Below are 72,089 nucleotides of genomic sequence, written 5' to 3'. Positions count from 1 at the left end.
AAATTAATTACTTAGTGTACGAAGACTTCTTTTGTCCAACACAAGTGTAAAGTTTTACTGCAGTGCATGCTATTTGTAAGTAAGTATCTCTTATTTTAGTATGACTTTCAACATTGAAGCAAATCAGAATGCAGACTGATTTTGTTTTTTTCTTTTTGTTCTTTGTCGAAAACAAAGAAGACAAGCAGATAATGGACAGAGGTTAAAAGAAACGTTCAGATGGTGAGGTCAATGCATGCACCTTAAAGATTTCGATAAATTAGATCTTACTGTACTACAAACAAAAACGAGCCTTGAGATTTTTCTCGGAACGCAGACCATTGCAACATACGATATCTGCAGTTGGTAACTCTGTTGTCTAGAGATGTTTCGGTAGTAGTTTTATTTGTGGCTACTATCAACTCACCGTTTGTCGACCTATAGCAGTATTACTCTGTGTGTGTGTGTGTGGGGGGCGCTAGGGGGCCAATAATTTGAGCAAGGTGGCTTGGCCCCCCAGGCCCACCCTTGGATCCGCCACTGGTACCGAAGAGTACCATAATTTGTTTCGTTTGTACTGCCTTTGATTATGAGAAATTAACAAAAAAGACTAGGGGCACAGTTCAATTAGGCCCTCAAATAGATCTTAAAACACCAGGTACACATTACTTTTGTTTATCATTTGAAAGTACTTTGTTAGCATCGGATTGTACTACAATGAGTTTTGTTTGACCCGTGTAATTATGAGGAATTAAGAAAATTAGACAGGGTTGCGTTAACCTGGCAACCCTACTACGTACTGCCGGATTTACGTATAAGCTAAACAAGCTAGAGCTTAGGGTCTGACTCCCTTGAGGGCTCCCAAAAAATTAAAGAAAAAACTGGTGGTAATGTAATTTCAAAATAATAAGAAAAGCAAATACTATAAAACGCACAGACAACAACTGTGTTTTGTTTTATGTTCTAGTTTGTTATGAATGGGGCCCCTGTTTTCCAACTTGGCTTGTAATTGGAGCTTGTTTCTCAGCCCCGCTTGTAATGGGCCTCGTTAAACCAACCCAGTTTGTAATAAGATCCCCATTACTCAGCCATGCTTATAATGGGACTTTCTTTTTTTACAAACAGGGTAACAGAGACTCCTGTTTCAGAGCCTTACATGTAATAAAGCCTCTGTTGCCCAGTCTCGCTTATAGTGAGACCCTCGTTTTCCAGCCTTGCTTGTAATGTGGTCCCTGTTTCAGAGCCCTTCTTCACATGTAATGGGACCCCTGTTACCCATCTATTACATTCAGCTACTTTAATAAGAGTTCACAGTATGTGTTACAAGGTAGCTTGGACTTGTGTACTGCTAGTATTCTACTGGTACCCTTTCGGGTATTATGTGGAATTCAAGAAGAAATCGAGGCTGGCAACAGTGGGCGCATAAAGAAGGAGACACGAAATTACAAAGTATAGTATGCAAGATCAGTACTCATAGAACAAGGACAAGTATAATAAATGAAGGAATTACAGGCCTAACAGTTGATACTTTTACTTTTTATATCAGGAAATTATAGATATTTTGCTGAAAATAAGTATGAGAAGCTCTGTTGAGTAGTATTTTCATAACATTCAGAATTGCCAGCCTTGTCATTGGTTTTCATAGTGATCTGTAGAGGCTATAATGGTCTTTGTACCGAAATCTTTTCATGTCGCAGTAAAAAGAAACTACCTGCAATATTTACGGGCTATGTAATAATTTTATTGCAAAAGTGACGTATTTCAAAGATATCTTAAAGGTTTTCAGCGAATTTGCGTGATAATCATGCCATCTTCAGGGCCTGCATTTCATTTTTCGCTCAGTTATTCTAGTAACCAGACCTGCAAAAAGCTCATACAACGGGTTGAGAGTATGGATGGGATTTATACCGGGCAAATACTTTTCGGATTTAAACCTATTTCTTTTTTTGTTTTCGCAATTTGGGCAAATAGCTACTAGGGTTTTAACTCTCCCATCCTTCAGGATTTCAAATTGGGAAATATTTTTAGAATTATCTTCCAAACCGTGACCATTGAATAGCTTTTTGTAACATTGGCAGTTTTGTAACTATTTTACACTTACGAAAATTAAGAAAATTTATGGTTTATATATTACCATGATCAAAAGTCATTTTACACTTCCGATTTTTCAACGCTATCCTGCAACGCTAGACAGCAAACAATACAGTTAAGGTTGACTGGTTGAGAACTAAGTAAGGCGTTCTACAAGTGCACTAGTTCGTTCGAAAGATGTCAATGTAGTAAAAGACAAAAAAATTAGAAAAATATCGAAGCCTCTGCAACGAATAAAAACCGGGTAGAAGACATCTTTTCATATCCACAGAACGATTGATATCACAAGAAAGTCACAAACAGAACTTATTTAACCTTAATTATATCAAGGAAAAATCAATGTTATTCAAACTTTCATTTCATTTCACAGACTACAGTATTTTGTAAAATTTCTGAATGTTTTACATTATTTGTTTCAACGTTACCTTCACTTTTATTAGTTTTCAATTTTAACAGTATGTCTACTGAAACTTTGTTTATTCATATTTGTTTATGTTTTAGTTCATTTTTGTTCATTCGTCTTTACGAAATTACAATTCTCGCTTACTTGGAGCACAGCAAGGGATGTCAAAGATATACATTTTTATTAATTGTCGTATTTGAAACATATGACATGTTTTCCATTGCTGCAATAGTTTTCAAAAATTACATTTCACACACTCTACATCTTGTTTTTACTTTCTTAGGTTGTCCTTTGTTTTTTTTATTGAGTTTTCCAAACACACTGGAAACCAGTAGTATAACACCGGAAAATATTCTTCTTAGCTTTAATGGGTATATGCTACATAATAATACATTTCTTAAAAATGAAAACTATAATGGTTTTATGAGAATCAAATCATCCCGAACGACATGATTTTTTTCATAAAGTTTAAGTAGATATACTATTAAAACAAAACTAATAAAAGTGAAGGTAACTTTGAAACAAATAATGTAAAACTTTCAGAAATTTTACAAAATACTGCAACCTGTGAAACGAAATGAAAGTTTGAACAACATTGATTTTTCCTTGGTATGACTAAGGTTAAATAAGTTCTGTTTGTGACTTTCTTGTGATATCAATCGCCTGTGGATACGAAAATGTGTCTTCTACAGGGCTTTATTCCTTGCAGAGGCATCGATATTTTTCTATTTGTTGTCTTTTGCTACATTGACATCTTTCGAACGAACTAGTGCACTTGAAGAATACCTTACATAGTTCTCAACCAGCCAACCTTAACTGCATTGTTGGTTGTCTAACGTTGCAGGATGCGAAATATTGGAAGTATGAGTGCACTTCTGCTCGTGCGTATACAGAGGGAGATGGGACAAATATATTTTATTCGAATTTTTGGAAGTAATATTTCCAGGATTTACGTGTATAACATGTATTAATATTAATTCTAGTGCATTACCGCACATGTTGCTTTAATAAAAAAATATACTATTAATTATTAGAGATATACTAGCATCGGTTTTGAAATTATTTTAATTTTCTATTTTCAGTTTAGAAAAAGATTTATCAGATAATATTTAGTCTTTATATATGCATCATAAAAAGTATTTACTGTCTACAATTTTTATGCAATTTCATCCAAAAAGATATTAAAATATGCGCACACGTTTGTATGAGGCATTTCAGTGGACACATGTAAGAAGGATTTAAGATTTTAGATTTCTGGGGTTTAGGCATCTGTGGCCATTTAGCCCGTCAATCCAACGGGAATCGAACCCGGGACCGCTCGCACCGAAAACGAGAGCGTTAGTGACTACGCTACCCGGGGCCACTCGACACATGTTAGAGTACTTAAATGTGCCCTTGTACGTAATATGCAATTAAACGGAATTTGGAACTTACAATCTACTGTGTATTACTTATTGCCTATACTTTTGGTTTCTTCCCTTGTACCCAAGGGCGCCGACTTCTCTGTAAATTTTGGGGGGGCATTCAGATGCAGAAGAATTTTTTATGCAGATTTTAAGACAAATTATGCATTCAAATTATGTCAAATATTGTATATTCATAAATTCCATGGGGGCCCACATGAGCTTTGGGGGGCCCGGGCCCCCTGGAATCTCCGCTCTTGCTTGTACCCAGAGATAAAGAGAGGGGAAACGCGGTCGATGCCGTCCCCCAGCTCGAAAAAATATCTACGGCATCCCCCCAGTTCCTGAAATATTACAATGGCAAGGACAGGCAGGGGAAACGCCGTGACATCATGCCGCTACCTACCGTCCCCGAACCTTTTCAGATGCACTTTTGCCCCTGTTTGTACCTTACAAACAACAAAAAAGCTAAATGTTTAAAATACACATTTTATGTGTAAAGGTATTTAGATATCTATTAGGTCCATAAATTGCCATATAACATGTATTCAAACCCCAAAAGACGGTGACACTGTTGATGAAAAAGAAAGCTAGACACGTAAAGGGCCCATTATCTTCAATAGCTTAGATCCCCATCAAACATAAATCCGACACTGTATATTACGGTAGCTTAGAGTCCGCAGAGGTGAGGAAGGGAAATTTTCCCTCCGTGAATTTTCGAAAGGGGTTCGGTTCTTTGAAATGCACACCCAAACATTTTAGATTTGCATGCTCACTCACTACAGTATTGAATATATTTACTGTAGTTAATAAAAAATGAAATCTTTAAGTTTTACGTCTCACAGGTACGCCGGCTAGGCTAAAGGAGACAGTGATGATGAGAAATGAATGAAATGGTGGAATGAGTAAAGTGGGAGGAAACGAGAGAACCCCGAAAAATACACACACACGGTGTTTGTCCACTACAAAGTTCACTTGGCCCGATTTGGGATCAAACCATGGACCCCATGCACCAGAGGTGAACACTCTCCACTGAGCATAAGGAGATCATCTATCACTACCCTAAAGGGTGTAACAGTGGGACATTAACCTAAAAGCTTCATTTTTATTTTTATTTTGGAAGGAAACAAATCTTCAACTTTATGCTTCTTTACAGTAGAACACCTGTCAAAAGTATTGATAACTGGAAAATGAATTTCTGTCCCTATATTCAAATAAAAAATGCTAAAAAAAATACCGATCGTCGGAGGAGAGAAGTGCTTCTCTACCCTAAGGAAAATAAATCGGAAACATCTGCGATAGCGATGCTATGTTTTCCATTCACTTCGTGAACATAATTTCAGATTTCAGTAAGAAGCTAATAGAGAAATTGGAAACTAGAAAGGAACGAAAAATGGTCTTCCGTTTTAAATAAGGTGTGGTTAATTTAATTAAATAATTTTGTTTAACTTCTTGCGTGCACTGAGAAAAAAATTGTAGGTAGCGTACTTAAAAAGAGAGGTTACATGCGTAATTTCTGTAGTTTTTGGACTTAACGTAGAGCAAACGTATAACTGAAAACGCATGTTTTGTAGTACTTTCTGTATAAGTACTTTCTGTATGAAACAATGTAGGCGGTCAGGATCTCACATACAAATGGATGTATATAACATATAGCTCACGAAGGTAACATAAGTATATGCATGTGATAGACGGAAAACTGTTAGATGTCAGACATCCTGCAACGGCATGATGTAATATCTAAGGGCAGTGCCTATGTAGCATACGGATAACATTTTGTACAATATACCGCTGTCTGGAGAACGGATTTTTCTCTGTATGGGTATATGGAAAGTTTCTTCTTTTTTCGTAACGTTCTCATTCACATCTTAACCAGGCGTAAAAGTGGATGTAAAAAGATTTGGGGGGGGGGGGAGGACGGCAGGTAGCGACATGACGCAAGCCGTTCCCCCTGCCTATCTTTGCCCATTCTAATTTTTCAGGAACTGGGGAGACGCCGTATATATATTTTTGAGGTGGGGGACGGTGTCCCCCCGCGTTCCCTCTCATTTTTACCTCTAGTGTTAACAACATATGTTATATATTCTATTTATCTCTTGTTCAATAACATCGGTATAGAAGTTTTGTATATAAATAACATATAAACATGCATTGACAGTTATTGTTCAATCTCTTTGAAAAAAGGAATTAACTTCATATTAAACAATATTAGCGAATGTACTTAAGTCAATAAATATAAAAATAGACTTTGCAGAAAATTTCTTTCAATATTTTCTGAATATTATTTTTATAAGACTCAATAACACTGGGGTAGGAGAACCGTTACCGGTACATATCTTTCATATTGCAACCACTACTTCTGCTAAGTGTTATAAGGAAAGAAGTTAAAAAAAAAACTAGCTTTTGAGGACATTAGACAAGTTTGCATCAGTTGAGACCATAAAAATATCGTAGTTTATATGTGGAAAAAATATAATAATCACACTCAAAAGTGAGACAATGTCAAAGTTTCTTCAATTATTGTAAATATTTAGATGTAAATAATTTCGGTAAACCGCATAAAATATTTTGAATAGTGAAGCTTTGTTTTTCCTCCAAAGTCAAGTTACAATCACATTTAAAATAGCAAGTCAAACTGAAAAGATAGAATTGAAATAAGGGATTGAAATCAGGAAAGAAATATGAATGTTAGAGGTGGCGGATAGGAGAAAAAGATAGAGGTGCAAATTCTCCGTTCCATCACTTTCAGGCGCCGAAAAAAATATATGTTGTACCTAAGGGCATAATACATTTTTTAACTAAAAAATCAGCGACGTCCCCCCACCAAAATTTTTTTCTACAATTTTTTGAAATTTTCAACATTCAAAAAAATAAAGAAAATACGCATCGATGGTTTTGGAAAAATTGCACATTCACATCTAAATAGTATCTACAATCTGTGAAACTTTCAAAATTTTTCGATCACCCCACCAAAATTAAAAAATATTCAATTTTGATCATGTATGATACGATAATTCGGTAAGGGTAGGGGAGTTTTAGGTAGTTTTAGGTCAAGGGTAACCTTTTGGGTCAATAGCGACCCAATTTGGATCATGGGCCGATTTCACGATCTTACTAGGAAAGACCACTTGTAATATGTATGTTTTCAGCTATAATTTCACTTTATTGTATTTCTGACCATTTTTCTGGAACTAAATCGAATAGTCCCTTTTCATTTTCACTACTGAGTACTAAATTGCACTGCACAGTAATTACACACAGTGATGATTTCAGAAGACTTTCTCCGGGGGGGGGGGGGATTTCAATACACCAGAGGTGAGGAGTAATATTATAAAGATACTATGAATCTACATTGAGCACGATGGAGGAAATGTCCCCGGGCCGTCCCTGAAATCATCACTGATTACAGTAGCTAAGCGGTTAGCTTTTGGCATTTGAGGCCTGGGTTGTTCTCTTGCCGGGAGCTTATGTGGTTCGGATCCCACGTTAAGCTGTAAGTACACGTCTCATATAGCCTCGCTGCTGAAATGGACGCTAAACTCAAAATCAAATCAATGATTATACGCAAGCGAACACAAGAATGAAAGTAATTTGAACACATGTTTTTATAACAAAAATATAACTCTTGCAAACAATTAGCAATAACTAAATACTAACACGAAGGGGTCATTTACATATTACGTAACGCGGCAAAGGGGGTTCTTCCTTGCGTTATGAAGTGTGACAAGGGGGAGAAGTGGGTTTACATCTTTGTTACGTAACGCATATATATATATATATATATATATATATATATATATATATATATATATATATATATATATATATATATATATATATATATATATATATATATATATATATATAATTCTCAGGTTTATATGCAATCTTTTAAACAAATGTTCTTATTCAGTTCTTTTCTTCTTTATAAATAAACTAGGAGAATACCCGTTCTTTGCATGGGGAAAATACGTTTGATTTTGGACATCAAGGGCACATAAGACTGTCACTAATCAACTTAGAGACTCCCAAAACTATGAATTTGACACTAATACCGGTCATTTTCAATTATTTTTAGATGTCACCATCTCCCTTTAGGAGTACTAATAGAGGCTGAATTTGGGTTTAAACGGCATCGGAAGTGTCACTGTTAATCTCAGCGATCCAGAAAGCTATGGATTCGACACTAATATCGATCATTTTCGATCATTTTTATATATCTCCTTATACCCATGTTGCACCTTCAAAGTGAAATGATAAAAAAAACATTCCATTCCCGAAACTTATCTATGTTGAAATTTTGATCGAGATCGGTCGGTTGGTTCAAGAGTTATTAAGTTATAAACATAGTTACTTTCATTTTTATAAACATAGATAAAAAATATTTCTGTTGTTTTGGAAAATTACTAATTGTAGCCTACATAAATTGAATCATACAGAAGGGATTGGAAGACGCGCTAGACATCAGCATGACTGGTGACAAACACTTCGTATATTACAATATAATAAAACTCCATTGTATGTGGCTATCGCAGCATTGCATTTACGGCACACACTTTTCTGGAGTTAGTTGTTAGTAATCGTAACCACCGCTTGAAAATGCCTTTGCGTTTCCACTCGTATAAGTGTTTCTGCGAATAGTATTTAAAACTTTTGATTTGAATCATTACCCACTATTTTCTTCTAACAAGGGATTTCGCATGTGAAACAAACAATCAAACAAACAAAAAACTCATTTTCGTGAAGTAATATTTTTCGCCGCGGAACGATCCACGATTTGAAAACCAGTATTAAGAACCTAATTCATCGGATATTCATTTCATACTATTATTATTATTATTATTATTATTATTATTATTATTATTATTATTATTATTATTATTATTATTATTATTATTATTATTATTATTATTATTATTATTATTATTATTATTATTATTATTATTATTATTATTATTATTATTATTATTATTATTATTATTATTATTATTATTATTATTATTATTGGATTTCAATATTTCTGAAGAAATCGAGTTTATTCGTATTCCCGCAGTGATATAGGACAAGAAGAATGTGAAAAGGAGCAAACTGAAGTCCGAAGTCCGAAGTCCAAAGAAGATGCTCGAAAGATTGTTCACAAACGAAAGATTGTTCAACGTCTCTGGTCCTTCACGTGTGCAGTAACTTCGAATCTGCGGTTAACGAGCATCGTTGACATTGGCGAACTTCAAATCCACCAAGCATCTTGGATCCCTGAAGAAAGAGATCGATGTCAGTTCTTTAGATCCTGTTTCACCTGCATCTTCCGACAGTATTTCCTCCTTGCCATCATCGGTGACCTAAAGCGATGGGTGCGATCTCCTTGGGAAAAGTGCTATTTGAAGAATTAGGATTGGTTAATTAAATAAACCTATGGGATTAAAATATTATTTTGATTCCTACCCTTTCCTAATACTTTGATTTGATGACGAAAAGCACTACTAACATATTCAGGATACAAGCATGTTGTAGTAAAAAAAAAAAAAGTTTTACCATTAAAAGTAGTTTTTTTTATTGCAGTAATCCCCAAAGTAAGCAAAATTAGTGAAAAAAATCAAAAAGTGTTACACAACGTTAGGGGTAGGGGTTCGGTTTTGCGTTACGAAGTGTGACAAGGAAGAGGGAGAGGTTAAAAATTGGTCAAAAATAGCGTTAAGTAATATGTGGAACGTAAAGTAATAAAGTCATAGAACGAAAGTCCGTAGATTTAGTTCGTTGAATCGTAGAAAAAATCCATTCCGGGCACTCCGTATATATATTGGCGGATCCAGCATATGATCAAGGGAGGGGCTAAACCATAGAAGCCCATTTTATTTAATGTATATCTGAGCGTCAAGGGGGGCTATAGCCCCTATAGCCCCCTTGGATCCGCGCATATATATATATATATATATATATATATATATATATATATATATATATATATATATATATATATCGTTGGCCGATATAAAAAAAACACGTATATCCTACTTTTGATTTCTTTATTCACTGCAGGAGTTTCAAGCGAATCCGCATTGTGCGTTTCTAGTTATGGCCTTGCTAAAATGTGTCATATTGCCCTATGTTCGTATTTTAGGGATTATTTACCCCTTCACCCCTACGCTGGCGTACATAAAAAACTTTTGTTTTCTTTATTCACTCCAGGAGTTTCATGCAAATCGGAGTATGACACTTGGAAAACCTTGCTTGTAAGTAAGAAGTGTAGAATCGAATAACATCAATTTTGAAGTCAAAATATCAAAAGTTTTAAAACCCGTTTCTGACCAAAGACTCTATTGTGTTAGAAAGTAACAACTGATATTCATTGTAAATTTATATTCATTACTCCTCTTCTCTGTTGTTGATTAACTTCCAGAATTAAGTACATTTTCTTAAAAGACTAGCCCTTTCTATTAAATATTGATTATTGACTTCAAATTTTCTACAGCGGCATTTATATCAGTTTAATCAATATGTCCCGGACTAATATATCTTCAGTGCTAGGATGGGAAATTAAAGTTCAATCCCTTACACTTTCACTGGAGAATTAGTGACTGATTGGTTGGTTTAATGTAGTGACTCTTTCACCATCAAGGCTATATAAAACGCGGAGTCTAAACCATACGAGCTCTCACCGGGAATCAAACCACTAGATCTAATAGCTAGCGCAAATTCCTTTGATGCCAAGGTCTCGGATTCGATTCCCAGTGGGAGAATGTCGATTGCACTAAAGCTGTTCAAATCTCATTTTAAACTATAGGTCTCGCTGTTGAAAAGGAGTAAATAGAAATCAATGCAATCCACCACCACCATTATTCTGGGTACGTGGCTTGTTGCTTACTATTTAATGCAGTTTTCAAGTAGCATTGATCAAATGATACACCGCTTTTGTAAAACAGAAGTTTCAACACGGAAATGTAGTATGCCATTTAACATAGGTTTTACTGTAAATATTTTTGTTCAGTTTTCATCAGCTTAACTTTCATTCTTTAAAGTTTTTATATAAACGTTCTTTTAATTTCATAGTCCGATTTAACGTTTATATTTTAGCTTATTTTTGCTTTTCTGATAACAACAGTCTATCACAAATATCAAAACTCCACCACATTATTTGAAAATTTAAACCATCATTATTGATTGATGATGCAACGAAGCGTCTGATGATTTTTGTATTAGTTCAGGCGTTGGCCACGTGTGACGCTGTAAGTTTTCGTTCTAACTTTCGCCAACAGATGGCACTTTGATTCAATTCTAATATGTGTTTACAGTAAGATTACCAGAATTCCTGCACTGAATTGTCAGGCAGATAGCTTCTAATAAAGCGCAAATATCATACATAATTTTGGAGGTTGATGAAAATATGTATGTATCAATCCATTTCCGACAAAATCAACCCATTTTCTTTGCGAATTAATGCTTGTAGTGCCCGTAGTACAGATCGTAGAAAATACCTAATTTCATCCATCCATTTTGCATTTATTCGCTTTCTAGGTTGATCTTTTATTGTTGGGAATCCTATTCAGAAACGTTAGTTATGTTCCACTCTGCTTTTTCACAATTTTCATAACGTCTTCAAGAGTCTAACTGTTTATTTGTTTTCTTCTCTCTTGTAGTTATTCTTAGCATATGCAGTGAAACCTTTCTATATGTTGGCCACCATTTAACACATTGAGATCGACCAACTTACTGAGAATAAATCTACATTGAGGTAAAAAGTTTTATGGCATATAATAAACGTGTTTAGCATTAATTTGGTTTTTACAAATAATATGTAGTAAAAATCACTTTGCAAATTAAAAACATTGTATGTAACACATGTTCAAGTTAGTTATTAACGCATCATGGTTGAAATGCAATTTAAATATATTGATTACTTACAAAGCAGTAAGACACATTCTTTATCGACTATTCGTATCTTCCGTGTATGACAATAGATGCAGATAAGATCGTCAGTTTAAGGAAATATAGCCAGAGTGCGACGAGAAACCTTTCTAACAGCATTCCTCTCATTTTAAATATATATTAATCAAGATAACAGTATTCGCAATATAATTGTTCAAAATATACAGACGAATAGTGATCTTCCCTAGTAGCAAGAAAGCTTTCTACTCTTGCACTTGAAACTTATGCTTTCATACAAACTGCCTTTTGTTACACTTGCAAGCGATGCTTTAGACCCTTCGCAGAGCGTCATAGCATCACTGGCCGTTCATTGGCTATTGGCTTGCCTTGGCTTGTAAAACGCTTGCGTCAAACTTGAACTGAGCACTGAATGCAAAGTTGCCCCCATGTGACTTCGTTACTGGAATCCAGCGAAATAGGGTTATTTCCTCAACTGTCTATTTCCCCAACTTTCCAGAAAGGTGTCATTTCCTCAAGTGCTTATCTTTCTTCTTAATCTGATGATCATTAACCAAAAGAAGAACAACAACTTCTGAAATTCTTAACTAATACAAGAAAGAAGCGGGGTGATACTTCGGTGCTAGATATTTGAGCTGTTGCTGATAACTAGGGTTGCAGGGTGTCAAATAAAATCATACTTTGTCGAACAAAATTGCATATAATGTTACATGTTTTATATTAGTTCTACTGAAAATGAACGTAAGGTATATTTGCAGAGTATGAAATGTCTGTTTTACAATCAATTCATTGAACTGTTCTTTAGAAACAAATCTCGAGGGAGAATCACTACACGGATTTATTCTTTAAATCCCTTAAATCTAAAAGTGCTGGGTAAAGTATTGTGATATGGAACAAGTCACACGGACAATGAGAATTTACATTAATCAATTACCGAGTTCCTATTAACACTATTGGAACCATGTTCCTCCAATATTTGTTGAATAAATTATATATTATTATCACTTTTGAAGGAAATGATCTATTTTAATTCAAACTTTAGTTCATTGGTCAAACTTCCTGTTGACACGTAAGCTTACTAGTAGTTCTGTATAAGATCAAGTTAAAAGAGTGTGAGGTAAACAGTTTGCGCTGCTCTTTTCAATCGTGAGATCTTGGATTCAAATTTCAAGTCTGTATATCCTGATAAGGCAGGCTAATTTTCTCAGTCTTAACACGATGATACCTTCCTGGCTGGCTTTTCCCCAAATTTTCTTTTATTTGTTAATCTTTCAAAGTGAAAAGACTTTCCGGTTGTATCTTGAACTGAAAATAAATAAGTTTCCTTGAGCGCTTAAAACCTTGCATTTAGAAGAAACATTATTTTCATTATTAAAATCGCTTATGTCTTCAGTGATTTGAAGCTGTAACTGTCGGGAACTTACAGTTGTGTCGTCCCCAAAAGTTCCATAATACCTATTTATTTATTTAAATTTATTTTCATCATTTGAAAACACAACAAATTCTAATGAGATTAACAGTTTTCTTTTAAAAGCCGTTCGACGTAGAACTGATGATATTCTACATTTTTAAATAAATATAAAATAAGCAAAAGAACATAGTGATCCAAAACAGTGCTATTGAACCTTTTTTCTCGGGTACCCCTAGACACAATCCAGCTTGCGGCATACTTGCACATTTTCCAATCAAGCTGAAGGCTAGCTTAGCCGACTCGGAATTCAAGCTTACAGCATACGGTTTGCAAGTTGTCTCTGTTACTAATATTGGTATTATCTTTGATGATAAGCTTATTTTCAGTAAACAAATAAAAAAAATTATCGTTACAAAAAAAAATATCGTTACAAAAAAAAAATCTATATGAATGCAAGGAATGTTCTACAAATTTACAGAAATCCAAAATTTGACGGCGACGGTAGACATCTATTAAAGGTTTTGATTTCTCCTGTGGTGAAATATTAATCGCCCATTTGGTCTCTGGCTTTTCCCATTCATCTTTCTAATCTGGACACCTTTCTCGACTTCTTTTTAGCCATTGTTCGTCCAGAGTTCCAGGACACGTAGGTCAAACTATGAAATTATCATGAGAACACTCAATATAGCATCGTCCACTGCTCGTCTAAAAAAAAAAAAAAAAAAAAAGTATATTTCATTTCTAAACTGCAATTCTCTACTTTCTACACCTAATTCCAGAGTGCCCAGTCGTACAACACGGAATACGAATCTATTCTATGTTCCGAAACATTGATTTGCAACAGTTCAAAGGCCGGCCATTCAATATAATGCTTCCTACAGATTTTAACAGAGTTCCCAGCACCTAAGATATCTTTGCCTCTGAAGGAAACTTCCGATCCAGATTGTGCAAAATTTAATTGTAAATATGATTCTTATTCTTTCTCTAAATATTTTTCCAGTTAACTGGGATCGCTTTTCCGGATCGCTGCCCTCCATAGATCCGTTTCTATCTCGTGTCATATCCACTGTATCATCACACAACACGATATCATTCTTCACACATCTCCATTTCTTCCTGGGTCGGTCTCGAACTCGTTTTACATTCTTTCTTTAGTATTCACTCGGTGAGCTAGGTATTCCGAAGTTCTTTTTACGTGTCCAAATCATCTAAGTCTACTTTCTTGCCGTTTTTATATGGTTTTACCTTTACTGTTGCTCAGTTTACTTCATTTTTAATTTTGTCCTTCCGCTCTTACTCTGTTTATTTCCATCAATCTCCCCTTCATATTCTTATTCAAGACAATTCTAACGCTATTCTTTCTGTCATTGTTCTCCGTGTATATAAACTTATATACGTTTCCTATTTCCTTTGATCTTTATCCCTTCCATTTAATTTCCTGGATGCATACTATGCTTACTCTTCTTTTTGTCAGCGTCTCCTATAACTCGTAACTCCTTCTTTCAAGGTCTTGACATTCCACGTTCCTATTCTCATCTGCTATCTCTGGGCTGGCTTCCTTAACCCCTTATTTTAGTTGTTAATTTGTTTCTCCTTCATATTCTGTTCTTTTTATTGCATTGCTGTTATCAGAGGCGGCCTATGGGGCGGGCGAACTGGGCCGTTGCCCGGGGCCCCGCGGAGAGAAGGGCCTCGCACATTAATTAAAATATATGCAACATCACATGTTTTAATTTAAAAAAAAAAATATATGAGGGAAAACGACAAAATAAAAAAAAAGTTTACGTATTTTATACATGTATTTTATGTATAAAACCAACAAATATAAAATATGACACAAACTTAATAAACGTACTCGTAATAATACTTACTTTACTTACTTAAGCCGTCCTCTTCTACCTTCCAGTGTAAAGGGATTTCCAGAGAGCTTTCCAATCGTCTCTGTTTCGTGCTGTTGTCTGCACCGTCTTCCATGGAACCTTCTTGTTCTTTGCGATTTCTCAAATATCTTCCATCCATGTTTTCCTCGGTCTTCCTTTTGGTTTCTTTCCTATAACTTTTGCCTCGTATACTTGTTTCACTATTCTCTTTTCATCCATTCTTGTTAAATGACCAAACCATCTCAACTTTATCTTCTGTATTTCATCTTCCAATGGAGCTATTTTAAGCATTTCTCTTATTTTTACATTCATTATCTTGTATCTTCTAGTTTTACCCTCTATTTTTCGCAGAAATCTCATTTCCGTTGCTTGTAGTTTCTTTTGTTGGTTTGTACTCAAGGTCCAAGACTCACAAGAATATGTTAATATTGGCTTATATATCGTTTTGAATACTGTTGTTTTTGTTCTTTTTGTTACTTCCTTTCTGTTCAGGAGCTGTGACTTAACCCATTAAAACATCTTCCTGCAGCTGCTACTCTGTTAGAGATTTCTGTGTCTAGTTTTCCTTCTTTATTTATCCAGGTTCCGAGGTATTTGAAGTTATTCACTTGTTCTATTGTTTCATTTCTGATTTTGATGTGGTGCTTTTTGTCTTTTTTAGAAATTATCATCGATTTTGTTTTGCCTATGTTTATTTTTAAATTTCTCTTTTTCAAGTGCTCTTCCCACAACTTTAAGTTAAAATTCAAATTTTCTTCTGATTTTCTTCTGAAATTCAAATTTTCTTTTGGCTATTAGGACTACATCGTCTGCAAATGCTAATTCTGCGATTTTTATTGGTTTCATTTTCCAGAAACCTACTTCATACCATTTGTTGTTCTTGCGGCATTCCTTCATAACGTCATCTAGTACAAGGTTGAACAAAATAGGGCTGAGTACACAGCCTTGTCTTACTCCTGATGTAGTGTAAAATTCTTTTGATGTTTCATTACATGTCCTTACGTAGTTCCTTGTTTGTCTATAATAACTCTGGATTACATTTGCTAACTCACTATTTACATTCCTGTTTTTGACGCTTTTCCATATTTCTTCTCTTCTGACGGTATCAAATGCTTTCGTTAGATCTATGAAGCAAAGATGTATTTCTTTATTTTGATTTATTCCTTTTTCTATGATTTGTTTCAGCGAAAATATTTGATCTTGTGTGCTTCTGTTTGGTTTAAATCCACTTTGAGAATCTTCCAATTGCGGTTCAATTTCCTTCCTTAGTTTTTCATCAAGAATCCTTGCAAAGATTTTAGCTACTGTACTCAGGAGCGAAATCCCTCTATAGTTATTGCAGTCTTTGTTGTCACCTTTCTTATAAATGGGTACTCTCACTGCGATTTCCCAATCACTGGGTACTTGTTCCTTCTTCCAAATCAAGTTAAATAACTTTAACAGCATTTTTCTTCCAAACGTACCTAGATGCTTTATCATTTCTGGAGCAATTCCATCATGTCCTGATGCTCTTCCTGCTTTCATTTTCTTTATTGCCCTTTCCAATTCTTCCTGTTGGATGTTATTTTCCGTCTTTTCTGTTTTGTGTCTGTCGTCTTCTTGTGACTGTTTTTCGGTTCCTCTATGCGCATATTTCCTTAACTTTTGCCTTATATTTTCGACTCTCCTATTCCTCTCTTGTATTGGTTCCTCCTTCTCTTTCAGTGTTTCTTCGAAGTATTCTCCCCATCTTTTTATTATCTTATCTTCCTTAACCAATATATTCCCTTCTTTATCATATATTCTTTTAATTATTGGCTCTTTTTGTTCTTTTCTCATTGATTTTAGTGTACCATAGAATAACTTTACGTTTCCTTGATAATTCTCCTGTAATCTTTTCCCGAAATCTTCCCAAGCTTCCTTTTTACTTTTTATTACTAGATCCTTAACCTTTTTTCTCTGTTCTTTGTATCTCTCATAGTCGTTATCCGTTTTCGTTGATAGATAGTTTTTCCATCTTTTCTTCTTTTCTCTGACTTCCTTTTGAATTTCTTCATTCCACCATGCTGTTCTTTTAATTTGCGATCCCCCAAGTTTGGATTTCCCGCATACCTGCACTGCTTTCTTTATGATTGTTGTTTTAAATTGCTCCCAAAGTTCTTCTACGTCCTCTATTTCTTCTTTTTGTAGTAACCTTTCGAATACTTCTTCTGTTTCTTGTGTGTATGCTCTTCTAGAGCCTTCTTCTGCCAATTTCTTAATCTTTATTTTCTCTGTAACTTTCCTTTTTCTAATGGCTGGTTTTCTTGTTTCTTCTCTAGTAACTATTAATTCCATTGCTAAAAGATAATGATCGCTCCCTATTTCTGGTCCTCTCATAACTCTTACATCCTTGATTTCTTTCCATTTTTCTCTAGGCACTAATATGTAATCTATTATAGACTTCTCTTTCTTTGATGGTTCTTCTCTTGTATATAGATGGATATTTTTGTGTTTAAATTTTGTATTGGTTATTACAAGGTTGTTTCCGACGCAAAACTCGAGGATTCTTGTTCCGTTGTCGTTTTGTATTGTTCCACCATATTGCCCTAGTAGCCCATTATAGTTCTTATAGTTTCTCCCAACTCTTCCATTGAAATCTCCAATTACTATTGTTGATAGGTTGCTGTTGTCTATTGTTTGTTGTAATGTGTCCCAAAATACTTCTTTCTGTTCTACTGGAGCATCTTCACTTGGTCCGTACCCTATAACTATTTTTTTCGTCTATCTTCTTCCTGATCTAATATGATTGTGAGTGTCATTATGTTTTCGTTCACAAACTCCCAGTCTTGTATTCTGTTTATAATGTCCTGTTGTACTATACAACCTACTCCTCTTCTTGCTTTTTCGAATTTTGATACTCCTGAGTAAAATAAAATATACCCATTCCCTATGTTTTCTATACCTTGTCCTTTCTTTTTGGTTTCGGTTATTCCTATAATTTTCATTTTTAGCTCCTTTGCTTCTGCTGTTAGTTCTTGTTCTTTTCCTGTTAATCCTCGAACATTCCAGGTTCCAATTCTCATATATCCTAATCCTCGCCTTGTTGTTATCAGATCATCCAAACCGCCTCTCTGTTTCCCTGTTCTTTTGATGGTTGACGATTTCGGACATACGAGTTATCAACCCGTAGTATTCTATCGTGATGAAGGGGTTGCCTTCTTTAGGTGCTCACGCTCACCTTTGTCTGACTGTTGGTCTGCAGACTTCTTGTTTTACAGGGAATTAATGCCTAACCCTCCTCCTTTCTCATCCGGGCTTGGGACCGGCAATGGCGGAGTTACTCGAAATAATATGTACTGATAATCCTAGATAGCGCTAAAATTTAAGTTGCTATTTTGAACAGTTAGAACTAAAACTGTACAGAAACAATATGATAAGCTTACAAAGAGTTTATAGATCAATATTCTAAGCGAGCAGTTTGTTTTTATGTATTTAGACAACATGTTTTATTCAGATTTATAACAACAAACGGGTCAACTCGTACAGCCGTAATACTTTAGTACACGTCTACCATGCGAAATTTACGTGTTAGGAAAAAAAATAACGAATACAGTGTTCTTTAGTGGTGTATAGGCTAGTTGTATTTTCCCCGATCTAAAGGTAGGCAGTAGTGATGTGAAGTCGGATTATAACAACGTTTGGTTTAAAAGTCCGAAGTGTTTCGGTTGGGATTTTTTTTTTTTTTAATTGGAGTGTCACGTGAAGCCTAAAAGTTCGTAAATATTTTGGTTTATTGTATATGACTAGATTAGAAACATCACTTCGCGTGACCAGGATGTCGGTAGAAAATATGAATCAGGAAGTACGAAAAGAAAAAAAAAATCAGAAAGAAGAAAGGAGCTAGAAGAACAACTTCGTAGATCATTGTCCAAATATTTAAAAAAATTGTAAATCAAGTTAAAGAAGAAAGTGTTAGTGTGTGAATCCGTTGGTAAAACTTGAGTGTAAACATACAACGGCAGTTGAGGTAGAAGCGGGACCCAGCAGCAGAGTTGAGATACCACAACCACTACTACAGTTTGTGGAATCATAGCGTTCGCCCTCATCCGCAATTTCGCATCCACCCGCGCAGTCGCCAACAAATAAAAGTATCTGCGAAGTGTCTAATGGAAATGTGGAGAATGACCCAGGATTATGACCACAACAAATGAGTGACGAGGAGTGGTCCTATTCGAGCCCTATTTGATAGTGTGTAAGGATCCTATTCGTCGTGCGTGGAGAAAAAAGCGGAGTGCAAAGAAGAATTCTCTATTTAAATTCCCTCGCCTTTTTTGTACCCTGTGGAAGTCACAACTGGAACTTGGTGTTGGGAGATGCGGCAAGTTCCTGTACACATACTAAGTCCTTCTTTGGAATTCTGCAGAGACTACACACTCTCTTCTAGCTCAAATGAAAGATGGGCTATTCTTAAAGAACATGTCCAAATTTCTTTCAAACCTCTCTCGGAAACAAGGTGGGATTGCAAAGTACAATCCGTCAAAGCAGTCAGATACTAGCTTAACAGCTAGCTTAGCACTGAAAATTTTGTCTGAAAGAAGTGTACCAATCACTAGAAGCAGAAATAACAACTTACGAATTTGTCGTCTCACTTGTAATGTGGTACGAGCTCCTTACAAAGATTAGTGTCACTAGTAAAGTGTGGTAAGGTGAGAAAATGAACTTATATGTGACAGGGAAGCACTTGAATGTGTTTTAAAAATGGCTTAAAAACTACCAGAAAAGTGGCTTTCAGACAATCCTGCGAGAGAAGTCGCGGAAGAAGTGGATATGAAACAATTTTCAGGAAAAAGAAAGAAAAATCAACTCATCAAAAACGACGTGACTTCTTTAGACTATAGCGTTTTGATAGAAGACTTCAGTCAACTGGAAAGTCGCAAAGTTTTTTTTTTTTTTTTTTTTTTTTTTAAGTAAGGATTCTATTTTCTTATGCTTTATTTTAGAGCAATATGTACTTCAATTCAACTCACAACAACAACTCACAACAACAAGAGTTACAAAGTATGATTGCGCAAGTGTCCCCAATCCAAATAGTATGGCCCCAAAGCGCCAACTCGCCCAGGGCCTCGCAAGAACAAAGGCCGCCTCTGGCTGTTATTGCTGTTGTTGTTTATATTTTTATTCAATTCTGCTCCTTTTTCTGTTTATTTATTTGTTTTTAATAATTGTTGTTACATGTTTCAGCTTAAAATGATCAACACGATGTGTCTGGAAATATAGATACACGAGTATAAAAATAATTAAATGAGCTACCAGTTTCACTGTGTATCTCTCTATTATTCTTCGTTTGTTTCTTAATCTAGAGCTATTCGTTCATTCAAGATTCATGTTTCAATACTTCATTACTAGTGGTGGGCACAAAACCGGGTTTTGAAATTTTTCAAAAAGATGGTTTTAGTCGTTGGTTTTCACCGAAATCGGTTACGGTTTTCTTTATAACCCGGTCGGTTTTTCACCGATTCCGGTTTCGGTTTTCTTCATAACTGGTTTAGTTTTCCACTGAAACAGGTTTTAATTTTTCCAAAACTGTTTCTATTTCTGACCAGCTTAGTGTTTCGTTGTTCACTTATTACTCAACCATAGCATACAGTGGAGTACCGATTATCCGAGTTTCAATTAACCGAGGTTGCGTGTTGTCCGAGATTAATCGAAACATACAAAAATTTCAAAAACTAATCTGGTTAAAACGATAAGCGGTTTAAAGGCTTTTGTTTTAGCAAGAAAGCAAGTATAAAGCTGGTGTAAAGATGACGACTTCGTCTGACATTTCCATAGTTAAGCCAGCGAACTTTAGTTCTTGCATATCTTGAGTTTCCGTTTGAGAAGGTACTGTTTTACGCCGAACGGATCACAAGGCATCAGCTGATATTATGATATTGCTACGTCTGTGCAATTAAACGTCCAAAAACGAGACAGCTTAATAAAGCAGAAGACTATGAAATACTTTTTCTTAAAAATAAATAATGGTTTATGTGTAATGCTAAACAGTATTTAATTTGTGTTCGTTTTGTAGTGTGTTTAACTTATGTACGTATCAACATCAAACCGCATTTTATTTACTGCATTATGGCTAATTCCTTATGTATGTATGTATGTATGTATGTATGTATAATTGTATGTAATGTACTGTACTGTCTGTCCAATAAAAATAATAATAAATAGTGTACAAAATTTTCTATGTATCCATCTGTGTTAACCAAGTTTTTGCTTATCCGAGTTAGATCCGGTCCACATTAACTCGAATAATCGGGAATCTGCTGTACTTATTACTTAACTGTAACGGCGGAGAAAACCAAAACCAGTTTCGGTGAAAACTTAACCTTTTTTTTTTTTGTTTTGAGAAAACCCAACGAGTTTTGGAGAAAATTGAAACCGGTTTCGGTGAAAAACCGAATCGGCTTTTGGAGAAAACCGAAACCGGTTACGGTAAAAAACGAAATGGTTTTGGAGAAAACCGAAACCGGTTTCGGTGAAAAACCAAATCGGTTTTAGAGGAAACCGAAATATCGGTTCTCGAATTTTGGTTTTTCTAGAAACCGGTTTCCAGTTTTTATAAAAACCGGTTTTGCCCAACCCTATTCAATACATACACTAGCGCTAGTAGGATACACTGATTATAAACTTTTAACACTAATTGGTAACTTACTTTTATGAAGATTTACACCATTCTTCCTAACAAGTTGCATGTGACAGTTTATCTAGTTACTTCCATATTCCTCTTACTAGTGGATTATTATGGTTGCCTTAGGTACTTAAGGATATTAATCCATTTTCAACTTCCTTTCCTGTATTTATATGTCCTTTTTGATTCCATATTGATTTTACATTACCTTTGTTTTACTTAAATTCATTTCTAGTCCCATTTTCATAATTTCAACCATAATTCCTTTCGTTCTGGTTTGTAGTTGTTCTGGACTTGAAAAGAAGAAGATTGTATTGTCAGCGAATCAAAAGCTTTTATTGTTTTAATTTTTATTCTGGTTGCTTCACAATATAAATTTTTAATCTTCTGGATTGCTTCCAACATTGCAGAAAATAGTTATGAATATACTGAGTCTCCTGTCTTATTTTTGTCCTAATCTAGGATTATTATTATTTGCTTGAAGCAGTCCAACAACGGATGTAGCATCCGAAAATTTTTATAATACCTCAGTATACACAGCTTCGATATTTTGACTTAAGGGTTCCTGTCACTGCGAAATTAAAATACTGCTAATTTTACATTAATTATATGATATCTTCAAATGGATAAACGATGATCGAAAAGTGGATCAAGACCCCCCCTAGACGATGTTATTTTGCATGAGGTACCGTTATCACGAGTCACCTGCTAGCTTTCCGTTTGCAGTTATTTAGAAACGCGAAAATAAATGCCGATTTTCAATATGGGTGGAAATCGAAAGCAGATAAATGAGTCATGATAACGGTATCTCACGCAAAATAATATTGTCTAGGGAGGTCTTGTTCCACTTTTCGATTATCTTTTATCTATTTGAAGATATCACATAATTACTGTAAAATTAGCAGTATTTTAATTTCGCAGTGATGAGGTCTCTTAAAGATAGCTGGACTTTGTACTTACTTCATCTTTCAATAATTCCACTTAAAAATTTGCATGTGACCCAAAGAGCTTAATCCTCAGTGAAAGTCAGTCTGTATCTTTACCGTGGTTAAAACATGAATCAATTATCTCAATTTAATACAGAATAAGTTTGGTGAATATTTTGTACAAGACTTACAGTAAACTGATGGATTGAGCTTTCCAACAGTTCTCTACCCCCTTTCGAAAATAGTAGAATATAATAGGATTATTCCAATATAGTAGTATTTCTTTCTTCCCGAAACATAATGAAAGAATAGTGTTGCAAGTTATTTTTTCTTCTTCCGAAGTGATACTTTCTCCATTTAATCATCTTTACTAAGATCACGTCATCTCCTGCACTTTTTCAATTTCCATCTTTCTAATTGAGTTGTTCACTTTCTCTTCCAGTTTTTTCTGCAATTTCCCGTTACTTACGTTTTCTTCTTTCTATAGATTATATTTCTTATTAGACTGTTATATAGTTTACTTAAAGATTTCATACACTTTTATATTTTCATTCTTTACTTCTACTTGTAGTTGCATCAGGTCTATTATTTACTATGATTTTTTAAACATATGGTTACTTATTGTCTCATTCTCTTCCAGTTATTGCTTTCCTTAATAGTCTTTTTTTATTTTTTTTTTACATTTTTTATAGTTTCATTAAATCCTTCCTTGATATCTGCCTTACTTTTCCTAATCAGTTCTTTGACTTCTATAAATAGTCTTGGCTCCTAAAGACTAGTAATTTATCTCTTGTGAGATTTTCTTTCATCTATGCTGACACTACTCACGTTTGTGTCACTACTGAGCCTAGTTCTTAAATTTGTATTGAAATCTGTGATTATTACTTTATAATTGGTTTAGGTATAATTTATCCAGAAATTTCTGTACTTCCTCACACAATTTCTCAATTTCATCACGCGCGTGTGGAGATGTTGCAGCATATACAAGGGCTGTAAAGAAAAAAAGTGACAACATATAAATCTTTCGTGAACCATTTACTGTACAAGCATGAGATTTCTACAGGCCTTCAACGTAATCCCCTGCAGCATGTTGCACCCGTTGTCAGATGTGGGGAAATCGCAACATATCAGCAGCGCCCTCTTTGTTGATGTCTGCAATAGAATGCCCTATAGCTCGAAGTATGGCATCTTTGGTGCTGAAAGGCATCCCTCGCACTAGTTCTTACATCTTAGGGAATAGATGGATAAAAATCACAAGGATTCATGTGTGGTGAATAGTATGGGTGCTCTAGACCTCCCACTTCCATCGTGAAAGCAAGTTCCTCACAGCAACTGTGTTGAGATAATGCACGTTGTCATACAGAACAATTGGTAGAATCCTTATGAAGTTGGGTTGTCTTCTGCGTAGTGCAGAACGAAGGTGATGTGCCAGAAACCTGTGGTAGTACACTGTATTTACGGTCTAGTTCGGAAGAACTGCATGCCGTAATATGAACCACGTACATCGTATGCCATTATCAACATCACCTTTACATCCCCCAGTTCCTGATGCAGCTTCTTGGGTCGGGGAGACGACAGGTGGCGATATTTATTTGATTGGTGCTCAAATTCTTGCCCATAAGAGCGCACCCATGTTTCGTCAAGTACGATGATCCTATCCAGGAACACGCGACCTTCCCGTTTGTAACGTACCAAATGATCACCGAGAGAGGCGTATCTGTGCCAGTTTTGAACGTCTGTAAGGTGGTGCTGTACTCACAGGGATGCAATTTTTAAGTAATTAAGGGCATTATGCAATATATTCAACATTGTAGTATGGGATGTTCTTATCTTGTTAGCCGATTCCCTGGCAGTCCACCTCTTGTCCACATGCAGCAAAGATTGAATCAATTCAATGTCACGGTTTCCGACCCAATGTCCATCTGGTTCCTGTTGCACACTATCACGTCCTGCACGAAACACTGCAACCGAACGTGCCACAGTCCGATAAGGCAATGTGTCATTACCGCATGCTTCACGTAGTCCAGAGTGGCATTTACTAACGTTTTTTCTAGGCCACTTCGATCTTTCTCCATGCACGTTCTTCTAACTTGGAAAACATTCCCTTTAGAGCGATGTGATTTGAAAACCTACATTCAACACACTCCACTACTATCACTGCAGTAACTACACTAGCGCCATCACCCGCGTTATATAGCTCCACCCACCCTCTACATATGTTGCGAACACTAACTCGAACGAAACTCCCTGCACGGGGATAAAACAGTATTGCCACTTATTTCTTTCCAGCACTCATATTTGGATAAATTTCACGTCGTGTCTTTTGTTTTATTATTATTAATTGTGTAAATCTGACTGAAATTCCTTTGATTTATGCTATCTATGGCATTACCATGCTATTGGACTGGTGGAATAGAAAAGTTTGATTATACGTCTGGTTGGAAACCACTCTCCGTAACATAACAAATGAACAGACCGGTTCATACACTCACAAACTCATACTTATTCAGAAAATAGGCTGGAGTGCCCAGTCATGAGGTAGTTGGTTGTTGAATACGATAGTGTGAAAGTACATCATGAAGAACACACAATTGAGAGCGATTTTCTTTCATGAGTTCGAACTCAATATTTGTCATATCTAAGGTCAAGAAACGTCAATAAAGTATTTGAACTAAGAATGGTGAATGAAAGCGCCATACTCGTTGGTTTGCATTATTTCGTACAGATGATACAACATTGAAAAATTAGTAATGTAGCCATCGACAAAGAACTTATTCTGATGAGCTTCTCAGAAACACCTTGGAAGCAGGCCCTCGGGAAATTATTTGTGCAGTTGCAGATGAGATAAACATACGTAACAGAGAAATGAGAGTGTCTTCCTCACTCTTCATATAAGCAACTTCTTGTAAGACCAGCTTTATACTTAATGGCCGGTCTGTATGTACAATGTGCATAGAGTGTTTACTAGAGACTTCGGAAGAAATCCTCTGCAACGCGATTTCTCAATATTGCTTTGTTGCTCGGCACTTAACGGGTAACCAATAGCGAGTGGAGGCCTTCTACAATTAGCAGTCATGATACCCGAGTGTTATGAGACAAGCTCACCTCCCTCTTGGAGGACATAGCACTAATCCCATGTGCAAGTTGCCGAATCCCTGGTATGACAACAACCTGGCAGAGTCCAATTCAAATCAGGAAGCCCAAGATGATCCGAGGACTTTCATCCTGGTCCTGCATACTTACTTGTCGTTCAACTAAAGCAAAGAGGCCCAACCAACCACTTCTCGGAAAGCAAAGAGGCCCAACCAACCACTTCCCGGACTCAAGGGCACGTCTAACTCTTTTTTGAAGGTAACCTTATGGCTTCCATCCTCCAGTAGGAATGACAGGGTTCCAACCCCTGCCTTACTTATTTTACGGAAGAGGTACACCGTACAATACCAGTACCAATTAGTAATGTAGTCCGTCAGCGACAGGTAGATATTCCCATCTAGGAGGCACCAATTATTCTCCTACGGCAGGCCTGGCTACAATACCTGCCTCAGGAATAACTGGTGAGATACCACGCACAATCCTAGGCTGAATTCCGTGTCACTGACCCGTTTGGGAGGCTGAAGGCTCTTCCGACATCTTGACTCCCCCAGTAGGAATCATATGATCACCTCCACCTATGTTCATCGCCATGCTATATTACCCTATAAACAAGGACAATATTGAATAGACCCCTGTCTCCTTTAGCCTAAAGGGCATAAGTGTGGGACGTTAAACTAAAATTTCATTTTCATTTCAATTTTGAAAAGAGCAAAAGGCAATGTTTTACTTATCCTCAAGTTGGTATCTTAAATACTGCGTATAGGTGTTCCAAGCTTAAGTATCCCAACAGTCTTGTCATATCTTGGGGTACTCCCCCCTCTTTCTCACCACAGATTTGTGACTGGACATGGTGGCTAAACCATACCACTTTCGCTCAGCAATTTCACGCAATTAAGAAGATGAAAATGTTGATTTTATTGGTATCAAATGAGTTGCAGGATCGCCATCTGGAGTTATAAAGGTCTCTGAGTGCGGATTAACTGGGAAAATTTCACTTCTGATGAAAAATCGATCTGCTACGGCAGTTGTAAACGTTGAGGGTAGTGGTCAATATCCAAGAGGTTTCCAAAACTACCTCTTACACACAGAAGGTGTTGTTGCTGGTATAGAGTCTATGGACGCAGTGATTCAACATGTCTTTCTCCATCAAGAAGTCATGACTGCGGATAGTTACAGCGCTGATCTTCCATGTAATGCGCTTCAAACTTGTCGGGAAGCATCAAGCATTGGGGAACAGACGCAGTGTCCGCATGTTACATGACAATTCATTACTACATGCTGCTCGAAGAGCTGTATAGACTTTTCGTATATACTAGGCTAGGAGTATATACTGTATAGACTAGGAGTATGCGTGGTATCTCACCAGTTATTCCTGAGGCAGGTATTGTAGCCAGGCCTGCCGTAGGAGAATAATTGGTGCCTCCTAGATGGGAATATCTACCTGTCGCTGACGGACTACATTACTAATTGGTACTGGTATTGTACGGTGTACCTCTTCCGTAAAATAAGTAAGCTATAGTTGGAGAACGAAACCCTTCCTCTCCCACCATATTCTTCTAACGTCACTACCACCTTCTCTGGCTTCTTCATCACTACTTGGCAGGGAAGAATTTCGCTGATGATCAGACGATGAAACATGCAGTTGAGAACTTCTTTGCATAGCAAACTCAAGCCTTCTTTTTCATCGAGAAATGCAAACGTTAGCTGAGGGATGGCAAAAGTGTGTGTTTGCACTGGAAGACTATTTTGGTTATTCAGGTATTGAAGTTTTCATTTTTTGGTATTTGAAAGTGATACACGTTAGTAGGATATTTCAATAACATCAATACAATATATTTGATAAATTATACGCCTAACTATTGTTAATTTTTCTATTCTTTTGTAATAGTATGTGTATAGTGATTAAATTCTATCTTCATCAATTTAGGTATTCTGATATTATTGGCAGGTCACTTGCTGTAAGTAAGAAGCTTCCATGCCCCACGGTCTTCCGCTAACCTCTTCGTCTTCACGTACGATTTCTCTGTTTTGATATCGTCTATTAATTGTAGTCTCCTTCGTCCCTTCCCTCTCTCTCCTGCCACCGTATCCTCTAGGACGTTCGCATGATATAATTCATTCTAGACAATGTCTTAGCCAGTTTCTCTTTCTCTTCTTAATGATATCTAAAACTCTTCTTGTTTTCTCCACTTTCTAACACACTTTCATTCGTCTTCCGCTCGACCCAGTTAATTCTTTCCATTCATCTCTACAGCCACATTTCGAAAATGACAATTTTTCTGACCCATAAGGCACAAAACTTCACAGGAAGCATTTCATAAATTTTCTATCAACTAACGTTGAGAAAAATAGTCCACTACGTCTGAGAAACGTTTATTTAAGGTCCAACAAAATAGTACTTTTTCCTCCTAAAAGCTTCTCTTCTCATTCCTATTCTTGCTTTTATTTCACACTTCATATCATCACTAATAATAATCTCCCCGTATCAAAAAGTAGTCACTTGTACTATTTTCTTCCTTCCTACTTCTATATTTCACACCAACCCCATCGTTCCAAACATCATGGCTTTTGTCTTTCTAACATTTATTTTCATCCCGTATTCTTTACAGCTCTTTCTCAAATTTTTTAACATTTTATTGATTTTCTCTTCAGATTCCGCAACAAAAGCCATATCATCTGCAAAACGTATATACCTAATCATTCTAAAATTCACCAAAGTTGCGTATTCATTGTGTAGGCTCTTTTCCACTATTTGCCCTAGACATATATTAAATAATGTAGGCGAGAGACAGCATCCCTGTCGAACTGCCCTTCCAACTTCCCTCTGTCATTTCCTCTCCTCTAACACTTACTTGTTGGTTGATATATAAGTTTTTTATGAGTCTTCGATCTTTCCAATACAACACAACCTCCTTTAGTACTTCCAACAATTCCCAATTCACGCGAGCTAAAGCTTTTTCTAGATCAATCAATACCACATGCATCTCTTTCCCTTTTTCTATAAACCCTTCACCGATCACCCTTAATAATCGAATTTCACCTCTTGTCCCTTTACCTCTTCTGAACCAGAACTGTTCCTTCTCATTTTCTTAATTTTTTTGTTCCACACAACCTTCTGTTCAGAATACAAAGCAATTTTTTTTTCTGCATGAGACATGAGACTATTAGTTCTATAATCCTCACTTCTCTTTGGGTTTGATTTGTTGGCCACTGGCATCATGATTGTCTTCCGGAAGTCTTTTGACCATTCTTCTGTTTAATATATTTCATTGCAGAGTCGGAACAATACTTTCTTGGCCTTATCTCCCGTATTCTTAATGAATTCGATTGATAAATGTTCTATCCCGGTTGCCTTTCCATTCCTAATCTCAAATATAGCTTTCTCAAACTCATCCCGAAAAATACTAAACCCTTTATCACCATCGTCTACTTCACTTTCTACTTCAGCATCTAAGATGCACGGTCTATTCCTACTCTCATTTAAGTTCTCAATATATTCTTTCTATCTTCCTAACACTTCTTTCGCTGACTAGCTTCATATTCTTATTTCCTACTGGCTTTGTAATATTCACTTATTTCCTACGCAGTTTCATAGATTTCATCTAATTGTACATTTCCTTATGTTTCCCAACTCTTTCTGATTCTTCTATGTTCTCGCATTTTCTTTTGTAAAACCCTTTCCTTGGTCTGTCTGTTTCCCATCGTAACTCATTGTTTAACTTCCTGTACATCTTTCTGTACTCTTCTGCATCAACCTGTTTCCACGTCTTTCTTTCTCTCATTTTTGCAACATTTTGTTCTGTAACCATAATTTCTTAGCAGTTTTGTGTTCGCGGTAACCTACTACTTCTTCTGTAGCCTGCAGTATGCAAAGTTTAATTTATTCTCACCGTCTGGTAATACCAGCACCTACCCTTTCCTCATTTGAGTACTTTTCTTCGAATTTCTCAATGAAAAGTTTTCTTATTTCCTCGTTTTTCAACTGTTGAGTATTCAACTTCTTGTTGCTTACATTTCTCAGCTGAATATTCACTTACCCATCACAAGATTATGATCAGAGAAAATTTTCAGCCCCGGGAAGGGCCTTCAAATAGGTGAAGCAATTATTGTAATGTTCTACTAATGTCTAGTATCAAAATTAAATAATGATTTCTGATTGTAATTGTTCACATATGTTTTATCTCTTTCCATGGCAGGCCCGTATCCAGGGGATCTAGGGAGTCGGTCCCCCCTAAATTTTTGCTTCTCCCCTAAAATTTTCACGGTAGGCTTACAAATGAACTATAATATGATGATGAACTATAATATGGTTGGATCGGGCCCCCGCAACTTCAGTTGATAGTGGTATTCAAGTAGTCAAGAAAGATCGTACACAATTTTCTGAAGACAGTAGTAGACCTGTACCGTAAAGAAAGTGATTGTCCATTTTGTCAAGAACAGAACCCAACGAACCACTGCGGGGCTTCTAGCCCGTTCCTATTACTACTACTACTACTACTACTACTACCAGTGGCGGCTGGTACTATATGTTGCATGGTTGTGCAACCGGATATTTTTTTTAATACTAAAAATATTTTTAAGTGTTAAAGTAGAGTATCAGTAAAAAAAATAAACCTTTGCTCTTGAGCGCAAAACAGTATTGATGCATTTCTGAAAAAAGTCAATTAAAAAAACGGAAAGAAAGAGAGAGATTTACCTTTCCAGTGGCAGCGAACGTTGCCACTGGAAGCAGTAACATTGAGCATATGGCAGCGAGCTCCTATCTCTTAACATGGGGAAGTGGATTTATTCTTGCAACGCTCCTATCTTCCCGTATTGGTCCCTTGCGGTTGCAATTTCTGTCGCAACTGGTCAGCTTCTGTAATAGTTACGAATTCCTCCGCTTAGCAGCGCTTGACTCAATTGATAGCATGAGGAAGATACAGATGCGTGGAAGAAAGAAGTTATTCACAAAACATAAACTCGCAAAGAACAAATATAAGTCTGGTGGTAGCAGGGACGGATCCAGGCTGAAAGTTTGGGGGGCGGTCGTTCGAAGTCAATAGATTTTATTTAACATTTATAATAAAAAGGTGAAAATTCTTGGGATAAGATTTATTCTTAAAAAAATCCTATTCTGGGGGGGGGGGGGTGTCAATCGAGTCTTCAAGAAGAAAATGTCTTACTACTGGTCTAATTCCTAGCTCTGTGTCTTTCGTGCACATGATTCCGTGTTCGATTTCCGGCGGAGAGCATAAATTAATATCAAATCATTCACTTCCAATACTCATCTGTCTTCTTTAGCCTAATTTGCTGGAATGTTAAACTTTTTTTTTTCATTTTCAAAGGAAAACATCTTAGATTTCATGCTTCTTTACAGACAAAAAAATACGTGGTTCCTGAAAATGGACTTTTTGTTCCGTATATTTATACAAAGAAATGCTAACAAAATGCATATTGTCGGAGGAGAGAGGTGTTTCTGGACCCTAAAGAAAATAAAGCGGAAAATATTTGCGGTAGCGATGCTTTCTATTCAGAGAAACTTGGCGAGCAGCATTTCAGATTTCAATAAGGTCATAGAAAAATTTGAAGCCCGAAAGGAAGAAAGACCTTTCATTCTAAAATAATGCATAGTTTATATAATTAAATAATTTTGTTTAACTGCGTGCATGCAATTTTCTTGCTTTTTTTTTCTGCTTTTCAGATTAACGCCATCATTCATGGCTTACAGCACACACTATATATTCGATTTATCTCGTGTTCAATAACATGAGTGTAGAGGTTTTGTATATAAATAGTGTATAAACACATTGATAGTGGTTGTTTGAAAAAAAGGAAATAGCTTATATATTAAATAGAGAAATAATTAGAGAATATATTTAATTAGAGAAATAATTTAATCAATAATATACAAATAGAGCTTAAAAGACTTTCTTCTTCATATTTCCTGAATATTTCTTGGATAAGACTCAAGAATGCTGGGGGAGGGGAACACTTGCGCGTACCTACATACCTTTGATATTACAACATTGCAACCGGTGCTTGTACAGACTACGAGCCGCTACTGACTACTACTACTACTACTACTACTACTCAGGCCGGTAGCCAGCCCCAAAATGTAAGGGGGCCCGGTAGAAGTTAGGGGGACTGATCCAACCATATTATAGTTTATCTCAGTGGCGGCGGTTGGACGTTAAAAGTGAGGGGGCAAGACATGATCTGAATATTTGTACATAAATGTTAGTTTTCCTGGTTGTTTCTAACATTTTGTTTGACGAAAGGTTGTATAACTAATAGGATACTATATTTTCAGTTAAAATACCGTATATCGTATATAATAGTTGATTAAGTAAATTGAGAAGAACAATGCAAGTAGATACTAGCCCTTTGTACTCTTAAACAACGAAAGTGTAAGAAGAGATTTGATTCCTTGCTCATGAACATCTTAAAATTCCGTCTGGAAAATTGTGTGATCAGATTATTTAATAAATTTGCAAAACAAATAAATAGAAAGGATAATATTAATCATAGTAATGAATAATGATGCTTGTTTTGCAAAAGTTATATTGAAACTGAGGATTAATGAAAAACTTAATATTTAATTCCAAACATGATATTAAATGTATATTATTACTCTTAGAAAATGAAAGACAGTAAATACTACAAGCATATATTACGACATTTAAAGAAATATTTGCTTTTGCAACTTCTTGAAATATGTTCGTTGCCATTAGGTGCAGATTTTACTTTCTTGGAACACATCAAAACACAACAATACTTACAATCCACACTTCAGTTATACAAAATAAACTTAAAACCTACAATTATGTTCAATTTACTAAATTTTATTGTATATACACTCGCACATCCTTAAACACAACACTTCACTCGTATATTACACTACAAAACAATGGAAAAGGTAGAAGTTGTTTCTTATCACGCTCTTTTTAATCGATATTCCTTACTTTAGAAAGAAGAAAAGACATTTTAGGAACTGTCAATTTTTGTGCAATTAAAGAATCGAGCCCTTGTAAGAAGAAATGAAAGTATGCTGAAATTGTTTTCCAATAGGTTATTTTTTGGGGTTATTTTCTGTGGCGATTAAAACGCAATTACTGTAGCTTTCTTTACTCCACGGGAAGACAACCAATACGTATTCACGCAACAGCAAATATTATATGGCAGCATTTTTTCCTATTAATCAGTAACACATACAAAATCGTTACATTTCCAAACGAAACTATATACATTAATTGGTTACTTAAAAAAGTGCGGGGGCAACTGCCCCCCTTTGCCCCCCCTAATCGCCGCCCATGGTTTATCTCCATATTATAATTCATTTTCAAGCCTACAGTGAAAATATTAGGGGGGCCAGCAAAAATTTAGAGGGCCCGGCCCCCTAAACCCCTTGGATACGGGCCTGCTACTACTATTAGTACTACTACTACTACTTATACTATGGATCCTAATTTAACGTATGAAACGATAAAACGACCAAATCGGAAAGAATATCGCAAAAAAAAAAAAAAAAAAAAAAAAAAGGTGAAAAATCTGCCTCCCCAAAGCTAAACAATAGCCTCAAACGGTAATTCACATTAACTATCAAACACAGCAACTTGTCATTTTTTAAATGAACAGTACAGCCAGGGATAAATCACGCGTCAATAAAGCCATCTATGTAGGAGAGCTCAAACGTTGAAATATAATATTCATAATAACATTCATCGGACTAGAACCGTATCTACATTTAGGCTCCAAGTTAAATTATCCGTCCGTTTATTTATTCGAAAGTGTTGTCGGTCACGTACGTAAATTATAGCGTGTCATCCATGTACAAATATTAAGCAGAAACAACGTCCTCTTCGACAGTACATAAGCTAGAATTATCAAAACTGAAACAGAAACTGAAACTTTTTTTGCAAACAATAATGAAGGCTTTTAGACAGGATGAGATTAGATGTTAATAGGGCCGTCGAGTGGGTGGGGACGACAAATCAACAAAATTGAAGTTATAGTCTTTACACTACATGTTTTGGAAGAACGTATCATTAACATCGTAATGTAGAACAAACATTAACAAACCGGACATTTTGATTTTCAACATAAATTATAATTGTAGGATTGAATTGAAGGAAATACTCACAAGTAATTAAAAACGTCACCTGAAAAAGTTACTTTAGCATTCCAACGCTATGATAAATTTACTGAAAAACTTATGTGTTAATCGCAATTAAAGAAAAGTTTATTTTGTTGGGTTTTAGCGAAAGCCAGAAAATTAAGTTTTTTTAAAAATCATTTACATTGGACTTTAAAATTTGTATTGATATTTGTGTATTCTATGCTGTTACTATGTTGATATGTATAAAGTTCAAACTAAACAAGAGTAGCACTCGATTTCAATAATTCAAAACGATTTTTTCATTAACTTCTACGTGTTAACTATAAATGCCATTGACTTTTTTTTTTTTTTTTTTTTAAAAAATGACATAATTTCAACTTCTTTTATCTTACATAATGATATTACTCTCCATATTTAAATCTGGAAGTACAGAATAAACTCTGGTTGTTTTTCATAGCACACTGGCGAGGAGGTGGGGAAAGGGCGCCTGGGAATTTTCGTTCCGGGTGCGTGCAGTTCACGCGATGGCCCTGGATGTTAATACCTGAACATAGAACATATTTGCAGTATTGCATAATAGGATAGATCATGGCCTTGCATTAGAAGTTTGAACCAAAGAGGAACAACGAACACGGGCCGCAATCCATCAACGACTTTCGGCACAATACGGGAACAGTGTCTTGCCGCAACGGAGTATCTACAAATAGATTGAAAAATTTAAAAAAAAAGAAAAAAAGTCACTCAAGTGTTACACACGAAAAAGGAGCCGGATGACCATCTATGGCCACACACAATATTAGGCGTGCATGTGATATAGTTCTGTTAGACACTCCGTTCCGGCAAGACACTGTTCTCGTATTTCCCGAAAGTCTTTAATGGATTGCGGCCCCTGAAGCACCGACCGACCACAAAAACTGAATCAGTGCTTGTTGTTACTCATACTCGTATCTACAACAAAAGGTAGACCAATCGAGAAATTAGGATCAAACTTTCATAGCATGACCACAACAGCATAACAATGAAACAAATTAAGACAGAAGTCAGTATGAAGAATGTAAGAATAGTTATATTAACATTTCGGATAATTTTTGACTTATCCTCGTATTTGAAACATTTTACTGATTACTACACAACACAAAACAAGTGTAACAAACAGTTCAAATCGTAAATGTGATGTGGAAGATACTTTTACAAGTGGTATATTCAAACATATTGGTTAACACAACAAATTATATTTCGAATATTAACATGCAACTAATTCAGCATTCATTAAACTCGTACAATTGCGAGCCAAAAAAAAAAAAAAAAAAAAAAAAAAAAATAGGACAATGTTTAGCAGAAGGAGTCCAGCTATTTTTCTGAAAAGTGTTACAATTTCGGTAGTTTCTGTTCATATTAGGTTACGTTAGGTTAGTTAGTTTATGTTAGATTATATTAGTGCAGGAGTCCAGCACAATTTTCGAAAAAAATGATGGAATTTAGATTATTTCTATTAATACCAGGTTAGTTTAGGTTAGTTCAAGTTAGTTTAGTTTACTTTAGGTTAGATTTGGTTAGGTTATGTTAAGCCTAAGTACTTACATCTTCCATTTCTCCTGTAAATTTTCCATTTTATATGTACAATCATGTCCAAAATGATTTTCGGATATCTATAACTGTCTTCTTATAAGACTATAATTTTATATGCATATTCGGAAAATGTATATTTGTGGCAAATTTCATAGGAAAAGAATTATAAATAAGAAAATTAGAACGAGTAAAACAAAATGTTGCTAAATGGACAATAAAGTTTTATTTTCGTTTTATTGTTCTTATTTACTGCTCTTTTGATATTAAATTTGCCACATAGATATCTTTGCCGATTATAAACATACTAACATTGTAAGAAATACCGGGCCAATTCGTTATCAAATTATATTTCTACAACAACATGTTTATAGACATGCGACAATAATTTTTGGACATGAGTGTACTTCTGAACCTCGTCTCCTAAACATTTACCTCATTTTCTTTTTTATATTATTGGTCTAGTTCAAATTCCCCGTTAAGCACATTTGATTAGTTCTTTGTTTTAATTATACTAGCTTTAAATTATTCTAAACTAGTTAAATTGACCATTTTTCGCAGGGGCAGAATAGGTTTATGGAAAAAAAAATGAATTTCTTCCTCGTAGATTATTTATTTCAATAAACGTTTATTAATAAAAGTACTGAAGATACCCTACTTTTGACATAAATATTGAAATACGCTAGCCCCACAAAAGACGCATTTAATGAAATCGATATGAATAAAAAAGCCCAGGTCGAAGTGGGTACCATTTATCTACCAAAAGTAATTTCAGAGGAGCCAGATTCTTTTTTCCCGCCCCGAAAACTATGAATTCGACACAAATCTCAGTCTTTCTTGACGATTTGTTTCTTTCATTTACAACCCCTCCCCCTGCGTAGATGGAGATAAACTTGGATTTTAACGACATTGGAAGAGTCACTATCCATTTCAGCGACTCCGAAAACTATGGATTGCACACTATTACCAGTCGTTTGGCATTACTTTTACATGTCACTTCTTCCAACACGCAAATTGAATATTATTTGTCTTCCATATTTAGTTAAAATTACTCCAGCGTTTCGGAGTTACTCTGGAATACATATTGATACATATACATCAAAATATGTATAGATGTGTGAGCAACATCTTTGGCGTTGCCCCTGTATACCGTATTTCCAATCCAACTAACATGTTTGTTTATGACTAAACTTGGGATTAAATTTCAATATGAAATTCTGGAAATAATTTATGATTTTTGTTAAATGTACTATAGTTCAGGCTATTCTAGATATAAATAATCTTTGAAATGGCATTAAGAAACTTCGTTCTTTCTTTCCTCCTTCTGGGAGATGAAATGTTGTAAAGAATACCTAGTTTTGATTTCTAAATAAAACGGATTAGTGCAGCGTGCAAACAGTCTGTTACACAATTTCAACCAAACTTAGTAGACATATGTTATGAGCAGTGTTGCCACACTTGGTACAATTGTACCAAATTCAGCCCTTTTTGTCATTCATCGGCCCGTTGGTACCACGCTGGCATTTTCAGCCCCTTTTGTGAGAAAGTTGGTACAATTCTACCCAACTCAGCACCATTTAACAAATACTTGTTACATTTTCAAAAGTGTCAGTAAGACTTTTCCTACATCTCACATTATTCATACTGTGTGTTGGACTCTTAAAAAATGCTGTTGAACATTCATTTCTGTGACGTTACACTGCATAACGCTACGAACTTTGTGTAGAAAATTAGTAATTCGAACTATACCGGAAAACAAATGACGCTAGATGAGCGCATCCGCGCCGCGCATAAAGGAGACGAGAAAGAAGCAGTGTGGTAGAAATTTTAGTCGTCCTATTTGGATGTTTTTAAAAATTAATTAAAAAAACATTCTTGATTTAAACTCTTGGAAAAGGGGGGATGTTTTAGAACTTTACCTCTGTCACTTTCATGTTATAGAGCCATGTATTACACTCAGGGGTAAAAGTGAATCTGAAAAAGTAGGGGGTACATGACGTCACTCCGTCCCCCGTGCCTATCTTTGCCCATTGTAATATTTTAGAAGTGGGGGACACCACATATATATTCTGAAAGTGGGCAGACGGCGTCCCCCCGCGTTCCCCGACACTTTTACCCCCGATGGTATAAAATAACGAATTCAGCCCTTTTTGTTTCAATTTGGTATTATTTTTCAGCCCACTCCAGAGCTAGGACTGTGGCAACACTGTTACTGAGAAATAAATGATGTGGGAGTAAGGCACCAAAATGGGCTAGAGTTTAGAGATGCAAAAAAGCCGGCTTTTTTGAATCGATGGTTTTTTCACATAAAAAGCCGGCTTTTATGGGAAAAAACGAGAATTTTGGAAACTTTGGCTTTTTTCATTATCATGATTTTTCTATCTAAATAGCTTTCTTATAGTATATTCTATAGTTAGATAAGAATTCCATGACCTAAATGCCATATTTCGCTCTAAAATTCACCATCAAGATGGATGGAGCACGTGTTTTACGAATTAAAGCTAAAATGAAGAATGTAGTATTTGAGGGCAATTTTAGAGGCTATTTAACTTTATTTTAACTTTTGAGTTATCGGCCTTTTTTTATCTTCTCGAGATCATTTCAGTTTGTCATCCGTGTTTCATTTCTAAGAGCTTAGTACTCTAGCTTCTAGCGCAAAAGTTAAACTTTCGTTTAAGTTTTTCTATATATCCGTCAAAGCGTACGTTTTTCAATATATCTGTCAAACCGTACTTCCACATTTCTGTTATACTGTAGCTGTGCAACGATTTAGCAATAATTTTCCGGATGCAACCTTGAATACTAATTTATACAAATAATCAGTAGCGGATTTAGAAAAGTAATTTGGGAGAAGCCTTGCATCTCTACTAGAGTTTGAAAGGAGTGATGTGTAAAAACAATGCAAAGCGACTGATATTAATGTGAAATTTATAGTTTTCGGAGTTGATGAAATGAATACTGAATTGCCCAGTGCCGTTTAAGTCCAAGCTCAACCACATCAGCAGAGGATGAAGGGAAGGTGAAAAATTAAATGTCAAAAATAACTGGGATTTGTGTCGATTTCATAGATTTAGGGGACGAGAAAGTGGCAGACCTGTTTGAAATAACTTTTGGTAGTACTGAGTTCAAACTGAGTTTTTAATCAATTTTCATTATAGATGTATTCCATGAGGGTATACACTTTCATTGAATAAATATCCATAGGGGAAAGGATCTCCGAATATTACCAATTAACTTCTTGTCTCCGTGTCTAAAGCCCATGTTATTTAAGCTAATTTACTATACTGAATGTATCGTTTGCTTGATATAATATTTACTAATATTCAAAAGCAGAAAGTGTAGAATAATACCAATAAACGAAACAAAACAACTTAGATTTTAACCCCCCTTTTTGCAATAGGTATTCGAGCTTGGACAACTATATTATACATACAAAAAAAGACTTGTACTCTGAGCATAAAGTAATTTGGAGTATCTTTTCTGGCTCTGATTAGCTTTGCCACCTATTGGGCTGGGCTAAAACTCTGAACACGATATTAGAGATAATGCTGCTTTAAAGCGTGAAAGGATATTCTCTGATACAAAACATCAGTTTTTATTAGTTATTGTGTATTTGATTTCTATGCTATGCGTAGGTGTGGGAAGTGTTATAGAACAATGAAGTACAATGGCTCAGTGATATAGCGCTAACCTTTTGTGTTAGTGGTTCCTGACACCAGGGTGTGAAGCAAGGGCGCCCATCAGGGGGGGGGGGGGGCAAGGTGGGACGCTCGCCCCCTAGAGGAAATTGTGGGGTATGTTTAGTACAAGGGGTCCAGAAGCACGTAAAAAACACAAAATTTACAGGAGAAATGAGTGATGCAAGTACTTCGACGTAACATAACGTAATCAAATCTAACCTAACCTACCATAAACTAACTTAAGCTAACCTAAACTAACGTAATATTAATAGAAATAAGCGAAATTCTATCATTTTTTGGAAAATTATGCGGGACTCCTACACTAATATAACACAAACCAAAGTAACCTAACGTAACCTAAACTAACCTAACCTAACTTAAACTAACCAACCCTACCCTAAACTAACCGAATGTGAACAGAAATTACCAAAATTGTAACATTTTTTTAAAGAAAAGAGCTGGACCCCTTCTGCTAAACATAGGCCGAAATTGTACTTCAGAATATCGAAAATCAATAGAATTTTTACATTAGTTACAGCAAAATTTGAAACTTTTTTTGAAACGTCGCTTATACTTGTCCCCCCTTGGAAACCACAATATGAGCGACCTGGGAGCGAAGTAGGCGATTTTTACATCTGGGATAAAGTAAAAAAGAAAATACCCCGCTTAAACTAACTTTCTATAATCGCGCCAACCACTTTTTACAATCAATACTTTTCTATTAACAATTTTCAAACGGATTTACGTTTAACACATAGAAGTGAAGGATTTGAATGATGCAAGAAATATAACTGAGGGTAGGAGGGGAAACTAGCATCTCCGCTTGGGAATTTTTTTCTGCCTTCCAGCCAGGGATAAAAGTTTTTCAGAGGGGGATTTCCCCCCTATTCCTGGTCGTAATTCGCACCCTGCCTGGCACGACCTAAGCTAAGTGAGTTTGTGGCGGACCAACACCGTGTCCGTGGGTTTTCTAGAGGTCCTCTATTTCATTCCACTTTCTCATTGTACCAAGTCTTTCCTTATCATTCATCTCCATTAATAATCCATCTCCATTAGCTTAAAGATCATAATCATAATCATAATCGCGAGACATAAAAGTAATAATTTCATTTCTTATAGGACTGCTATTTCCGTCCATATGAGAGCAAAGCCGGTAAAGGATAGTGAGAAACTGCTTTTTTGATATTGATTTAATACCCAAAGAATTGGTTTCATCACTTGTCTTATCTCTCTATCTAAACAAGAAGTGGTAGAAATAATCAATTTTCAGTTCGAATTTTTGATCAGCATAGAGCGAGAAAATGGCAATAGATAATACGAAAAAGCAGATTTTTAAAAATTGATTCAACGTCCGAAGAGTACATTCTGTATCTACCCTTATAACTATACTAAAACTGGAAGGGGAAGAAATTTACCACTTACGGTTTCAATAGCCATTGATTGGCATGGAGAAAAACATTAAGAGATATCAAGAAATAGCTTTATAATGTAGATTCATCGTCTCAAAAATAAGTTAATTTCAAACCCATATCCCTCTAATCAAATAGGAAGTGGTCAAAATATTCGATTTCTGGTTTCAACCTTGATTATCATAGAAAAAAAAAATAGTAGCTAATAGATATTGGAAAGCGTCTTTACTTACTTTTAGACACGAAACGGAACGAGACTGATTTTTTGTGACAAGATTCGAGACAAGACGAGTGTTTGTCCAATAGAAATAGATTTATTAATTTTTCGATACGAAACGTTAGTTTTTTCAACATCTTTCCGAGACGAAACAGCCTTAACTATTGTCTTGTGTGCATCCTTATTTCTGGAATCTACATTTGGTCCCAATAGGGCACGGGTAGACATTTTTTTTTCTAAGGATTGCGACCTACTTCTTATTTCAGAAATCACTGGTGGTTTACGTTATCTATTCATTACCCCAATAGGGGATACCACAAAACAATAACAGTGACCGATACATATAGTATGACATAGATTACGGCTGGATACCACTCATGACTTAGGCGAGTTATACACTAGATGATAGATCCTAGGAAATCTCTTAGGAGATTTCTTAGAGAAAATGTTGTGAAAGATCTAACAAGAAATCTTGTCTTTTCGTGCCATACACATAGAGATTTTCCTTGTCATAACGATTGATAATGCCAGATGTTGACCCACAATGCATTACGGTAAAAATTACGCCTCACGCCATTGTTGCATTGAGAATAGTATTATGTACTATATCGCGTTTTGGGCAAAATATACTTACCTGTAAAAAATATATATGTGCGTAGTTCAACATAATTGCCTTAATAAACTCGCTTTTGTTTTTAAATATGTTTTTATTTTCTCTCACCTGATGTCGCTTAAATCGAAATCTTACGAATTTTCTTTCCAAAATAGAGCGTGCTCTAAACAAGAGAAATCTCATAGGACCGTTCAGAACATAGAAAATGACACGCGATCTGATGCCATATACGTTGAGATTTTGACTCTAGGAAAACTCGTAAGAGCTTTCCTAGGATCTGTCCTGTAGTGTATAGCAGGCCTTACTAGCTGATTAGTAGACCGCGATCTATGGCTTGGCTATCCCCTGCTGTATACAGGGTGTCCGGTGAGGAAGGGTAGATATTTTGAGAGGTGCTAGGGGAGATTATATTAAGCCAAAAAGTTTATATAAGCATATAGTCTATTCCACCTGGTTTCCGAGAGACAGGATACCTTTTGAGCCCCTGAAACCTACTGAGTTTTGGTTAATTGTGTATATCACGAGAAGCGCTCATCTAATCTTAAGCAGAAAAAAAAAAAAAAAACGATTTTGTTTACATGTTGACAGTTTTTGCTAGTTTTTACAAGTTTTCGCAAGTTTACAAACTTCATTTTTTTTTTTAACCGTACAGCATTAGTTCATCATTGATCAGTTTTGAAGACATGTTCCTAATATTGTCTTTCCAATATACATTAAAATATATCAAAACATACAATACTGTACATCAAAAACTCTTTATTCTGGTTTAACTGAATTTTTGTTCAAATCGAAGCACCATCAGTCCCATCAACTTTAATTAAACGGGACTCTAGCTTATATTATCCAAAGAATAGGTTTGAATTTTTTCTTTACTTCTATATCTATTGAAACTGGAAGTGGAAAAACTATTGTTTTCGGTTTTTAATATTGGGTCCCTGTAGTTTGAAAGTCTACTGTAATTTTGAAATGTTGAAAAAGCGAAACTAAGTTGTTTTAAATGTAGAGCAACGTAAAGGACGCGAAACACTTGAAGTAATGCAAAGCCATAGTTTTGTGTTAAGTTGTCCCACATTTGTTGTTGCCTTTCACTAACCCTCTTTTTTTTGCTCTCTTTCGCGGAATTCCTGGATCTGTGGCAAAAAAGTTTTTTGTCCAATACAAAAGTATTAAAGAGATTAAGTGTTGGGTACAAGAAAAGTCTGTTAGCGTTAGGCAATAATCCCCTGTGGAATGGAGAACAGAAATAGAGAGAGAGAGAGAGAGAGAGAGAGAGAGAGCAAAAGAGAAAGACAAAGAGTTCAATAAAACATCTATTACACGTTTTCCGTTTAAAATTAGATGCACTTTCGAAATTTCGTGTATAATTATTGTAGAACATGTTGCCCATCCCACCAATAGAAATCTATTATTTACACTATTTACAAGTGGCATATGCTTCACTGTTAGGAATATGTTTCTTATTGATAAAGTATGCGAGTTACTGTCAGTGGCGGATATAGCCCGGGACCGGGAAGGCTTTTGCCCCTCAGTTTTTTGTGTGACAAAAATAATTTATTATTTATATATATTTTTTGAAAGTTTATAGCAAACTGATGATATACCTATCATAGCCTGGGTTCTGGCTAACCCCCCCAGTTTTTACCTTCTAGATCCGCCACTGGCCACTGTTAGAAATATGTGTGTCAACGCTAGGAGAAGATTATTATCTGGTTCTTAAAAATGTACTTTTTCTCATACAATCAGGGTTATATTTTTAGGTATTTTACGCCCTGGACCCAAGAAAAAATTGCTTCCCTCCACCTTGATTCAAAAAATTTTACGTCCTTTCTTCTTCTTCTTCTTCTTCTTGGGGTCCCGGGTTCGATCCCAGCCCTCGCCAAGTGAACTTTGTGGTGGACAAACACTGGGTGCGTGGGTTTTCTCGGGGTCCTCCCGTTTCCTCCCACTTTCTTCATTTCACCATTTCATTCATTACTCATCATCACCGTCTCCTTTAGCCTAACCGGCATAACCGTGGGACGTAAAACTCAAAGATTTCATTTCATTTTTTTCTTCTTCTCCTTTTTTGTATCCAGTATAGTCGTGAAGAATACGGTCGCTTCGACTTATATTAAGATGGATCACCCCGGAAGTCAATACACATTTTAGCTGATTTCCTTAATTACTGCGCAACGAAACGTTACATATTATAAATATTGTACTAAAAGATAAAGTTAGGGTATGTTTTAGCTACAACACAAGACACTGATATCGAAAAAGATAACAAGTAAAAGAAAATATTTGACTCGTTTTACAATGAGCATACAAGATGGCACTTGCTGTCAGATTGTACTAGAAGAGCTCAGTTTTATGAAATGTTTATTTGTATGTGTAAAATATTTTAAAGTAACAATCTTATTACCAAATACATATGTTATTTGACGGTTTTTTGTGTTATGTTTTACATTTTATTTAAATATTAATTTGCATGTAAGAAAATAGATTTTGAGAAGAAACTTGCGCAGAACGCCATAATGCGTTGTTGCCAAATTTGAACGTCTACTGTAGTAGTCACAATAAGAAAATTCCTGGATTCTAGAGTTGCAGTTTCAGAAGCGGAACTTAGCTGTAAATTGCGGTAAGGGTCGAAAACTAATTTCTTCAGTAAGTATCCAAGCAGAATTCCATTATTACTTCCTTCATTATCTGGCATCAGTAAGACCGGACAAAGCTGCACTATTCAAGCAGCGTTTAGCATAGCACCGAGAACACCTAAACCCTGTTCGGCGTAAGCTCTAAACTGCGATAAACAAAGCCACGTGAAACTAAATCTCGCTGATTTGCTGTTGGTCTACCGACGCTAGTACACCTCCGCAAAATAGTTCATGTGATTTGATTATTGCTTTTACTATGAGGATCCATATAAAACTGCTACATTATTATAAATGACAAAAATATAATACGGATTATCTAATAATACTGCAATCGAGTGTGGTTAATGAAACAATAGAAATAAACACTAAGCATGCGCAGTAATTATGGCACCAATTGAACTCTGAAGGCGTGTTCTGTTTTTAAGTCTGAAACATGACTGACTTGAATCCCGGTTCAGCGAGTATTGTGGTGAAACATCAACAAGGTAAACCTTTACTCACTAAGCAACAAATTATTTACCAGCGAAATTCAAATATATATATTTTAATCTTTCGAGTTTTTTTCCGTTCCTTTCTACTGCTGCTGTAAGTATCTGGACAATACGAGACAGTATTGGCAAAATGCACATGTAAATTTGCTCCTCCCCGTGAGGAGTGGGAGTGATACATCACTAGTCAATCGTATTTGTGACAAGCGGAAGGATACAAATATTTCGTTTATAGGAGTTTAGAGCTTACGCTGAACAGGGAATAGTGATCCACCTTAAGCCACAGAATCAAAAGTATGGCTTACGTAGGCAGTCAATGAGCAATAGGCTCAGATTCTCTAGCGCCAGTAGCGTTGTAACAAGAAAAAAATGGTCGAATCGTGGTACAATACTATCTCTCTCGTGAAAAGCCTATTTTTTCCCCTGCAGATCGTACTTCAATCTCTATTTTTTAATATACCGCACAGTATCCTGGCTTATCTGTCCCGTACGTATACACGGGTGTGTATACAGGTCAAGTCAAAATGATGGACCTGATTTTAGAAATTTATTCTTTGAAATTTAATAAACAAAAGTTAATGTGAGACATGCTCTTGGAAAGGTTAACTCCCAAAGTTTAGTTTCGACGCAATGTTTTCACTTTCTATTGCTACGAGTCAGCAGCGAACAGTTTAGGATAATGACAATTGACCGGAGGGTCGACCTTTCCTTCTTTGGCCAACTTGAATCCATGCAATTTTTTTTTTCCTGTGAGATTTTGTAAAGAACAATGTTTACGAACCACTACTTCTAACATCATTAGATGAGACCTGCGTGCCCTCAACACATCAACCATTCCTGATATTGACCGCAAGATACTACAAAAGGTTTTGCAGGAGATAGACTATCGACTCACTGTGTGTTGTATTACGCGAGATGCTCACAAAGGTCATTCTTTCCGAAAAAATATTCCGGGGGGCACACTTAGTATTTCAGGGGGGCACTGCTGGTACTATTCTATTTATTATACTGTAGACGTATTATTTTGGTCTCCTCCGGGGGGCATTCTGAGAGTTCCGGGGGGGGCAGTTCCCCCCAAAAAACAGGTCTGGAGGAAACACTGCTAGTGATATGTTTGAAGAAACCTTTAACAGCTTATCTTTCTTACATGTCTCACAATAACATGCTGAATAGATTTCACACAATAAATTGCTGAAACTATTATTTTGACTTATCCTGTATAATTTGATAAATAAATAAAGAATCTGTTCTTTCAGAAACAGAGAAAACTATGGCAGCGAACGACATAGCGCCACAAAATTAGATTTTCTCAAAAACTACCACCAGAATGTCACTTCGCTCAGCTCAATGCATCCACCGACTACTGTAGTTTCATTGAGGTAGATTATTATATTTAATAAAAGTTTTAAAATTATTCATAAGTTCGGTGCTCATTTGATTAACCATACATTATTCCAGCGTTTTGGTGATGTTGTAGTGAAGAATTCCATAAGGGTAACATTCTGTATTGGGTTTACTTTAATAGATGGCGTGGTTTCCGTTCAGCGTTAATTTCTAGGTTTTCATTTTTTTAAAATTTTTTTTCGAAGACTACTCATAAGCATTTATATCTACATATGTAATTTTGTTCAGCATAATACGTTCTATCATTGACTAATATCATCTTTTGATTTTTTCTGTTAAACGTTTATACGTAAATTGTAGAAGTTTCTTTGTTTTCTTCCTATTTTACGTTTGGTTTATTGATTTATTATTGTTTAATGGCTACTACAAGAGTTAGGCTATTTGTTCACTCCAGGATAAAACTAATGACCGACATATACTGTACGTTAAATATTCATAAAAAAAACCTTTGAAAAGTGTAGATCGAATGTAAATCGGATAAAGTGAGGATAAAATCAAAACTATAAGGAGAAACTATCAAAGTAAACACAGTTGTCGCAAAAAGGAAGACTAAATAACAAAATATATGACCGAAAATGGAAAAACCTAAATGGTTTAAAAATCTTATAGCACGTTAACTAGGTCTACAAATTTCAAGAATCTATTTTAGAATTGAGTAGAGCAAATGAAACAAATGCGAAATGATGGATATTACGTTAGAGATGTAAAATGTTGGTATGGAGAAGAAGGAATAATATTATCTGATTGAATTGAGAGAAGACAATGAGAAAGTGTTGTTGATGAAATGAAGAAAGTTCCCCAAACCTTGAGTAAAAGTTGAGGAAAGCAATAAAAGAACGAAAAGGAGGAAAAAAAAAGGTACCGTATATGCTCGAATCTAAGTCACAGTTTTTCTGCCAAAATTTCAGGGATAAAATGGTGGGTGCGTTTTGGAATCGCATAGAAAACCGCTCGGACAATGGGGTGACCTAATCTTTTTTGTAACAATGTAATCATTCAACTGTAGAGTTGAGTTCGGCACCTGACACAGTATGTATGTTTAACTGCTTAACAGATTATATACTCACCCAACACTCTAAGACGATTATAACTGAGTTAAATAAGAGAAATAAGCTAAATATTATGTATGCAAATTTATCTGTCATTTTAGAGATTTCCCGAAGTCATGTGATATACCAATAGACAGTTTAAGCTTTCCAATGTGATACTTTAACAATTGCAGATGCTGTTAATTGACCAGGTAGTGGTCCTTTCACTATAGTTTGTAGGTTATGTCTAGGTGATGGCTTCCCAGAGTCTTTTCTTACCAAAGCTCTGAGACTCGATGCTTGGAAGTTGAGTGGAAGATGATGTTTTGGTTGAAAACCCGATCTTTTTATATGAGTTATTGTTCTTATTCGTCTAAACTATTTTACTTTTCTAATTAGCTAAAGCGAAGTATACTAATTTTAGGAAAGTCCAAAAGATATTTTCAGAAAAATATTGTCATTATGCTAGTGACGAAAAAAAAAAAAAGAAATGTTTTTGGAGTCAAATTTACCACAAGATCAATTCTATATATATATATAGAATTTTAACTGAAATGCTATCAGTTTTATCTACTGATAAATATATTGCATTATCATAACAGACGCCTATTCACAAGCTCTTTCTGCCGACATAGAAAATATTCATGACATATTTTCTGTTTCCAGCGATCTAAGAAAGATTCCAAATTCTGTTCTCGTAATTTTGAAAGTAATGTTGTTCATGCCCTCCTTTACAAAAGTCACAGTTCAGCTTCACCCACAAAATTCACATTTTGATCTTCAAGAATAAAATCTTATATAATATATATAAGAAATCTTCCTTATGTACACCACTGCGCATTCCCTCCATGTATTGAAGTATTGAGATTACAAACTCTTGCCTACTTGCACAGCCTCCTCCAAGTCAGAGAGTGAATTTTCAATTTACTAAGATTTGCCAGGGCAGAGGGTGCAGGAAATATTGTCCACTTACCTAAGATTTTCATGTTTCTTATTAGCATACAGTTTATTAAAATTATATGTTACTGAATTTTGTTGTAGATTCCATGCCTTCCGTAAATGATACCACTAACACCAAATAATTTCTACAGGGAGGGTTGCCAATTCTTCCATGGGCTTAGGTGTAATTCCTAAATTTCATCATAATACGCCCAAATTTTCCATTCGACTTAAAAATTCAGGATTCTGTCCCAAATTTGATATTCTGCTCTTCAATTTTACCCTGGTCATTTGATTTTTACTATTTTCAATAAAAAAAATTGTCTCCTCAAACCAAATAATCTCATGGGCGCAACCTGATCCTTTAAAACTCGCCTGTACTTACTCCTACCCATAGGTGAATTTATGATAACTCCTTCCCTATATTATGCAAGAAATAGAATCAGTTTCATAAATGGAAATAATAGCGAGAACGTAATTTCCAATGTTTGCTTTGATTATGATTTGCGTTTTTATTTTCCCTCTCTTTCTACCATTGCAAATACATATTTTAATGAGGAAAATATTTTCGTAATAGATATTGTAATTAGGTCTTCACTGAACTGAACAGATGCACAATTTCCGAATTTTGGAGAAATGTTATTTTTCCTACTATAAAATATACATCTGGATTTGTTTGTTTTAAAACGTAAACTTGTAAACTACAATGTTGTTATTTTACTGAATTCAACATTAAAAAAATGAATGTGAATCTAATTTATATTAGGAATGCATATTGTTTTTTTTTGTTTTTGTTTTTTTGTGAACGATACGTTCAATAGGATGAGAAATGCCCTACTTTATTATTAAAAGCAATTTTGAGTATCTACGTGTATTACATTATATGATATATTGAACATCGCTTATATATATATATATATATATATATATACAGTAGAGCGTCGATTATCCGAAGTAATTGGGGGACATGGGTGTTCGGATAATCGAACTGTACTGTACTGTACTGTACTGTACTGTACTGTACTTCTACAGCCAGTGCCAAACCGACAGAAGTGTGCTGATTGTTGAAACACAGCGACTGGCGGCTTGGCCGGTCAGCAGCGCCTTATGAAGGCCCCATTAGAAGCAATGTTCCGCCAGCGGTGGCTCAGTGCGGCGACTACTGTGGGAAACTTGGTTTGGGAGTGAGGGGGATGATGGACGGTAGGGTGGGAGAGTAACAGGTGCGAGCGAGTACACAGTTCGGTTAAGCATTCGTTCGGTTGACCGACGTTCGGATAATCGACGCTCTACTGTATATATATAAGCGATGTTCAAAATATTTATAAAGTTGAAAACCAACGCTGTGAAGGATCAGGGGAGCAGAATTGTCTTCAGTGGCGTATTTAGGGGGCTATCGGACTGGGGTCAAGCTCCTACCGAAATAAATTTGTTAGTTTTTCGCATTCCACGTACAACAATAATCCTTCTTATCGTTTCTAAGAATGTAATTGACAATCCATTTTCTTATGCTCTTTGTTCAGAAATAATACTGTATTTATAAAATTTCATTCCATGTAAGAACTGCGTCCTTTTGTTCTTTCTTTTGTCCTTTCTATTTTTCTGTTTCTTTTTCTTGACGTTACTTTCTTTCATTTCACTTATCATACTTTATCGACCATTGTCAGTTGTGATTCAAGTCGGCCGTCATCAGTAACACCAAAACTAAGAGGAGTTGATAAGCGAAACTGGTGTTCCACACCAACTTGCGCGGATATCAACATGACTGGACGTTGCTTATTATAACAAAGGAAAAATTATATCGTTTAGTTATTTTTAAAAGAAGGAAATGTTTCAATTAAAGAAAATCAAAACGGGCGAATACTTAGCTCGGAAAATTAGGAAGGCCAAGAGGATGCTTCATTTTTCTTGTATGAATAGAATAACGGGTTAGATTCACACCTAAATTTTTGTATCATATATAGGATTTATCGGTCTGCATTTCTTGCCATTATAACTTCAATTTATGCATAAAGTAAAATATATTTAATTCTCAAACTCAGGTGGGCAATTGCCTACTTCCTTCCTTGTGTTGGACATAGCCCCTCGAAATAAAATCCTAAATACGCCATTCGTTGTCCAACAATGGGTGATGGGCAGATTTGAGGTTTATTCTAGAGAAGGGAAATGAATCTCATATTACGGTAGATGAATCTGATTTCTGAGGTGAACTTGTTATAGAGTATATTATATATTAGGCGATGTAGATGAAGTAGTAGTACATATCAGTATTACAAATAACTGCCGTGAACATATTCTGAAATCTGAATACATGCATATTTATAATTGCTGTTTCTAATTAGGCATCCACAAAGATCAACGTCAAAATTGTTTCATAATAATATAATAATATAAATAATGACTTCCCCAAAATTATGAAGAAATAATATCAATTATGTATGACGTAACAATACTCGTATTTGAACAAAATGATAATAATCTCAATAACATTACAGGAATCGTTACAGAAAACTAACGCATGTCAAATACTCTTTAGTTAATAGATGTAATTTTAAGATTATGGAGAAAAATATTCCAGCAATTGAGTTCTTTTCTTTGCTTACAAAGCATCCTCTCTCAAAAGAAAAATTGGAACACGCAGAAATACGTAGGAACAAACCATGGTTCGAGCTAGCAGAGAAGAGAAAACGGGCAAAATTAAGTTTGCTACAAAATCCGAATGAAATAACTACACAAAATTTCATAGACATCAGGCGGGAAACTTTTAGAACAAAGAAACGCGATTTTTTGAAAGCCAAACTTAAGGAACTTGAAGATAATAGTAAAAATAAAAACATTCGGAACATGTATAAAGGGATCAACGAATTTAAGAAAGGCTATCAACCTCATTCTTATATTAAAGAAAGCTGATGGAACAGTTCTCACTGATACAGATAGCATTTTAAACAGATGGAAAGATTTTTTGCCGATTTACTTAACACGCAGCCAAAAAATAATGTGCGGGGAGGAAGGCAGATACACACCGCAGAACCGTATATTCCAGAACCCAACCGAATAGAAGTAGAAATCGCTATAAAGAAATTAAAGAAACACAAATCTCCAGGTGTAAACGAAATTCCGACTGAGTTATTTTTACCTGTAGGCGAAAAATTGTGGAATAAGATACACAAACTCATCCTCCTTATCTACAAGGAAGAATTGCTACAAGAATAGATAGAATCAATCATTGTTCCAATCCACAAGAAAGGCGACAAACTGACTGTAATAATTATCGAGGCATCTCTCTTCTGTCAACATCCTATAAAATCCTTTCAAACATTCTATTAGCAAGATTGACCCCATACGCAGATGCAATTATTGGAGATTATCAGTGTGGATTTAGACGAAATCGATCAACTATCGACCAAATATTTACCATTCGCCAAATACTCGAAGAGAAATGGGAATACAGTAGCCCAGTACATCAACTATTTATTGATTTTAGAAAGGCTTACGAGTCGGTTAGGAGAGAAAAAATGTACAACGTTCTTACAGAACTTGGAATACCGAGAAAGCTAATTAGAATAATTAAGGCATGTTTAAATGAATCCCAAAGTAAAGTCCGGGTAGGAAAATTTTTGGCCACGAGCTTTCACTCTGAGAATGACCTGAAACAAGGAGATGCGTTGTCGCCATTATTATTCAACCTTGCCCTGGAATACGCTATAAGGAAAATCAAAGATAGCAACCAGGGCCTAGAGTTGAACGGTGTTCACCAGGTTATGCGTACGCTGATGATGTAAATTTAATAGGGGATGATAGGAGAACAATAGAAAGAAAGGCAGAGAAAACTAAATACATGGAAGTGAGTCGGAATCGTAACACGGCAAATTGTGAATGCGTTAAAATTTTAAATAATACTTTTGATAAAGTGGATACTTTCAAAAATCTAGGATCAATATTAACAGACGAAAATCATATTCACGAAGAAATTAAATATCGACTAAAAACAGGGAATTCTTGTTATTATTCAGTTCAAAATCTCTTGTCGTTGCGAATTCTGTCGAGGAATTTGAAGCTTAAAATATATAAAACGATAATCATGCATGTTGTTCTGTATGGTTTCAAAACATGGTAGCTTACTCTGAATGAAGAATATAGACCGAAAGTATTTGAGAACAAAATCCTCAGACGAATATTCGGATCCAAGAGGAACGGGAATGGGGAATGACGAAGACTTCATAAAAGGGAACTACATAAATTATACGGCTTACCAAACATTGTTAGCGTCATCAAGTCTAGGAGGCTTAGGTGGGAAGGACATGAAGGAAGTCATCCAGGATGGAAGAAAGTATGAACGCTTTCAAAGTGTTAGCGGTAAGAAAAATCGGAAAACGCCATTAGAAAGACGTAGGCGCAGATGGGAAAACAATATTAAGGTGGATCTCGCAAAAATAGGAATGCAAAGTAGAAACTGGATCCAGTTGGCTAAGGATAGAAGTCAATGGAGAGCTTTTGTGAACGCGGCATTGAACCTCTGGATTCCATAGGCCATAGAGTTGGCTTACGAAGCATGAGTAGATGCCTAGGCTGATACTACAAATAGATGAAATGCGCATTTACTGGAAAAGATGGGTTCTACTGACATTGGGTAGTCTATATACTCTTCGTGTTCTAGGGCCTAGGGGAGAGGAGGAGATAAGATTTCACATCAGGTTAGTCACACACAGTCGCATACCTTCATTTTCATTAAAAATGGAAAAAACAAGAAAAACCAATTTCATCTCACTTTCCTTTGTGGCAGTCGGACACAAATCATCACACTTATCTGCTAAAAGCACTTTTCAAATCGGATTATTGGGAGATCCTACAGTTCCAATGTTGAGGGGGGGGGGAACATGTCTTCCCATTTCCACGGAATTTGTGCCCGTACCTACAGCTGAGATAACTTTCAAGCATGAGGAGAGGAGCATATCCTCCTCTGGCATTTATTGCAATTTGTGCCCAAGTAGCGGAAGTGGAATTAATACATATTGATGAGACTACTGAACGCACTACAGCAAGAAGTTCAGTTTGAAATACTACGGAATACGATTCTTTTTAAAAGAAATGGAAAAGCCAAGAGAAATCAATTTCATCTCACATTCCTTTGTGGCAGTCGGACACAAATCATCACACTTATCCCAAAAAGCACTTTTTAAGTCAGATTATTGGGGGGACAGTCCCCCTAGGTCCAAGATTGGGGGGACATGTCCCCCTCGTCCCCCCGGGATTTACGCCAGTGGTTATGATGTTCTGCATTGTGTATATGATTAGTGAGGCGTTGTGCTGTATTCTAACAAAATCATACTTATAATTCATAAAATTTTATTTGAATTAATGAGACATCTGTTGGAAGTATGAATAATAGTTAAGGCAAAACATGTTTAGAGTTAGTACCATGAACAAATACTTAATACATTCCAGCAAAAAACTATATAATCTGGATTTAAACAATACACTTAAAACACTATTCTTTTTGTCTTCTTTTAAACATCACTTTGCCATGCATAGGTACTTACTACAGCACTTATTTCCCAACAATCTTCCCTGGGTCTCCGCAGCTACAGTTAACTCCTAACATTTTCCTCGGGTTTTCGTAAATATCCTTTCTGTACTTGTCGTCCAACGTTTGTAACCGACAACTTCTTCACTTACATATCTTTCCTGTTTTAAAACACCTCGACATCCTAATGCTTCTGAGCACATAGCTCTCTTTGAGTACAGCTCACTTTCAGTACACAGATCCTTCCGAGCACAAAGTCTCAACTGAGGAAAGCATACAGCTCACTTTGAGAACACAGTCTTTCTGAGCACACTGCTCCTTTAATCTTAGCACAAAGCCCCAGCTGAGCACACAGCTTCTACTGAGCACTTAGCTCTTCTATAAGCTCCTCCTGAGCCCCAATTGAGCACACAGATTCTACTGAGCACTTAGCTTCTCTGAAAGCTCCTCCTGAGCTTCCGCTTACAATACTCTAATTTACGTTTCTATTTCGCAGCTCCTCCTTACACAGATACTTTAGCTGAAAATGCGCAAGAAATTCTCTGTGGAAATCCGCTTCAGAATCAACATCGCCGATCTTCAATATTTACCTGTGTGATTATGGAGTCCCTAGGCATTAATTCAGCATATCGCTTATGCAGAACTCACCAAACTGAAGATTACATTCCACAACGTATCCATGATCCATTCTCAAGAAGATCCTTTGAAGCTCTCTTATAGTGAATCCCAAATCTGTCCACTTACCTCTAAAGGCGTGAATCTTTAAGGAAAATACTGCGAAGTCGAGGAATCTAGAAATGCAGCTTGTCGAAAAGCCTGCGGCAAATGTTACCTATCTGACCATTTATTTGAAAAATACAATCATTCCAGAGTGTGCTGTAGTTGCGGAGAAAACCAGCAGGACTCCAGCATTCAACATGTCAAGAAAAAGTTCTGCGCTACGTGCGAAACTATAGGACATGGTACGGGAAGGGGAAAAACCCGCAAAGACCTTACTCAGCACTGCCATATATTATGGCGCATACAATTAATTCTTTACCATGATGTTTCTAAGTAGAACGGTTCTTTGCAGAGCCAAACTCCAATCGATCACAGCACAGAAGACCTGGATTCACACCAATTACAAAAGCTTAATCAGATACAAAACCTTCACTAGATTCACAAGATATGCAACGACTCACCAACTCAGCAATTGAGCAAGCTAAAGCTAAACTCATAGAATAGTTCCCGTCGTGATACTTTGTTTCTGCGAATACTAGTACTAACTCCACATACAGCTCAAACATCTAAACCTAAATCAGGGAGACTGCAACCCGATCCTCACTGCTTTTGGGAATAAGAGTAATCTATGGTAAACATCTACAAACACCTGTCATACTTCACTACTACGTATATACACTCATTTTTTCATTTTATTGGATAGAAGGTGGAGCGCTCGCCCATCCTAGAGGAAATTATACTTGGGAATATCGAAAACCCAATAGAATTTTTACATTAGTTACAGCAAAAATTGAAACTATATTTGAAATGTCGCTTATACTTGCCCTCTCTTGGAAAGCACAACATGGGCGACCTTGTATACAAGGTAACCAGCAAAAGTTCTTGCCGTTTTTGACGTTTCATTAATCATGCACTCACAGACAGGAAAAGAAGTAAGGAGAGAGGAGAGAGAGGAAATCACAGAGAGGAGAGAAGAAAAGAAATAATAAATGACGCACGTGCCTGCCAAGCGATCGAAAGATAGACTGACCATCAACCTTTAGCAATACAGGCGCGTTGCACACATACACACACACACATATACATAGCAGTCATAGCTTATCCAGTGTCGAAGAGAAATGGAGGTATAGTAGCCTCGGTTTAAAGACAGCCACTTGCTCACAAAGGGAAATCGTCCCCGTGTGCTGTTTCTTTTCATACTGTCTTGTTTGGTTTATCTCTCCCTTGAAAACACTTGAAAACGCAATGAACTGAACCCAAGCTGTTGCCAAATTTTTGTCAGTAATCCTTTTTCTTTCCTTCTTTCTCTTAAAAGAACAAGTTTGAGATATGCTCTCAAGTTGAATACCTTAATTTTGAAATGGAAAAGCAATAGATTTATGTAATCGATATTTTTTCAATTGCTAAGTTTAGAAAGTGTGTAGTCTTACGGGGAGTTGTAATAATTAGTTGTTAACTATTTTGGATGATACTGAGTTTATTTGTGACTTTTTGAGTGTGGTTTATAAATCATATGGAGACCTGGCAAGGAGGGGAATCCAGTGCAGAAAGAAAATGAATTCTGTGAGGAACCGTGCGGGCGAGCGAAACGAAAAAAGCGATCATAGTTGTGCGATACGTAGCACCAGTGGCAATGGCTCTCTTATTAATTTTACAAGAGCACTTTGCAAACAGTGTCAAACACTGATATGACTATGTCGTTAAAAATAAATTAGATGAAGGGCCAATTACCGAAACGCGTGAGTTCTAAAACTAAACAGAAAAGCTGTACGTAAAATTGTCCAAAGAGGAACTCTTACACTAAACAAAAAAGGGAAACAAGAAAGTTCGTTTCCAAAAACTTTCAATGCGAGGCCAATTTCAATGCGAGTTAATCAGGAGAGAAATATTATGAAAAAAGTTAACCCCCAACAATTTGCGAGATGCTTTCACGCTTACAAACGACTGCAGACTTTCCATATCGAGAAACTAGTTTCCATATCCATACTGTAAAATCTCTTGGATTTCGTTTCTGTGCACTCAATAAAAGGCGAGTGGTAATGGAATCTTCAAGGATCGTCGCCTGGATGTACAAGTATATTCACAGACTTAACCAAGTGCGAGCTGCTGGCTACTTGTGGTGTATTTGAACGAAATGTGGTTTGACACGCATGATACAGTGAAGAAGGGGTGAGACAATGGAACTTGCGGTTGTGGGCTTAATACGTCAGTGTCACGTGGGAGAAGAATAATGGTTCTTCACGCAGGCGAAGAGGAGGTATGGGTGTCAAATTGTCTTTATCTTTCACCAAAGAACATCGCGGATGCGAAAACAGACTGTCATGATGAAATGAATTCTATCATTTTTGAGAATTGGTTCCAATATTCCCGCCTGAATAATCTTAGAAGTGATAGAAAATACGCTGTAGTTTTCGATAATGCTAGTTACCATTCCAGGCAAGTTACTATAATTCCTACACGAGCAACTCCTAAGCCCAAAATCATTGAATTTATGAATTAATTTAATATCCCTATCCCAGATCAAGTTCCAATCAAAATTGTCTTACTGGAACTTATTAAAGCAGCCAATATAAATAAACAATCAATAAATTACCTTTTCCTTTAGTGTTAGTGACTGTGACGCTTTACGGAAGTTAATTCCGTAGATAATTTACGGAAGTTAAGTTCAGAAAAAAATAATAAAGAATTTTGGAGCAAGTGTGTGAGGAAAACAATGAAAATAGAGGAGACGTATTATGAAGCTTTAACAGATAATAAGGAGAGATTTGTCATTCATGTTGCGAGCGACGACGACGATGATGGTGATGACAATTATGAACCTAGTAAAGTAATCCAATAATAGTAAGTCATTTCTCAAATGTTATTCTGATTAAACAAACTACGTATTTCATGTATTATTTTTTGTTGCTTTATATTATAATAGAGAAAGGCAGGCACACAAACATTTCCCTGCATACACACTGTTAGATACTTGGATGGAAGAGAAAGAGGGAAGAGAAAAGGGAGTGAGGGAAAGGAAGGCACTACGTATGGCAACGTTTAGTTTCTTCTTCTTCCAAAGGGATCAGCAAACTTTATGACAGATTCTTTGTACTAAATTCAATGTCTCCCGACTGGCTGTTATCTGGGCGCGCCTTCTATACCAAAGCAGCTTGTTGGCGTGTGTTTGTTGTATGACTTTAAAGTCTGCCGTTGAATACAGTCTCTGCATATGCCTGATATTTGGGCAGAATGCCGTAAACGAACGCACCTCTAGGCATTGGTTCCAGAAATTCCGTTCGAGGGATGTGAGCCTCTCGGATGAACTTCGCAGCGGACGGCCACATGTGTTGGACGACAAGGCTCTGAAAGCAGCCATCAAGGCGGGTAGTGATCTAACGTGCAATGAAATTGCAGAAAGGTTCCGTGTTTCTGCTGAAACAGTCAGACTGCACCTGCATAGAATATGGAAGACATACAAGTTAAGCAAATGGATATCCCAGACATTTTTAGCAGCCAACAAGGAACAACGAGTGGTAGCCTGTTTATCCTTACTCACTCGGCAGCTGAACACATCTATCTTTGATCACTTGCACTGGTGACGAAAAGTGGGTCCTCCATGATAGTTACTTCCAAATGTACCACACATTGATTGTTACCATATGATCCTGTTTCTCACCCCACAAGACGACGTGTACACTCATGAAAGGTTATGCTCTCTGTATGGTGGAATTGGCGGCTAGTGGTGCATCACTAGTTCCTTCCACTAAGTCAGACATTCTCTGTTGATTTGTACTATCAGCAGTTGCAAAAGGTGCACACGTGCATTGTGGCAGAAGGAGCTGCCGTTGGTAAATCGCAAGGGTGTGCTGTTCCTGCACGACAATGCTAAGCCACATATGGCAAAGAGGGCCCGGGAGACCCTTCAGAAATTTGACTGGGAAACAGTGTGCCATGCACCATGTTCAGCAGACAGTGCGTCAACAAATTCTCACCTGTTTCATTCTCTCGACAACCACCACCATGGAAGATACTTATCAAATGAGGGAGACATGTTAAACGGACTCACGGACAGTGTTTCTTCCATACATGTTTTTTTGGGGGCACTGCCACCTGGAGCTCTGAGAGTGCTCCCCGGAAGAGACCAAAATAATACGTCTATAATATAATAATAGAATAATACCAGCAGTGGCCCCCAGAACATTTTTTCTGAAAGAACAACTGCTCACGGAACAACGCCTTACACGTATATAATTTTATAATTCTGTTTCGTTTCTTGCATTATTTGAAACTACTGACATTTTCATCCAGTGTTGAGGAAACATACAAGTTTTCAATTCAAATCCTTTTAGCCCATTTGGGTTTCCGTCCTTCTATGACTGCAGCCTGTAATTGTAGATTGATTCTTGATAGACGACTCATTCGAGATGCTATTAGTTCAATCCCATGTTATGTGAGTTTATGGTGGAACATCCTGTCCGTGGACATTCCCAGGGTTCTCTTGTTCCCTTCTACATTCTCATTCCACCAGTTCTTTCACAGTTACGCACAGTTTAACCATAATTAGCATACTGGGTACAGTCATTGTACGCTACATTAAAATTATTTGATTTCATTTCTGTAACTGCAGATGATTGATGATTTATTTACGTTTTGGGAGTAACAGTTGCAAAATAGAAGCTTTAGCACGGAATTCAAGCGAGGAATCAAGTAAAAATGAAAATGAAATCTTTAAGTTTTACGTCCCACGATTATGCAGGTTAGACTAAAGGAGACGGTGATGATGAGAGATGAGTGAAATGGTGGTATGAAAAAAGTGGGAGGAAACGGAAGAACCCCGAGAAAACCCACGAGCACGGTGCTTGTTCAACACATAGCCCACACGGCGCGAGCTGGGGTCGAACCAGGGACCCCAAGCACAGGAAGTGAACGCTCTACCACTGAGCCACCGCGCCTCTAAGGAATCAAGTATGTTTAACTTACATCTAGTCAACCTTTCAATGACTTTTCTGAAAGTATACCTTGTGGACTATGAAATAAGATTGTAGTTTGAAAAGGCTTTGAAAATTAATCAATAGTCTTATTCGAAAAATCTTGACCACCCACCTTTTTATGAAAAGCTACATTTCGGCAATAAAATAATACTTTGCTTCTAAGTAAAATCTCAATTTTCCAATGAATATCCATTCTTCTTTGATTTAATTTTGATAGTGGGTAAGAAAATAGAGCTTGTTAAAGAGTGATGATTGCCATTGTCTTCTCGGTAAGATTTGCAAGAAAAAAAGTACATCGCATCTTTCGTTTGTTAACTTTTGCTATTAACTACAAATTACTAGTAGCCACCAAGGGCGCCCATCAAGGAGACAAGGTGGGGCGCTCGCCCCCTAGAGGAAATTGTACTTCAGAATATCGAAATCCAATAGAATTTTTACATTAGTTACAGCAAAATTTGAAACTATTTTAGAAACGTCGCTTATACTTGCCCCCCCTTGGAAACCACAACATGGGCGTCCTTGGTAGCCACAGAAAGAAATTATTTAGAGATCATATTTACTATAATAGGTAGGAATGATATCACAATATCGAAAACATATTGATGCGCTGTATTTAACAACGTCTGGATATGTGTAGAACGTATAAAATTTTAAAATAAGCTTCTAAAAGCATGTTCATTCAATTTGTTGGGCATTAGTATATAATTTTTATAGAATATTTTTCTGTTTTTTTTTTTTTTTTTAAGTGGTAGTTATTAGTTTTAGCACGCCTAATCCTCAACCTGGAGAACCAGAAGGTCTCAATCACGGTCTTTTTTTTTTCAACTTTTGCGTATGCCCTTATTAACTCAAGAAGACAGTGCTGATATTTTTGAACTCGGAAAGAATTCTCGTGCGCTGGAGTTATGAGAAAAATGACCTCGAAGTTCGGCTTTGAAGTACAGGTTATTCCAATGGAAAAATTTCCCACAGTCGGGCATATTTCCTATTACATTCTTTATATTAATGAAATTAATTTTAAACAAACACCTCCAGGAGAGGCCTATGAAAAAGTGATCTGAAATTTAGGATTAATACATGTGAGTATCCAAACTTTGAGGTAATTTTTCTTGTGATTCCGTAGGCAGATATGTTTGAAAATATTTTCATTGGATTCAACACCCTTAAATTAGTATAAAAAGCGAAATTAGAAATTGATAAAAGCATTTGTATTTTTTACTACTGGCATGATTGCTAGTTCTTTCTCTATATTCTCCTATTTGCTGTCTGGGAAAGAGTCTCGTCGGAATCCCAGAATTTCCCACAGCCTATTTTGTACCTGTTTTGTATGTTTAATTCCTGACGAGTATTAATGTGCCTAGAGATTTTGAAAAAAAAAATCTTGTCTTTGTGGTCTACATAATATGTGTGTTCGAATTCTTGTCCTACCGTATAGAGCTCAAAGTTTATTTGACAGGTTTCTGTGTTTGAGTACTGGGGAATCTGTTGGAAAGAGGTGAGGAAACGTGATTGCCGCAGTTTTCTGTGAGTATATTGAGTTTCTGCAATGGTTTCGGATAGGCGTTGTGGTATGATAAACTACGTTGAATAGCTGTTGGTCTTGTCCCAACTGAGTGGCATGCTGCTGGTTGGTAGATCGGCAGATATAGATTTTTTTTTCGGAAGAGGATGGATATTGTGCAACTTAAACCATTGTTTTGTGCTAGATTAAACTATAGGATAGCTTTTGTAACGATTTATGGTAAAATACATAGGCGTAGACCTAACTTTGATGCAGGCGACGGAAGATTCAAATTAACAAATTGGAAATGAGCAAAGATGGTTTATTCATCGTAAAATAACCGTTGTCGATGCATATGATCTACCAACTTTTTAGTCAGACGGACCTCTGATGCATTTTTCTTGTAACAAAAAAGCACCCACACTGGAAACAGAAATACAAAGCTTATGCTTCAAATTGGGTATAATATTACCTTCTGTGAGCGATTATCTGATTTTGTACTGAATTACTACTCTGTTAGTATCATGTTATGTCATGTTATTTTTTATTTTTATTTTCCTTGATTACCAACAGCTTGAGAGTTGCAGTTCTATTTGATAGATATACAAGTGTGCAAGTCTCCATTTTTGATTTGCCGGATAGATATTGAGGATTTTAGAATTTTCTGAGCAGTTGTTTGAATGACCTTGTAAGGAGAAGCCTGTTGTAATAAGCAATAGAGAGGCTACCAAATGCATAATTTATTGTTTAACGCTGAGAGTACACAGAATTTTATATGGTCCAAATGATAGCGACTGTATAGTCTGGCCAAGTAGCAATCCCTTATAGGTTGTTGTTGAAGCATATGAAATATCGGTTTGTCACCCATTCGAACTATGTCCAAGCACGACAATGCTTGACTTTTTGTCAGATATGACCTTGTTCTAAGTGCAATTTTCTGGATGTCATTGTAATTTGTGCTATGATGATGAAATTGTTGAAGGAATTCTTGGCAGATTTGAGGCGGGAGACACCTGCTTTGAGTTTCTGAAGAATGCGTATGAGGTTGAGGTCCTTGAATAAAGCCAGTATCCTGTCCTTCCTGGGAACTGTGGCGATTTGCCGTGGTTGATCACTTCTGGATAGTAACTTTCCTATCATATGCATATTGTTGGAATGTTGGTGTAGCAGTATCGTGCACTAAGGATCGAGTAGTAACAATAGAGTGATTTTTTGAGTAGAATGTTCTTTTTCGGCGTTCTAGTTTCTTTTGAAAACTGAAAAGTCTGTAGTTTGCAGGGTGCTCTTTTGAACAATTTGCACAATAAGGTACTGCTTCACGAATATTCTTTGGGCATTCAACTTAAAGATATAAGTTCAAGCATTTGAGGCATCTTGCTAAAGCTCTGCAATTAGCATAACCGTGTGCAAGCTGTTGGCAGCCGAAACATTAGAGAAACTGATTAACTCGATAGGACTCCACTGAGATATCATAGTGTAAAAGATGAGTTAGGTGGTAGGTTGATTTAGAGTGGCAAGGAAGAGGTTGATAGGCACACGCTAAACAGAGTTGGCTATTTTGTCAAGATTTTTGCTGATTCTTTTCCCTTTCTTGAACGGAAATAACCAGATATAATAATTCTTGAAGTTTCTGTCGTCCACATCAGTGTCTAAAGGCAATTTGCGAATAATAAATTTGATATTTTTAGATAAGCATTAGTAGCATATTTCCAATTTATACTTTCGTAGACAGATTTCTAGTTGTTGGTAATCAGCTTTGGTTTTACAGGTAAATACGAATACAATCCTGTGTGATTGTTTATGTTGATGAGTCGCTGCACTGTTCGGTGATGAGCTGACAGAATTCGTATCTGTTGTTTTTATCTGTTGCACTCGTAGACAAGGAAAGTCGGAATTTTGGATACAGATTTGGAGGATTGTGTTAAAGCAGGAGACCGTTGATTGAACAGGATATGATATGTCAGCCAATATCTCGAAGTAGTTTTAAATCTAAATACTTTGTTGTCCAGAATATGAATTTCTTATCTCCTTCCTGTTTCGCTTGAGGACTTTGAGTGGCCCATCATCTTCAGAACCAGAATAATTTACCTTCAAGGCTATCGTTGCACATTGGGTAATCTGGGCATTGAAATTAGCAAGCTGGGACTCATCGTTTTTGTTGTCAGACAATCTAGATAGTTGAAGAGCAATTGTATTCTTGTTTGCGTCATGACGATTTGGTGTAGAAGGCCAGAACAGAAATTGAGGCTGCTGTTCCGTGGGTGTCATGAGTGATGTATAGGTTTCTCTTCACCATACAATGTGAGATATTGAATTCCCGAGCAGCAAGTACTTTCTAGAGAATGTGTAGTACCGTGCTTCAGACATAGGTATGGCTTGGATATCATACTAAAATAAAGATCCATGCTTCATATATTCTACCTAAGTATACGTATTGAATATGAACCGAAAGAAAAAGTAAGGGATCTCGCTTTCAATTTATCTTGGGGAATATTCTATCTTATTTCAATTTAAAGATTCTCTCAATTATTTAAGTACGATATCAATTATACGTTTTCATAGATTCATTCATTTTCATAGATTTTTTCAGTATTACTATTATTATTAATAATATTATTAAAGAAAAGCAAAAAAACATTATCTATAAAATTTTAAGCCTTAAGATAAATGAATTCAATGGTGAATTATATTAACTATTGAAAACTTTTCTGCGATTTTTCTGTAATAGTTTACTTTCATAAACATACAGAAAAAAAGTAAAATGCCTATTCCGATCATCTTTAACCTCTCATTTTTGTTATTTCTTTTTTTTTTGTAGATAGTAAATAATTTTTACATCACTTACTGATTCAGTGTCGAAGGGTAGTTTTTTTTTTTAATTTTTTTAAAAAAGTCCATTATGCCGTAAGGGGCAAGACAAGGATTTGCATTCAAAATGTTGTATATAAAGTTTATACGCCTTTTCGTCTCTCTTTTCAGGATTTCTTTCATTCTTCTTAGTTTTCGTATATTGAAAGCTGAAAAGTAAAAGGTAAAAAAAAAAAAGTCTCAAGTTATGTTCGAAAGAAACTCCTTATTAGCTGGTTCGAGTTTCTTTAAACTTTTCTCTTTCTACCGTTCTCTTTTTCCCTCTATGAGTTTTTCTTACTTCTTTCGTTTTTATTGTTGTTGTTGTTGTTGTTGTTGTTGTATGCCTTTTATATTATATTTTCCTCATATTTTGAAATAAAAAAAAGAGAACTGAGTGTTCAGACTGTTCCAAACGGTAGTAAGTTGAGTTTCCTTTTAAGAAACTCGAAATCGCTTGCAGGAAGAAAAGAGGGAAGTCTAAGCAACAGAGAAGAGAAAATTCGGCAATGCCAGACCTTCATGATTTTCATTTTTTTTTTTTTTTGCTAAAGAAAGTTTACGTGTAAAACTTTTTACGGTAGGAATAGAAAGATATGTTCATATTTTCTCCTTTCATTATATATAAAAAGAAATAGTGTAGCATGTCAGAAAATACCATTTATTCATACTTATATTTCCATAATACTTCCATCATTATGATATATATTTGTCATACATAGATTATTTAAAAAAATGAATTACATACTTGACAACAGTGATCGCCAAACCGTCGATCGTGAACTACTTAGTAGCTCGCGGGGACATTTTTGGTAGCTCGCGTTAATTCTCCGGTAGGCTAACCGTGATTCCTTCACTGAGCTGACGCTAACGACGGGATTTGCTGACGACAACAAATGCTTGTTTCTCCCGCACAATTGCCGCGTGAGGTTGTGCAGGTTATGTTTTTGTGTGTGTATATTAGACATTTGCTAACTTGGATATTTTGATTTTATACTTTGCTAGAAATGTAAATTTATAGGGAATAATCAAAAGTATTTTTTTTTAATAGAAGTTGGTAGTACTTTTGATTGGTAGCTCACAGTGGGATTCAAGAACGGTAGGCTAGGTACGATGGCTCAGAAGCTTCGTAAGTTTGGCGACCACTGCTTTACAAGATAATAGGTATTACTGTGCGTATGGGATGTACACACACACTATTACAAGTTAAGAAAACCTAGCGTGAGCGCACATTTTCATAGATGAACTGGTGCGGAGAAGTCAGCACAGGTACATATTTTCATAGATACGAGTACTAAACGGTGTGACAAACATCTTGGCATTTGAAGACGGCGCTTCAAGTTCCCTTTAAATCCTGCTAGCAAATGAGAGACCAGCGGTATTGCCACGTTTATTTTGCACACATCCACGACTATCCCCTGTCACCTGATCACACTGTAGTTTGTCTGCTTACCCATAGCCACACCCATTTACCACTTGGCAACGTCACGCCAGAGCTTGCGTTTGATTCGTTTAGCTGAAATTCCAAGATGTTTGCCACAGGCCTTAATATACTCGTATCTGTTATAATATGTGTCTTAGTACACAGAAGACAGCACGAGCAACCATAATTTATAGATGAACTAGTACAGAAGTCAGTACGAGATAGAGGTAGTACAAAGAAATCAACATGAGCACATGTATTTTATACATAAAGTAATACAGAGAAGGTAGCACGAGTGTTATTTTTTTAACAGATGAACTAGTATAGAGAAGGCAACACAAACTCATATTTAATCGATGAAGTAGTAAAAAGAAGTCAACATGAGCGAATATTTTCACAGATGAACTAATACAGTGAAGGCAGCACCAAGGCAGCACAAGAAATCAACAGGAGCACAGGTATTTTATATATGAAGTAATACAGAGAAGTTAGCACGAGTGTGATTTTTTTATAGATGAACTAATATTGAGAAGGCAGCACAAACACAAATTTCATCGATGAAGTAATAAAAAGAAGTCAACATGAGCGAATATTTTCACAGATGAACTAATACAGTGAAGGCAGCACCAAGGCAGCACAAGAAATCAACATGAGCACAGGTATTTTATATATGAAGTAATACAGAGAAGTTAGCACGAGTGTGATTTTTTTATAGATGAACTAATATTGAGAAGGCAGCACAAACACAAATTTCATCGATGAAGTAATAAAAAGAAGTCAACATGAGCGAATATTTTCACAGATGAACTAATACAGTGAAGGCAGCACCAAGGCAGCACAAGAAATCAACATGAGCACAGGTATTTTATATATGAAGTAATACAGAGAAGTTAGCATGAGTGTGAATTTTTTATAGATGAACTAGCATAGAGAAGGCAGCACAAACACATATTTCATCGATGAAGTAATGCAAAGAAGTCAACATGAGTGAATATTTTCACAGATGAACTAACACAGTGAAGGCAGCACCAAGGCAGCTCAAGAAATTAACATGAGCACAGGTATAGATGGAATAGTACATAGAAGTCAGTACGAGCGTAATTTTCCAGGGAAGGAAGCATCAGCGAACATTTTTATAAACAAATTACATGAGAGAAGTTTCTTCGAGAGCACACTTTTCTTAGAACTTATTAAAGGGAAGAAACAAACAAAATAAACATGTTTAGTTTTCTATACTTCAGAGAAGAGTCTCATAGAAAATAACTGAAGTTCCCGTCAATTAAATTTGACATCAAACATGCAAATTTTACAACTAGATTGAATGATGTGCATTCGTCATATCTTTAAATTTTTAATATTGCTAAAATTTTAGATCTCAATACTTACTCAAATATACAAACATTAAATATTTCCGAATCTATTGTGCATTTTAGAAGTTCGTTACTGAATTCGGAGTGTGTGTGCGTGTGTGTGTGTGTCTGTTATTTGCGAATTTTTTGATTTTGATTCCTCCATTCGATAGAGCATCATAAACTATCTAAAAGAAGTGATAGAGTTTTTAGTATCACTCTTACCGTTCCCGAGATATTTGCCAAAAATATCCGATTTCGGGAGATTGAGGGAGCCATATCTCGGGGACCGTAAGTCATAGAGAGATGATATTAGTGTTGATCAATATCTAAGAGAATAGTAAACATTTTGGTATCAAATAGTGACCGGTGGCCACTGGCCAATTGACCACCGCTCTCTAGATATTGGCCAAACATTTAAGATTTCGAGAGATTTAAGGAGTCACATCTCGGAAATCGTAAATCATAGAGAGATGATATTTTGCGAATTTTTCAATTTTGAGCATGTCTTCGGAAAACTACTATAATAAATCGTTTTATCAGAACTTTTAAACATAACGTGTGGAAAAATTTAGTACTCAAGAAAATTATAAACGGATAGGTATATTACAAGAATTGTTTAATGAGTATAAAAATAAAAAAAAAATCTTTGAGTTTTACGTCCCACGCTTATGCCGGTGAGGCTAAAGGAGACGGTGATGATGGGTAATGAATGAAATGGTGGAATGAAGAAAGTGGGAGGAAACAGGAGAAGAGTATAAAAATAAAGTACATAGAATAATTGATAGCAAGCCTGTAGAAGTTCATAAGAAATATTAATGCTGCTTTTTAAGTTCGTTCTGACAATCCTCTTGGTGCATTCTCAACTGATATCTTTTGAAATATATTTGTAACATTTTCTAAAATCTATTTATAGAAACAATATTGTAAAGTGATTGAAAAACACTTATGCTAAACCGGAAACCCGAAGTATAGATAAATTTATCACTTCCGGTTCCAATACTGAATCTTTATAGTAGTTTATAAAGTAATTATAATTTCACAATGCAAACCCAGTTTTTGTTGATCGTGAATATAGTATCTAATATAAATAAAATAAAGTGTCTGTGTGTCTTTGTGCAGACTGGAGATCAGACGAGTGGACCGAGACTTACCAAATTTTGGTCACGGGTACCTTGATTCAGGCCCCAGACCAAGACGAAGCGATTTTTTAAAAATTCGAACCAGGGGGTCTAAGGGGGGTTTAAAGGGACATTTAAAAGTAGAAGAAAATGACCGATATTAGTGTCAAATTCATAGTTTTCGCCGTCGCTGAGATCAATGGTGACACTTCCCTTAGCAATGCTTCAAATTCAGCTGCCATTGTATGCATGTCGGGGGTCACCTGCGGGGAGGGAGGTTACCGAGACATGTAAAAATAATCAAAAATGACCGATATTAGTGTTAAATCTATAGTTTTTGCGGTCGCTGAGATGAATGGTGATTCTCTCACAGACATTGATGTACAAATACAGCCCCCATTATTTTTAAAATTCGAACCGGGGGGTCTCAGGGGGCGTTTACCGGGATATGTAAAAGTAGTAGAAAATGACTGATATTTTCCCCTTTTTGTTGTTCAGTTTGTTTACATAGATATTTTTACCTGATCTATGCGAATGATGGGATTTCAGTTAGTCTATTAATGTAAGTTTAATATGAAGCTATCAATTAACAATGAAGGAATGACAGAAACCATTGTCAGTAAACTCTTGTAATTTTAGTTTCACGATGTTATTATTAAGTTTTAAAACACACGGATATTAAAAATATCTCATATATGCATAGTGATGTGTTTATATAGGCTCAGTATATATATAAAACCTTACATAATTTGTCTACAACAGAACAGAATGGTAGCTTGTCTTCCAGTAAAAATTATATCCAATGTATGTTTAAATTACTTATCACTTGCTATAATAGTATATTATGAAGGAAACAGCTTGAATTATGAGAAAAGTTAGATCTTTGATGGGTTACCTCTAAAGCTGTTCTGTGTGTTATTTTTCTCTCTAGAAAAAATAAAAAGTGTATGAATGACTAAATTTCTGTTAGAGTTACTCTTTAACTTTTGGCAAGGTAAAAAAAAAGTTTTTAAAATGAGAGAAACCTAGTAAACTAGTGTGTGAAATAGAGAGATTCAGAGAGAGAGAAAGGTAGAGGGGAAAGGAGAAAAGAGAGAGATAAGCAAGGTTTTTTTTTTGTAGAAGGGGTTAAGAGGGTGAGATAACAAACAAAAACAAGACAACAACGACAAAAATATGCTGTGAAATGACAATGGTTAATGATGGTAATATTTTAAAACATACGAAACTTCACCATCTCCCCTTGTGTTTTTGGTCACTCCTTCCTACCTTTCCCCCACTTCCCGAAATACACACACTTAAACACAAGCATATTCACATACAAACTTTCCTTCTATGGTGGCATATAGTTTCGAAACACACACACACACACACGCACACACATAACACACTTTACGCAATGATGCAAATATATGTATGTACAGTATACATGTATTTGTGTATAAGTGTAAATAGGCAAGAGTGGTGCAAGCTTCGACAATTCATTGCAGATGACGGGTTTGAAACAGTAACAATAATTCATTACACGTAACACAATTGTGTGAGGAACGTAGGGATAATCCGTCACCAGGTGTGAGCTTAAAACAAACAAGTCTAGTGTGGCTTTAACAATGCCCTGCTGACTATTTGTCAAATGTTTGTTCATCCTTCATCATTGCTGGGGCTGGGAATCACAGTTAAAATGGTTTAGGGCGCCTTCTCGATTCACAAACTACTTTTTTTGTGTTTGTTGTTTATATTTCTAACGCTATGTTTATTGGTGTTTATTTTTTTGTTCTCTCTCTCATGACAATTGTCCTTCATTGAGGATGTAAGAGGTTTTTTTTAAAAATCTTTTCTGAAGGACATAAGTTCATATACCAATAGCCCTTAGAATGGTGTTATCTGTTTCAACAGCAAGAACAATTTTGTGCCGCTGAACCACACGGCTCACTGCGCATACAAAGAACGCAAATTAAATCAAATGATTTTTGAAGTACCAGTCAGTGTTATACTATATAAATTTTACTTCACTGTGTGAAAGAAAATTGTTTACAATGATTTTTACTCAAGAGTTTGCAAACAATTATCCATCTGTTTGTACGTAAACTATTTCACTACTAAAAAAAAAAAAAAAAAAAAAAAAAATGTATGTTACATAGACGTATTTTTGGATCCTACAGAAGAATTTACTGTTCGTACTTTGTAAGACATGTAAAAATAATTTAATTCTTTTTTAAGTAGATCTATTTACCGAAATACTTTTATATACAGGATGTCTCAAAAGTCCCCTCACATAGGGTAACTCTGTTATTATCAGAGTTACAACAAACCGTCTCTAAATATGATGTTTTCAATCTAAAGTGAAGGATTTTATTTTTTAAATCGGACGAGTCGTTTGGGCTGTACACTCTTTATGTTAAGTAAAAATGCAACGTTGCTATTTACCCGGACCCACAACATAAGTGAATAAAGTTACTGTCTTTTACGCTAACATGTCAAGGGCTAGCCCCCATTTGAAATAGCAACTTCATTCACTTATGTTGTGGGTCAAGGTAAATGGCAACGTAACATTTTCATTTAACATTGAGCGTATAAAGAGTGTACAGCCTAAACAGCTCATCCAATTTTTTTAAAAAAAATTCCTTCACTTTAGATCAGCGTTTCCCAACCTTTTTCAACTTGCGGCACACTACGGGTGTTATTTGGATTCTTGTGGCACACTTATAGATATTATTATTTGTAAATATAAAACACAGTGGTATTTTTTCTGTGATTATTGATCTCCTTCTCACAGAGAAGAAAGCTCTATCACTCGATTTTTCTCCGTGGTAAATCATTATGTTTATTTTTCATTCTAATTGAAAAATAGAAAACAATTGCAATTAAATATTGGACTCAGGTTTTAAAAATACTCTTTCTATTTAAAAACTGTATCCAACGTTTTAATAAGGAAGATCACTAAATAACGAACGAACAAACAAATCTCTTTTACTTTAAAAACACAAATGTAGGTAATTTGTCGAAAGGATTGAATGATATTTTAAATTTTCAAGTTAAGAAATAGTCTGCAACAATAAAGAAGCAATAATGGTCATAACAATGATAACAAATACTTCTGTTAATATTAGAAATGTACAGAACAGTAACCCGGTATGAAACTTAAAATTGTAGATTCATAGTAAAGGTTCATAGTAATGTGAAATGCAAATATACATTTTTTCTACGTTTTACAATTTGATTGCTATAAAATTAATAATTTGTTTCGATTCCTCGCGGCACACCGGTTGGTAAACGCTGCTTTAGATTGAAAACATCATATTTAGAGACGGTTCCCCCGTTTTACACTTTGTTGTAACTCTGATAATAACAGAGTTACCCTATGTTAGGGAACTTTTGAGACACCCTGTATTTACTTCCTCTATCCATATGTCCGTCCGTACGAGAGAAAAGAAAATCCTCACTATCTACTTGATGGATCAACATCTATTTACTGACCAGAATACCGAGGGTCAAAATTTAGGAAACGAGTTCGTTGTTGAATGTAATCCACCCAACGAAAGTTGTAGAAATAAACCATATCCTGTTTTAACGTTGATCACTACAGATCAATAATAATAATGAAGCAGTTTCCTGCAATCTCTTAAGCGTCCCAAGAACACATTTTACCTCCATCCTTATCTCTTTCTACTAAAACCAGAAGTGATAGAAACCATTGCTATTTTGGATTTCAATATTGATCTACATAGACCTATAACAAAAAACGATAGAGAGAGATAGCGAGAAAAGGCTTGTTTTGAATCGATTTGGCGTTCTAAGAAGATACATCATCCTTCTTTCGTAACCTTCAAATTCAGACCTTGGTACGATAGCAATGTGTCATTCTCAGTTGTAACTTTTGATCGTTATAGAGTAAAAACAGAGCCGTAGCTAGAGATTTTGGCGCCAGGGGCGATTTCGGGGCCCCCAACACTCATTTTTCATTTTTAGCATATAAGGGAAGCAGATTTAGTTGTAATGTAAGTTGATTTTTTTTTTTTGTCAAGCTACTTGGACAGACAACAGCCAAAAGCAATAATTATGTATTCTTTTACAAATAAGAGCTGTTTTCAAGAGGCTTATTTTGGACTTTTTGTTACAGCTGACAAAACTACCTTTGGTTGGTACACAGTTCCGCTTGAAGATCAGTTGTGGAAATTTATAACAATTTACAATGTTTCATATTATCGATAACAAATGAAATGTCAATACATTAGAAACTATGTGCTTTTTAAAATGTTGGAAATGAGTGACAGCAATAATTTAAATCTTAAATGATGCTACGCGCTCTATAGGACCAATTATAGAGCGACCGTGTCAGTCTGCTTGCTTGTAGACAAGTATCACACCAAAACCAATATTAGGTAGTAAAATGAATTTAAAATTCAAGCGATATCTAAGAATAGCTCGTTGGTATAACTGTTTATTACGCACTATTGAAGTTAGTATTTATTCCTGATTGCTTCTAATGAGTAGGCATTTTTAATTATCAGGCACTTTGCTGTATTTGAAATATTTTTCAGTGTTCATAGTCAGAGGCGTAGCCTGGGGGGTGGAGGGCGAACGGGGCTGTTGGCGCTGATGGCAAGGTGGCGCCGAACGAGCAAGAAGAAAGAAAAAGTGTTGGAAATGACTAAACCACGCATCGCCCCGAAAAAGTACAGGTGTCCTATTAAATCAATACTGTTGTCGGTTTCAAAGAAATAGATTTCTTAAACATTTTCTTGATCGCTACACTCTCAATCCAAACATTTCAATAAGAATCATAACTAGTTTTTAATTTATTACTTAAAGAAAGTTTAATATACATGATTCCCTAAAGACGATGTGA

At 35.9% G+C, this 72,089-nt stretch overlaps 1 protein-coding gene across 1 annotated transcript; it reads left to right on the top strand.

Moving 5' to 3' along the window:
- Positions 1 to 57,199: 57,199 nt before the first annotated feature.
- LOC145661476 (histone-lysine N-methyltransferase SETMAR-like) lies at positions 57,200 to 57,607 on the top strand. The gene has a single exon (XM_081726791.1). It carries the CDS (start codon positions 57,200 to 57,202, stop codon positions 57,605 to 57,607), a length of 408 nt encoding a protein of 135 aa, XP_081582917.1.
- Positions 57,608 to 72,089: the final 14,482 nt, after the last annotated feature.

The sequence above is a fragment of the Thermobia domestica genome, chromosome 10 (genome assembly GCF_964235325.1).
Source record: "Thermobia domestica chromosome 10, izTheDome1.hap1.1, whole genome shotgun sequence".
NCBI classification, from domain to species: Eukaryota; Metazoa; Arthropoda; class Insecta; order Zygentoma; family Lepismatidae; genus Thermobia; species Thermobia domestica.
This window is presented reverse-complemented; position numbering and strand designations above follow the sequence as displayed.

Coding starts and splice junctions, on each gene's coding strand:
- LOC145661476 (XM_081726791.1), top strand. CDS start 57,200: ATGACTTTAAAGTCTGCCGTTGAATACAGTCTCTGCATATGCCTGATA.